Genomic DNA, 72,089 nt, shown 5'->3' on the forward strand with positions numbered 1-72,089 from the left:
GTCAGTGTAAAAGCTCATGGGCATTCAGTCAAAATATGGAAAATGTAATTTCGACCTACATAAATATCAAGTTGGAAATGTCATTATACAGAAATATTGTCAGCAAGAATATCATTGACAAGAATATCCATTTGAAGGTAAGTAATATTGATGTTAAAATATAGAAAGTGGGGGCGTGGCTTGGATGCCGCAGCGAGATGGCAGACGGCGTGTGAGCTCCGGTTGGACGCAGAGCTTCTTTGATCTTTTTTGCCTTAAATAGAGGAGTTTACGGGCGTGGATGGTAGCCCCGTATTCCTGAAACTCAGGTGCGTTCAGCAGCTGTTTTCTTATACCGGCAAATGTAGCGCGAAGCCTGGAGGCTGCGGCGGTGATATCTACCTCACGGAAGAGCGGGCGTCCGCCATTTTAAGATGCGGCGCTCTCGTTACGTTTTCCTCAGTCAACGAATGCCGCCTTCATATAACAGCCTTCATTATCATGCTGCCGTTAGGTTGCTTTCATTGCACTAATATCAAATAACTTTACAATTCATGCCGCTCCTTTTTCTGCTCTTTTTCACTATGAATGGCATGAAGAGGGGATAACAAAAGGAAAATAGAGAAGGCTTTTTTCCAATTTTTATGATTTCTTCATGTAGCTGCATGCTATGGAGGCAGCCTTTGAATAGCAGCCTACTTTTTCCAATTTGCAGCAGGTTTGTGGAACATGCTTGAGGAAGATCTCTTTGCTTTTACTATTATGCGCTGAATGCGTATCTTCCATTTTTTGAATTCTAAAAGGTGCACCCTTCATGTTTTCACATAGTACTTATCGTCATTTTTGTGGTGACGTAATTTCTTCGAACTGAGGTAATATTGGATCTTACTTCTGTTTTCTTCATCAACTACAGTAATATACTACTGTGCTATTCAATCCAAAACTTTTACTCATCTTTGGATAGTCACTCTTTCTACCTTCTTCTCCTTCGATTTCAAGATGGCGAATGACCTTTACACATCTTCTAGATCATCTTCCTCAGGCGCTAAACCAAAGAGACAGAAGAATGACCCACCCTCCCCCATTCATACCTCACAAAATCCTGTTCTGGACTCTATTTTGGAGGAGGTACGTGGTCTTCAGCCCTTTAAGGTTACTACTAACGAAACGTTTAAACAAATTGAAGACCGCTGGATAACCATGGAGGGCAAGGTTATGGAGCTTGACGCAACGTGTTGGGGATCTCCAAGATGTTGCTACTAAAATTCCTTTCTCAGAGCAAGAAATTCATAAACTTAAACTTCATACCGAAGACTTGCAAAACTGCCATCGAAGGAACAATCTTCTCCTTTATGGCCTGCCGGAAAATATTGTGGGTCCAGATATGTTATCCTTTCTGAAAAAGTTCCTGCCGGATCTCTTAGATTTTCAATCTTCATCACCACTTAACGTACAACGGGCGCATCGTCTAGGTCGCCTTCAACCTAACTCTAACAAACCACATGGTATCATCAGGCTTTTCTTAGAATTTACTTAATTTATGCATGTCTTGAAAGCAGTTAAATCCAAACGACGCCTCATATGGTCAAGTCATAATATTTTTATCTCACAAGATGTTTGAAATGCAACAAACGCACGATGTAAGGAATTGTTGGCTCTCCGTCCCCACTTGAACATTCAATATGGTATTCTCCACCCATGTCTCTGCAATATTACTCATGAAGGAAGTTTACGTTCTTTTGATGATCCTGCTAAACTGAAACTGTTTCTCAATAATATCTCTCCTCGTAAAATGGAAAACTAGTGTTTTAATCTTTTCTTAGTTTTACTAGTTAATTGGTTGTTGTTATTCCTATAACTATACCTTTATCCTCTTTCTCTTACTTGTTCTTCCTCTAAACTATTTTTTCTATTTCCTCAATATCTTTTTTCTTCACTCTTTATTTCCTATTATTGTTGCTCATTTTACTTATTCTAAGGCTTTACATTATTTATTTATTCGTACCGCTGTCCTTGCTTGTGTCGTCACCTTGCCCCTTACGTCTTGTCACTTGTTTATCTTCAGATCTGTATTCTTTTCCTTGATCTGCTCACTTTCCTTATTTTACTGTTTTTCTCTCTTTACTCTCTTTCTTTCTTCTCCTATCATCCTATTGTCTTTCTACTTTTTTTCTACGGTGCATTTTCATTATCAACTTTTTGTTTGTATATATGTGTTTTTCATTATATTTTTTCAAGTGCTTATCTTTCTTCAATATATTGCTTGATGCCTGTTTCTATTAGTGTTGCATGCTGTTGTACATTTTGGTTTTTGTATTTATCTAACAAAGTGTTTTGTTTTATTTCCAGTTGTTCGCCTGAAGTGTATCATCTCCATTCATGTTGTACCCTCCCTTCCCTCCATTATGGGGCCGATTCTGATCCGGGTCGGAAGGGCAACGAACGTGATCCGGCCGGAAAAACTACGAGCCGTACGCGTGTTTTCCGGCCGACTCGTACAGCTGTACGAGCGAGCCAGTACGATGCAAGCTACATGAAATTCACCGTCGTTTCCGGGTCCGAACCGCTCCGCACGTCTCAGTCGTAAGCTAACCGCGGCGTGCAATGGATGCGATTCACGACCGAGCCAGTACGATGCACGCGTCGGACTGTAGGGGCCAGCTCGGTCGGAAAACACTCCGGATCCGACTCGGTCGGAGTGCTTTTCGACCCAGATCGGAATCGGCCCCTATGTGTAATGTTGTCACGTGGAATGTTCGTGGTCTTGGAAATCTCGCCAAAAGACAAAAGGTACTCTCTCATTTGTTTAAATTAAATTCTCATGTTTCATTTATTCAAGAAACACATTGTAATGATGTAGAATCACTTAAATTGAAAAGACAATGGCTGGGTCAAGTTGTTTATTCTCCAGCCTCTAATCGGAAAGGTGGTGTAGCTATACTATTTCATAAATCGATCCACATTTTATCTACACAATGTGATAGTGATGGACGCTGGGTAATGGCTAAGGTTGTTATACAAAATAAGGAACTTGTTTTATTGAATATTTACGGCCCCATTAAACCAGAGCCGGACTTTTGGAATAGTATTAAGATCTTACTATCCTCTATTGATGGCCCAAATATTATTGTTGCTGGAGACTTTAATCAATGGTTAGACCCATTTTCGGACAGACAATCCAAATGTAAATTTATTCCTGACAAAACATCATTCAATCTGCCATTGCCTCTTGTTCATTATATGATGCTTGGAAGACCTGTAGCCTTGATATCATGATACCCTTGAGTTTACTTTTCTTTCTAATGTTCACCATACTCGCTCTAGAATTGATTATATTTTGGCTAGTAAACCCTTACTCCCATCTTTTCATTCCTCTGAGATTGGATCTATTTTATTTCTGATCATGCCCCCGTTATTTCTACTATTGATCTTTCTCTGAGTTCACCAAAATTTGGTCTTTGGAAACTCAATATTTTTTGTTGTCAGACACTGCTTTTGTCACTGAAGCTACTACCTTCATTAACGATATTTTTTACTATTAACAACCCTTTAGACACCACCATTACTAATAACTGGGATGCCTTTAAGGCTTCTTTCTGTGCTTTTGCTATTGCATACTCAGCAAAAAAAGAAGAAAACAGCTAAAGCCAAGTATGCAACTTTATTACAACAACTGAAACGATTGGAACATAACTATTTTACTTCTAAATCCTCCTCTGTTCTTCATGAATTGATTAAGGCCAAATCTGCTCTTAACACGCTTGCCACAATTGATGCATGCAATGTTCTTCTTAAAATTAAGTCTAAATGTCACGGGGGTCAAAATAAAGTTGGCAAAATGCTGGCCAACTATTTAAAAATTAAATCTGAACGTAGAAATATAGGTCCTATTTTAAATGATTTTACTAATAATTTGGTGTCCTCTGATGTAGATATTGCAACTGCATTCCATGATTATTATCAATCATTATATTCTGATGATACGAATCCCTCTGCTCAAAATTTATACACCTTTTTTCGGGCCTACTTACTCCACCTTTGCTTCTTGATAAATTTGAATTACTAGAAGCAGAGGTTACTCTTAAGGAGATAATGGAAGCCATTAAATCCTTAAAAAAATCAAATGCACCAGGTCCCGATGGTCTTTCTGTTGAATTTGTTTTCCACTTTTTCCTCTATTTTTGCTCCCAAACTTCTAGCAATTTTTAACTCATTCATTAGTGACTCCAAAGCATCTGGCTCTTTTATGGAGGCTTTAATTGTCCTTATTCCCGAACCCGATAAGGATCATTCCCTTTGTAAATATTATCGCCCCATTTCATTAATCAATTATGACTGCAAGATATTTTCTAAAATCTTCGCCACTCGCCTTGAGAGTATTATCCCTCTATTGGTTAAGACAGATCAAACTGGTTTTGTTAAGGGCAGATTGGCTTTGGACAATGCTCGCATGTTTGCTAATGTTATCTCCTTCAGGAGAAAGTACAAATCCCCACTTGCAGCATTGTCCTTAGATGCCGAAAAGGCTTTTGATTGCATAAACTGGCAATTCATGTTCACTAAACTGAAAAGATTTGGTTTTGGTCCAAATTTTATTTCTTATGTTAAATTGTTATATTATTTTCCTCGTGCCAATATTTTTGTTAATAACCATTTTTCTAAATCTTTTCCATTACGTAGGGGCACACGCCAAGGCTGTCCCCTTTCGCCCTTGTTATTTGTTTTATGTCTTGAACCTTTCCTTGAACGTGTTCGAATTAATTCATGTATTTCTGGCTTTTCACATCATTCTGTAGAAACCAAATTGTCAGCACATGCTGATGATATTCTGGTATATATGTCTGATCCTAATACCTCCCTCCCTCCCTTTTTGGATGAAGTTCGGTTATATTCTAGTATCTCTGGATATAAGTTTAACTTTTCTAAGACTGAAGTCTTACCCTTGAACTCTCTTTGCTATCAATATATGTTTAATAATACTAATTTTACCCGGTGTCCCACAAAAATTAAATATCTTGGTATTTGGTTTTCCTCTACCTTATCTACTACCAATAGTTATTCGTTCAATGTCCTAATTACCAATATACAATCACTACTTCTTTCTTTGTCTCCCCTTCTTTTGTCATGGTGGGGTAGACTTGATACTATTAAAATGATGATTGTACCCCATGTCCTTTATACATTATCCATGTTACCTTTCCGGATTCCTGCCTCGTATTGTTCACAGATTAATTCTATTTGTACAAAGATTTTATGGAATAACAAACACCCCCACATTGCTCTTATGAAACTTAAGCGTCCCAAAACAGAAGGAGGTGTACGTTTTCCTGATTTTAAATCTTATCATTCTGAATTTTTAATTCGTCAATTTTTTGCTTTAATTTATGATTTTGCTGGTATTCCTAACCCTCGTTGGATTGTTTTTGAACGTTCCCTATTAAAAGATTTTTCTTTCCGAGATATAATTTATATGTCTAACTGCACATTCATATCAGATAATCCTATTTTAAAACAATCCCGACAATTATTATATAATATTTTTTCCGACGGTCTAGATTCATATGAATGTTTTTTGTCTTCTACTATTTGGTATAACAAATTTATCAAATATAAACGTAAATCATTTTATTACAATCATTGGAAAGAGATGGGAATTATTTTTACTCATCAACTAATCCAACATAATTCTGTCATTCCCTTCCATGAGTAACAATCACAATATAGTTTACCTGACTCATTCTTTAATGAGTATCTTTTAATATCAACAGCTTTGCAGTCTTATTTATCTTCCAATAATTTCCCTTTAACTTCTTCCTTACTCACTGCACCCTCACCGTTATAGAGTGTTACTCAGGAGCATAGGCCGAAGGCTGCCCATATTTATAAGATCTTGTTATCCCCTGTTCTTGAACGTCCTAAATCCCATGTCAAATTACTCTGGGAAGCAGATTTATCTTTATTAGGGGTGAGTGGAATTTGCGTAGTTGCGCTATGCAAAGCTCCGCGAAACGGTAAAAAATATCCGCGAACACGCAGAAATTCCACGAACACGCAGAAGTGCTTGTTCGCGATCGCTGTTTGCGTGTTCGGGGGGAAATATCTTGCGAATCCGCATTTTGAGAACGCTAACATGTAAAAAAATCCACGAAGCTGCGGAAAGCAGAATTTTGGGCATTTTCGCGTTCTCTGCGGAACGCAAAATTACCCAAATTCCGCAAGCCGAACGGAATTTACTGCCCAGGCCTAATCTTTGTCACTCCCTTTCTCTGCTAGGATAAATATGGCTCAAGTTATTTAAAACTTCTAATGCCGCACGTATTACTCAATCCCTTTACTTTATTTATAGTAGAGCTGTTATTATCCCTGTTTATATCTCCAAGTTTTCCCCTACTTCCTCAACCCAATGTTGGTCTTGTTCTGAATCAACTGGGACTTAAGTTCATCAAATTTATGAATGTTCGAATATATTAAAGTTTTGGCAATCTATTTGGTCTAAATGTATGAGAATATTTCAATGTAATATTCCGTTAACTATACAAAATGTGTTTCTAGGTTCCTCCTCACCTGATTTTGATGTTCCTAATCATATTACTTTGTTGTTCGATTTATTTATTGCTATAGCACTTAAAGTGATTTTGTCCTGTTGGAAAGATAACTCTAAATTATCATTATTAACTTGGTGGAACTATATTTATGACGAACACAGAATTGCTACTGTTTCTTCTCGCTCTCTTTCTCCGAAAATTAAATCTGACCTACTTTGGCTACCTTTTACCTCTTATCTTTCTTCACATTCACCTGCATCTTAATCTCTTACTTTCTCCTAATTTCTAACTCCCTTTATTTCCTCTTTTCTTTCTCCTCCTTTCTTTTCTTTTTCTCCTCTTTATCTCTTTCTTTCCTCTTCTTTTCTTCTATCCTTTTTTCTTTCTGTTCATCTCTTTTTATCTTTTCATCTATTGAATTATTTACTCATTTTTTATCTTTTTCTCTACTGAATTACTTACTCATATTTTCTCTTTATATTAATTATTATATTTTGTTCATAATGTGTTCATTGGATTACTATATGTTCTCTTTTTCTGAAAACTTTATAAAAATATATTTTTTTTTAAATATAGAAAGTTTTAATATAATTTACAAAAAAAATCTATTATATTAATATCGATGTTAAAGATACAGTTGTTAATAATATCAAGTTGTAAACATTTTTATGTATTTTATATTATATTTTAATTGTATATGTTATAAATTGTTTGTATATATCTAATGAATTTAATATAGTTTGTAAATGTTTAGCAGTTTTTAAATCTAATGCAATTTAATATTTCTTTGTCATTTTTAGTACCTCAGTGGGTTGTTGCGTTTAGAGGGGTACAGGGTGGGAGTATATTAATTATAAGTATTAGGTACTCATTTTTAATCAATATTAATGATTTAATTGATGATTATTTGTGTTAATTTTATAATTAATTGTTTTTAATTTAAGTTTTAGGTGCAGGTTGTGGGTTTTGTAGGGGTCTTGGGTGAGGAGTAAATTATTAAATTATTAATTAATAATTATGTATTAATATAATTAATGATTTAATTGATAATTAATTATGTAAATTGATTAATAGTTTTATTTTTATTTTGAGTAGTTTGTTGTTTTTGTATGGTTTTTGTATGGGTAAATGCTATGCAGGAAATTAATCATATATTTAATTAATGTTACTTAAAAATACTTATTTAATTGACAGTTAATTATGTAAACTGTCAAATTAAGATATTGGTTTGTGTTATATATTAGGTGCGAGTTGTTCTATTTACAGGAATGAAGAGTACGAAGTTAATTAAATATAATTATTTGTTATTAATTAATTGTTATTAATTGTTTAATTAATACTTTAGCATTTAAATTATTCCCGTTCAACAAATACATTTTCCAAGAGATATTTGGAAAATGGAGGCAAGTAAGGGGAGGGAAGGGGTATGTTACCGTCTCTTTTCGCAGCCAGGATTACCATGGTTTATAAAAGAACAGTGACAACCATGTGCATTTATACGAACATTTTAAATGAAGGATATTGTTTCACAACTTACCAGGATGCTGTATTCGAACATTTAATTCACTGCAGGATACAATGGTATTTTACCGAGATCTGAAGTACTGAAATGTGGCAATTTTAATGCATTCTGGTGGATGTATTTCACAGTAGAACGATTGAGTAATTCAAACCTGTATTTAAAGGTGGGTCCTTCCAACAAGTTGACCACCGTCACCTGTGATCAAAGTTCGTACTGGATCGGAAATGCGTCAGGGTTTCATAAGGACTATTGCACATTGCACTTTGCATATTAAAGCACTGGAACCGCATAGTTGGCCTCAACGCACATTTTGTCCGCTGAATGTATATATATATATATATATATCCCAAATTGAAAAAGCAATCCCAGTGCGCTCTCAGGAGACAAGGCCACAGACACGAAATGCAAAGGAGGGTTGTTTAATCCACAACGCGTTTCAGCTCGGAAGCCTTGATCACGTGGAAGAATGTGTACAGCAGGGTAACTGATAAAGTTGTCATTCATGAACATGGACATAGGACTGAAGGTACAGCCCAAAGACACATTGGAGGACTGTGGCAGACATGTTGGAATGTGCAACAGAGAATAATCAGTTTCTGGGTATGCATTCACAGTTCTCATGTAATAAATAAACAATGTAAATTAAATGTTGATACATGAATGAATCATATTGAATCACATACGCTACAAGGAAATGAAGATTGCAGGAAAAAGTGCCTAGAATCGAACGGGTTGTAGCGTTGATGTAAGTGAATGCATAGTGCATGTGAACTAAAAACGGTGCTAGTGCCTGACATTAGCTCATCAAAGGACAAATGAATAAATGACCCAACTGGGTTCGGTGTGGAGAAAACAAGTAAAAATGTAAACCCAAGTGGGTTCGCTGTGGCGCAATGCAACAACGTATATGTCAGGCAGATATATGTTTATTTATTACATGAGAACTGTGAATGCATACCCAGAAACTGATTATTCTCTGTTGCACATTCCAACATGTCTGCCACAGTCCTCCAATGTGTCTTTGGGCTGTACCTTCAGTCCTATGTCCATGTTCATGAATGACAACTTTATCAGTTACCCTGTTGTACACATTCTTCCACGTGATCAAGGCTTCCGAGCTGAAACGCGTTGTGGATTAAACAACCCTCCTTTGCATTTCGTGTCTGTGGCTTTGTCTCCTGAGAGCGCACTGGGATTGCTTTTTCAATTTGGGACTTTAATTACCGGCACGCTCCGCCGGAGTGTGCGCCACCTCCCCTTTGGGTCGATACAGTCGGAAGGAGCAATTTTGTGTTTATTTTATATATATATATATATATATATATATATATATATATATATATATATATATATATATATATATATATATATACATATATATACATACATATATAATATATTATCTACTGGCGGTCGCCAGTAGATAGTTATAGTTAGCACCGTGTTTCCATAGGAAATCTCAAAATTCTATTTTGAATAACTTTGGCGCCGGTTGACAAATCCTCACGAAATTTTCAAAACTAATGGGGCGCTCCGTTCAGCTCCTACCCTGAAAGTCTCGGGGTGATTCGTCAAGCGGGGGCCGAGAAAAAAGGGGGGTCCCAAAACGCGTTTTCCCCATGCATTTTTCCATAGGACCTTTAGACACAGCTACAGCCCGAACGGCTGAACAGAATTACTTGAAATTTGGCAGAGAGGTAGCCATAAGGTCAAGGAAGTGCCTTTTGCAGGTCTGGTGTAAATCTGTTCAGTATTTCCTGAGAAAATAGCATTTAAATGCATATCAATATCTATACGCGCGCAGGGTGCGCGCACCGTGCGCGCACCGTGCGAGCACCCTAACGTGCGCGATCGTAATTCTGATTGGTGGTTACATGTTAGTCAACGTTCGAATCGGTTGAAATCAGGAAGTGTCGGCCGCCATTTTGTTTGTTTTCAGTGCGAGAGTGAACAAGGAAGGTGGCGAACGTGAAAAGGGGGCAGGGTAGAGAGTTCCTGACCCCCTAGCCTTTGTCAGGGGGTCCCTGAAGGACCCCGAAGGCAGAACATTATTAATATTTTTTTTTCTAAATCGTGGGGGTGCGCGCATGGTGAAAACCCCCCCCAAAAAAATATATATATTTTTTTTTCTTTAAATCGCAGGGGTGCGCGCACCGTGCGCGCACGGTGAAAAAAATAATTTTTTTGCTCCTTATGATGGTGGAATACTGCTTGACGAACAATATTTTTTTGTTCAATGGCGTCCTTTTTAGACAGGTGAACGGGACGGCGATGGGATCGTGCTTTGTTCCCAGCTTCGCCAATCTTTTCATGGGAAGCTGGGAGGAGAACATACGTTCCCATCCGTCCCTACAACAGGACTGGAAGCTGGTGTCGATGTGGCTTCGCTACATCGACGACCTGTTCATTGTATGGAAGGGTTCTGCAGAAGAGGCACAAGAGTTTATCAACAAACTCAACAACAACAATTTTAATATCATCCTCAGTGGGACCATTAGTAAAACACAGGTGGAATATTTGGATGTCAAACTGGAAATCATGGACAACCGAGTACATACTTCCCTGTACCGCAAAAACACAGCAGGCAACAGTGTCCTGCACGCCCTCAGCAGCCACCCGGAGACTCTCAAGTGGAGTATTCCATTTGGGGAGCTGCTGAGGGCCAGGAGGAACTGCAACACTGAAGAGGCATACAAGCTCGAGAGCAACAACATTGTATCTAGGTTCAGTGAAAGAGGGTACCCCAATTGGGTACTAAAGAAGGCACTGGCCCGAGCCTCAGGAATAGAAAGGGCCCAGACTATCTCTGACACATATTCTGCAGCCAACACAGAGGAGGGAACCACGAGAGTGATCATGACATTTGGGTCAGACTCTAAGACCATCAAAAGAACCATTACGAAAAATTGGGGCATCCTCAGGAATGATTCTGTGATTGGAGGCAGTATACCAGACAGACCAAGCATAACATACCGCAGAAACAAGAATATCAGGGACCTGCTCGTCCACAGCGATGTCACCATATACCCACCCACAAACATACAAGGCCTTGAGGGGTTTTATCCTTGTGGTCACTGCAGGGCTTGCAACAACAGTGTATCACAAAAAAAAGTATCGTACAATGGGATTAATAAGAACATCACCCAGTTTTTGACATGCAGTTCCGTGTATGTCATATATGCCATAGAATGCACTTGCAAACTGTGGTATATTGGCAGCACTACCTGCATGGCCAAAAAACGTATACTGGAGCACTGCAGGGCCATTACCAATTTCGATCAGAAATATCCCGTGGCACGTCATTTCAGGGAGAGACACTTTTCGAATACCAAAGAACTACGCTTTATCCTCCTAGAACAGGTAGAAAAAAAACCCAGGGGAGGAAATAGAGTTCTCAAATTGAGACAACGAGAATCAAAACTTATAATTGATTTTCAGACCAAGACCCCGGGTGGGTTAAATCAGGAGGAAGAATTGTCCGTACATCTTAAGGAATGAACTGTATACTATAACGCATGATGGTTCTTGTGCTCTTCTTCTTCTTTTTGTATTTTATACATGTAAATATCCTCTTAATTCATGACTGAATAGTTATTGTGTTCGTAATTTGTATGTAATAATCATACACTGTTGTTGTTTCTATAGACACAACTCTAATTGGGGGTTTTATGTTTTAATTACAGGAAGTGAGGACGGGGCCCAGACATTTGAGGTCTACCTACATGGTCCATATAAATCTCCTCCCCTTCACTCCCTTTCCTCTTCCTTGTACACATTTTTGTGATATTATTGCACCTTCGTTTCATTTTTATTTTCACTTTTTATATTCTCATTATTTTTCTCACGAGCACGACACACTGTTTACAATCTAGACCGCATACAACATGACACACATTAAGTTCTGGTAATGACTTGCGGGTCCTTGGTCAGCCACACAAGCAGATTAACTGCATATTTAAGGCACTTGCCAACAGGGCTTTGTGATCTGCTGGTTGGACATCATTCAAATTGGTTGGTACAATACTGATACATGACACTTGTCGCCAGTAAACAGGTTGTTCCTATGCCTTTTCTCTTAGACTGAGATATTACACGATATTCACGTGTGCACCGGCATGCATGATTTTTATATTATGTTGATATTCATTGCAATAATTGTACAAATATCCTTTGAGGGAACGCGTTAGATCTGTGGTATTATCCAGTTGATATGCGCGGCGCGCTGTCATTTATTTAATGTACACGGGACTACTGACGACAACAGGATAAAACTTTATTGAGAGGTGGCAGTGAACAATGCCTTCATTAACAGACCTTACCATCAGTGCTGTTCAGTCCCACGTTGCTGTTTATTATTCAATAACATTGCATGACACGCTTATATAATTTTCTGTTAGAGTGTCTTGTCATTTTGATTTTATAAGGAAATTATGTAATACACTATGTATCCAACAGCAATCTTGATTCTCATTACGAACTCGTGAGTGGTATGATTTTACTTACGATGTCCTCTTTTTATGTTCATTGATGTGTGTCGATATATACGCTGTCAGTTTCAGTGATGTCACTTACACGTGATCAAGCCAGATGGTGAAACGCGTTGTGTTAAATAAACAGCAGTTTTCCTGAAACCATTTCTGGTTCTTTTGATTCCTGAGAGCGTACCCATTGGAACAGGTATAATTACAATATTGAAACGGCCGGTTTTTCTCCGCCGGCACGTACACCACTCTCCCAGGGTCCACTCGAGTCCGGAAGATATGATATATATATATATATATATATATAGTGTTTTTGACAACAATATTGGTGATATTGATATTTTTTTCAATATTTTTGTCATTTACATTATAAGCATAGGAAATCGGTTTTTTTAGCAGTCGGTATTTTTGTCTCAATATTTTTGTAGGACCATATTAGTGGTGTCGATAATATGTCGCTGAGCCAGCTCACGTTTATGGGTATATATTGCCATACCAGTGCACAGACAGTGCATGTGTTATAACAGTTTTATTTTAATGTGCTTAAGGGCTTGGAGGAGCAGGGCATCCCAAACCATTTAGCACTTTGGTAGCTATTTTCAGCTATTTTCAGTGGGAGTGTCTCATTAGGCACTGCTGTGATTTTGTTAAGAAGCCCATCAAAGACCTGGGATTGCAGAACCCAGAACATGATGTCCAGCATTCCGTCCATCAATTGTATCTTTTGCATGTATCGCCCTAAGTGGGAAGGGTATGCCCAGACGTGGGTCCCGTGCTCACTACACCACTGGATTCAAGCTAGCCTGGCTGATGAAGGGTGATGCCCTGAAACCAGTCCCAGGATGCTTGTTTCTGGTCCAGGTAGGACCTGGCTTGGCATTTCGGGCTGGATTGTTCCCACAAGGAACAGGGTGAAGACTGATTTGCATATGGCTGAGTCCGAACTGGGGTGGTGTGGTGAGCAAAAGAATTGATGGATTAAACCTAGATCCCTGTGACTGGGGGTGAATGTTTGCATTGTCCAGCATTACGTTCATCAATTGTTTCTTTTGCATATGTCGCCCTACGTGGGAAGGGTATGCCCAGACATGGGTCCCGTGCTCATTACACCACTGGATTCAAACTAGCCTGGCTGATGAAGGGTGATGCCCTAAAACCATTCCCAGGATGCTTGTTTCCAGTCCAGGGAGGACAAAGCTTGGTAGTTCGGGCTGGACTGTTACCACAAGTAACAAGGTCATGACTGATTTGCATATGGCTGGGTCCAAACAGGGGTAGTGTGGTGAGCAAAAGAATGATGGATTACACCCAGATACTTGTGACTGGGGATAAATGTTTGCATTGCCCAGCATTCCGTCCATCAATTGTTTCTTTTGCATATTGACTTTATCAGTAGGCATGTGATCATGAGCACCGGAAGTACTGCTTTACGTGGCTGTAAAAAGGTCACTTGGACCAATGTATCCATTGCCCAGGAAGAGGACTTCCTTGTTGCAAACCCCCTTCGCTATGTGCTATCACTGTAACAGCAAAATATACAGCAACACCGAGGCAGTCCAATATTTTATGTTAGTTTCTGTGTTTTTTACCATCCTCTGCATTGGACTTGAAGTTCTGCATAGCTGCAAACATTTCCATAGCTTTCATTTGTTGGGGCTTTTCATGACTATTGGGCCCCACTCTAAGACCCCCAAAGCCATAAGAAACTGCACACCGTGTAGGAAAGTAGGATCTGCTTCTTATGGTTACCCCCACTTTTTGCTTGATGGTGCACTCTTTTGACAAGTCTGATTGGGATCTTGTTGATCAGGACCCCAGTCTATCTGCTTTCTCCCTTAAATTGTTATGCATGTACTTTGGTAGACTCCAGATTGGATACTGGGATACCCTTATAAGTCCCTATTATATGGTACCCATGTACCCAGGGCATAGGTACTCCAGAGGCCTTCCATGGGATGAAGCATGTATTATGCCACCCACGAGAGGCCATGCAAAATGGAACTACAGTTCTCCTACTGAAACCTGTGTAAGCTAATCCTTGCACCACTTATTTTAGATATAGGCTCACTATATCTATAAGTACACTGAAAATGTATGTCATCCCTATAGCAGGCCTTAACAATCCTGAAGGCAGGGTGCTGGATTTTACATGAGAGGGTGCCCCTGCATGAGCAGAGCCCCTCTGCAGCCTTCGGAGGCCATTCTCCCGAGTTGTCTGTGATTCAGCCAGACCTATAGGTAGAGGTGCATTATAACCTTGCGGTAAATGCTATCTTGAAAACGGCTGCATAGAAACATGTCATGTTTGGTATCAAACACCTTGGAATCATACCTCCACACTGGCAACCTGTGTGGGAGGTATGATTCCACCCTTCTGAAGCGAGCTTTGTAGGGTCACTGGTATATCCGGTGCCAGCCTTCTCGACCCGGTCAGCACAAAATGGATGCTGCCGACCAGAGACACATTTCAGCCCTCCTGCTTCTGAGCCAAGCTCGAGCAAATGAAGGCAGCACAATAGGCATCCTGTCACAGGGAGGTGTGACCACCTCCCTGACAGGATTTAATGTATTGAGACTGGGTTGGGTGCACTCTGAGAGTGCCTGAAAGTCTGCAACTGGGGCACATTTGGTGTCCATGTGGATAGTCCCGCTCAAACTAGTTTAAGGAGCCATTGGCTCCTGCTCTAGCGCAAAACTGGACAAAGGACATGGGTGTAACCACCCCTCTGTCCTGACCCTCCCCTGGGAGGGTTCCCCAAATTTGTCCAACCCTCTCCTGTGGGTACAAAAGGGCTTTCCTGGCTCTAGCTCTTTAGATTTTATGTGGACAAGATTCTACAAGAAGAAACCACTGACCTTTGACCGTCTAGACACTCTGGACTTCTCTGGACTTCGACTGGGCCCGACTTCATCTCCCTCTCCGTCCAAAGCTTTGTCTGACCCTTGCTCCATACAGGATCCGTGCAGGACCTGTGGTGCACTAAGGACAACAGAAGAATCTCCCTTGGGGTGAAGGAGTCAATCCCCTGCATTCACAGGCACCTCAACGCAACTGACTGGTCTGCTGTTCCCGAGCTCCTGTGGACTCTAAAGACTCCAGCAACACAGGAGGTGGGGTTTGAAGGTCCCTGCAGTTGATCAACCCCCTCTGCAAGTTTGAGGCCCCCGTGGGGACTGCATAACCCGAACCCCTGTGCACTGTGTTTATTTGCAAATGCATATGCTTGTTGTTGATTCCCAAGCTTGTGAATTGGACTCCGTCTAGTCCTGACCCCAAGCAGTATTTCCACCTAAGAACACTGAGTGCACCGTAGGCTGGTATTTTGTGATCATGCTCGAGGTCCCCTTGCCACTCCTGGTCATTAGGACCATGTGGCCCTCTGAAGGGTTATCTGGATTTATGTTGGGCTTTCCCGGTTGCTCCAGACGTGCCCTGACTCCCCATTGCTTGGTGAGTCTGCGTGGGTTGCTTTTGCCAAGGCTTGTTGGTGCTGCAACCGGACATCGACCCCTCATCACTCGACATCCTTCATGGGACAGTTTGCATCTGGCTCCTGGTCATCGTTGACGTCTCCTGGTCCTCGTTGCTGCAGAGTCAAGCATCCCTTCTTGCACCTGAAGCACCCAAAATCGGTGGGCATTTGTCTACTGAGCCCCTGTGGAAATTTAGCTTGTAACTGAACATTATCTGCACCATCTTGCCTCTCCCCAGTGCCACGCACAGCTAACGCACGGCCGCCATTTTAGGCACCCCACTCTCTCCCCGCTCATTCTCGATCGCCAGTGCGTTCCCCTGGCGCTGCGAGCATCCCCCGCGCGCTGGCCACCCCCGCTCTCTCATACACGGGCCATAAACCCCCTCATTCTGCGTGACCCTGCCATGGAACCACATCCCACGCCTGACCGACATCCCATACATGGTCATGCCTCTCTTTAATAACCCCCTTCCTCTGCGCCCCCTTGTCCGAACCGATCCCAGGCCATCACCTAGCCCTGCGGATGCAGTTTATTGCCCCTACTGTAAGGGAAACACCCCGCATCAAAGGGATTACAGTGGATCAAAGCCCCTACCCCCTGAGACCCGGCCGGTTGCACACACCCCCGGGAATTGGCAGAATGTCCAGCTGCGTGATAGCCATCTCCTACTGTAGATGGGGTGGGGACTTCCACTGTAGATATGTGTGGGAACGAGTTCGAAGTGGGGATTCCGAAGACGTTCTTTTATACATCAAAGTAAACTCAAGAATGTGCCATGTACAATAAACCTGCAATAAAGTCATAAACCTGTGTATAAGAGGCCAGGCCTCAGAGATGCAGTTAGAGCACCTCGTGACGATACCTTGCTGTCTGATCTGATGTGTTCTGCTCCGACGGAATAAAACTTTGTTTCCTGCCTTCCAGTCTCCGGCGCCTGCCTCTTTCATTGGTAAATTATCGAATTGTATGAGAGGCGATTACCGCCGGGCAATACTTGAAGGGTTATCAACTGAAACTGCCGCTACCATTTAACAATTGGCGTCCCAAGCGTGGGGCCCATCAGAGACACGTGGATCCAGTGGGAGAGGTCCTGACGACAGAGTGAACGACTGCAACGATCGGGAGAGCTCCTGCCCAATAGACCCTCGTCTGGCAGCCGATCATCCGAACTTCACTGGTTCCGAGCAGACCTCTCTCGAGTGATCTACGGTCCTGACTGGGAACCATCAGGAGTGCCGCGGCAAATACAGAGAGTAGAGGACGATCGGGCGCTGGAGGCGGAAGACGAGAAACTGTCCACGCGGTCCGGGTAAGGTCGTGATACACGACAAATTGCGAAATAATTGATTGATTGTTTGAAGTTTTGAAATACTAGTATTGCTCATTGATTGTTCTCTTTGAGATATTCGCTGTCTACAAACGGGGAGGAGTAGAAATACTCTCTCTCTCTCTCCCTTTGCAGATAGTGAAGGGTAGGTAACGCAGACTTTTGTCCCCGTTGAAACCCGTCGTGCCTATCTTTATCTCCCCACTGATTGATTGTCCGAACATTGATTGTTTTGAAGAATAGTGCTCTTTGAGATATTCTCTGTTTGCAAATAACGTAGAATAGAAATATTCTGTCTAGTCTTTGCAAATAGTGAAGGGTAGGTAACGCAGACTTTTGTCCCCGTTGTAACCCGTCGTGCCTATCTTTATCTCCCCATTGATTGATTGATTGATTGTCCGAACACTAGTTGTTCGATATTGGTTCTTTGGAGGTATTCTCTGCTTACAAATAACGAGGAATAGAGATATTCTGTCTAGTCTTTGCAAGCAGTGAAAAGATAGGTAGTGCTGACTTTTGTCCCCATTGAAACCCGTCATGCCTATCTTCTCCCCACTGATTGGTAGTTGGTTCTGCCCGGACCGCTTATTAGAGGTGGACCATCCGGCTCCTCTGGAAGGCACCCCTAATAAGGACATGTTCACTAAAATACAAACTAATCGCCGTAGTTTATAGCAAGCTATGGCATAAAATATACAAAGGGGGACCCCGAGAGTCAGTGGCCACTGGCAGAATCCTTTTTGACCCTACAAAACTAAAGTAATGCTAGGAAATAGCCCTTTGTGGGATATATGGAACTAAGGGAAGGAGCCAAGCTCACGGTCGAGACGGCCACGAGGTAGCCCGACTCCATCGCTCTCGCTACCTAAACATGTCTGCCCTACTACCCACCCCGCCCAATAAGCATGACCAAATCCTGCACAAACGGAAGCCTGCTGATACCCACCATCGACGTCACCGAACTAGGGCTAGATCGCGCACAATTGGGCTATGTTATTTCTCCTAATTACGCAGTAGCATCCTTGTGCTCGTCGCCAGATTGCAAATATGTACGAACACTCCAACGAAGTGGTATAGTTATAACATTTTAATAACTTATAGGTATAACAAACACACCAACAGGATAAACAGGTTAAAACACGTTTTAAACAACTATTTACATGACGGTCTGCTGCAACCTGCATCCCAAAGCATCCACGTCCACGTGACACCGTCCTCGCCTCTCCTTCCTCGAAGTTGCAACATTGGCCTGTTTTGGGCGGTCCTTTTAGTCGGTTTTGTGCTACAAAAGCCATGCAAAAATCCATTGACATCAGTGGCGGCCGACTGTGCGAATAGGCCGGAGGCTGCACGAAGCGCCGAAGCTCTGGCAGCGCCAAGGCGGAGCCTGCCACGCCATGCGGATCTTCCCATTTTCTTCTTCTTCCTTCAATAACGAAGGGTGCCCTGGCGGGGGGAAGCGACGCGGACGGGCTTCCCCCACCTCCCCAGGTGGAGGCTCACCAGCAGATGAGGGCACCCCAACCATCTCTTTTCACCGGCCAGCCAAGTTGGCGCCCCCTGCGCTCGACCGCCGGACGGCCACCCAAGCACGGGTTCACCAGGATCGCCACTAGCGCCCGACGCGAGGAGTGGGCCCCCGCAGCCAAGTAATCGGGGACCCACCCCGGTGGCGATACCATCCAAACTGCTGTTGTTGCTGCTACTGGAATCACCCCGGTGGCGATACCATCCGAACTGCTGTCGTTGCTGCTGCTGGCCCCTCTCCGGTGGCTGTACCGAAGAGCTGCTATTGCTGCTGCCTTTGGACTCCGGCGGTCGGTTCTTCGGATCCAGACCTAGCCCTCCGTGAGGCGATTCTGGACTCGAAAGCTTGTCTGTTTGGGCGTGGGCCCCACCCTTGACAAAACGCTCCCCTCAGCTTTGCAGAATCTGCTGGAGTCATTGGCACTCGACTCCCGCGGACTTCCGGTAAGGACAAACCGCCGCCATTGTTCTTTGCCCCGGGCGGCAGCCACCTTGCCTCCGCTTGGTGCAGTGAGAAAGACTGATTCAAGACGTCGGCGGAAGAACCCGCCTGCTGCCCCGCCCCAAGAACGGACCATGGCATTGCTAAAAGATCGCGGTGACGCCATGCTGACGCAAGCTGACGCTAACGAAAGTTCTCGAACTACCGAAAGGAATTCTGGTCCAACAGCTAATTCATGGAAAGACTTAGACTGTACACTGGCCCGACCTCGCCCCAAAATGGCGCCGATGTAGGAGAGGCCTACAACTCCTTGTGGCGTTCCAGTCACGTGGCATTTGTGTTAAAAGGATATGAATGTGATGTTCCCACACATGATGAGCAGAGGGACGGGAAGGGTACTGACCGAGCATACGTACAACCTTACTGATTGCTGACCTACCCATTTTTATTTTTAGCTAAGATAGTATTGCTCATGATATTCGACGCCTCTCACGCCGTGGCCGGCCTGAACGGTTGTAGGCCCGTATTTGTATACTGACATTGTTTTAAATAAAGGGCTTCTTGAAAGGATTACTGAATCAGTGTCATGACAAATCATATAGGTTGATAAAGATTTTTCTTTTGAATAAATGATTGTTACTCCCAAGCAAAAGAATACAGATAATGCAGACCCCATTTGCCTGAATCTTTTTGATTAACGGAATTTGTACCCATCACACCTGTCCTTTTCCAAGAGTTGTCAAATCGATGGTCAGCTGTAGCTTAAGGTGTAGGCCGAACGCAAGGTATGATATCTTACACCATAATACACGACCGATTGAGAAAGGCATGCGCGACCAGGGAACCCGAATTTAGGAGATGAATGAAATAGAGCATCTTTGCCTCGGACAAAAAAGAATAATAGGTCTGTGGTATTACCCACTCCTGCGGCCAGCCTGGTACGTGGTAAGTAGAACTTTTTCGTGTCTACGCGCGCTAAGGTACTTTGAATACTGCACATCCCCTCCCCTCTTTTCTCCCCTCTATAGGTCACGACGAAGTTCCGACTAAAGAATGGAGTGGACATGGACCGCACCGCGTTCGATATCAGGAAAAACATAGACAAACGTTGTGGGGTAGTGCGTAAAGTGCAGACCACCATTGGGAACATGAAAAATTGTATGATATGACTGTGCGTGTGTGCTACGATTATACGGTATGACTGTGTATGCATTTCATGCTTGGGTCACTTGAAGAGAGCGTCACCATATGATTGAAGTGCTCGTCCATCGATCAAAAGGGAGGAGAGTAAAAGGTCCAACACCCCCCCAAGATAAACTACAAAAATACTGAAAATACGCAGCATGCTTAGGAAAGAGGACAGGAAAGGAGAGGTCCCCATACTCAGCGTAGCCCTGAGTCTCCGTCTTAAGTTTCTGCGCTTGATGCATGTACTGTCACACCCTATCCGGTATTTGTGTGTACGTGATCACCGAATTTATGTCTTTTTCCCGCTGGTGTTTTCTTACATAGAACCGACCCATGCCACTCCATGTTGTGTGTGCACCAAGTGGCCTATTATCATACCCATGTCTCTCTCTCTCTCTCGTTTTGTGTCGTACATATGCCAAATAGCCTACTTGATGCACACGTCTCTCTCTCTCTCTCTCTCTCTCTCTCTCTCTCTCTCTCTCTCACTCTCTCTCTCTCTCTCTCTCTCTCTCTCTCTCTCTCTCTCTCTCTCTCTCTCTCCCCCTCCTTCACTAAAGGCTTTCTTGCACTCTTTTCTTTTTGAATAAATTAACGACACATACCTCTCCGGTAAGTGTATAATTGGCCTGAAACACGGTGGTGTTCGAACAAATTGACAGAAACAAAACGACCATACTTTACCACGTTACCACCTCTCCTTTCTGCAAATGTTGAGCTTAATTAGCTGAGAAAGAAGGGACAGGTAAGACGACTGATGTCTCCCAATCTGGCCCTCATCACGGGGACTATATGTCAGTGGCTTTTGTTTTTAGAAGACACCATCTCCACCGCCCAGAATTACCCCCGCCCAATTACCCCGAAATAGAATGTCTAAAGCACCCCGTTCTCCCAAAATAACCCCAGCCCTATACTAGCCGCCTCAGAGTATTTCGAACGAAACAGCTGATGACCTTATTCTCTAATAATACATCGCCTAAACTGATAAAGGGTTACCTATTGTCGCCAGCAAAAATAATGCTTAGCTTATGTTCCTCCCCGAAATGGATACTCGTGAACCCGTGACAGTAGCACCTCACACTTTCTTTTCTTAAACTTAGCAGTCCTCGGAGGAAAATGTGTATTAACAAAACTTGTGTTGAAATGAACGAGCATCCACCGGAGAAGCCGGTTCGAATTTTTTTAATAGACCAGAAGGTTGACAGATGTCAGGCTTCCTGCGACGATTCTAGGGCGCAGGAATCGACACCTAGAAGGCCAGACGATGGACAGGGACACCCACAGAAGCCTGCACCACAGCAATGATTAATAGATTAGTAACACGCACACTAACATCAGAGTTAATAGACATCGATCATACAGCAACCGATAAAAGCATTTCCGCAACTACTCGGTGGTTGGGAGAGAGGATGAAGTATGTAAATGTCTTCCCTGTCAACTCTCTAAGATTTTTGTTTCTTGTACCCATTCAAAGATAACCTGCGGCCATCGGAAGAGAGGGGTTGGACGTGACGCACAGCCTGGCTGCAGACCATGGAACATCTATGGCATCGACCAAGGGGGAAGCAACGAAGCAAAAAGGGCGTGAGACGAGGCACCATTATCAGGATGATAAGCGATAGAACGAAGGGCTACATCGAGGCCCCCTACTCACTGACCAGTGTGCCTGAAGTCCCAACCCGTCGGGCCCGATTGATGGGCCCAGTGCTGGAAGATTCTGCTCCCCTTGGTCCGCATTTTTGATCCGATCCCACTCCACCCCCTCTTCCCTCGGCATCCCGAAGCACGTCACACCCTTCTCTCTCTCTCCCTCTTTTATACGGATTATGAATTTGACCTAACTACAGAAGAACAAAAAGCGGGTACCCTGTCTCAAAGTACCAATGATGAACTGTGTTAAGGAACAGGACTGTGATCGGAGAACAGCGAATGGTCACACCCTGCCACGTGAGAAATTGGATTTGAGCTGGACCTTAGCTCCACCGCCGGTGCTCAACAGTGCCAACGAAAGAAGAACAACAATAAGAGCTTACCAGTGATGACTCTTTATAAAAGGACACTGGAAAGAAGAACCCATGTTAAGTCGAAAATCCTCTCCCAACCACCTTTTTATATTAACTATCTTCCTATCGAGTTTTCATGATGTTGCATCAGTCACTTCCGACTGCACACTGAGAAGTTTAGAAAATCTAACTTTGTATAATGACATTCATACAACACGAGCCATGCACACGACTATACTGACTATCTCTTTGATCCACACGAAGTCTGGGCCTTATATAATGTACGGAATATCCCTTGCTTTGCCAGAAACATTTTTTTTGCTTTACAGTATCCTATTTGTGCTCAAACAAGCTCACCTCTTCCTACCCCTGGGCCTGACATGCGGCGCAGCTGATGTAACTTTGTATGTACTACCTCCTCGCCTACTTTACCACCTGTATGTAACTATGTACAAATGTGTAAGATTACTCCTGCCTGCCCTAAAAACTCTGTATCTTTAAGGAATATAAGAAAAACATTAGCGATATTATAGCTGAAGGTTAACGAAGGTAAACGTCGACCAGGCAAGCTGGCGAGATATGTTAAAAGGGAGGACTGTGGAAATTTAGCTTGTAACTGAACATTATCTGCGCCATCTTGCCTCTCCCCAGCGCCACGCACAGCGAACGCACGGCCGCCATTTTAGGCACCCCACTCTCTCCCCGCTCATTCTCGATCGCCAGTGCGTTCCCCTGGCGCTGCGAGCATCCCCCGCGCGCTGGCCACCCCCGCTCTCTCATACACGGGCCATAAACCCCCTCATTCTGCGCGACCCTGCCATGGAACCACATCCCACGCCTGACCGACATCCCATACATGGTCATGCCTCTCTTTAATAACCCCCTTCCTCTGCGCCCCCTTGTCCGAACCGATCCCAGGCCATCACCTAGCCCTGCGGATGCAGTTTATTGCCCCTACTGTAAGGGAAACACCCCGCATCAAAGGGATTACAGTGGATCAAAGCCCCTACCCCCTGAGACCCGGACGGTTGCACACACCCCTGGGAATTGGCGGAATGTCCAGCTGCGTGATAGCCATCTCCTACTGTAGATGGGGTAGGGACTTCCACTGTAGATATGTGTGGGAACGAGTTCGAAGTGGGGATTCCGAAGACGTTCTTTTATACATCAAAGTAAACTCAAGAATGTGCCATGTACAATAAACCTGCAATAAAGTCATAAACCTGTGTACAAGAGGCCAGGCCTCAGAGATGCAGTTAGAGCACCTCGTGACGATACCTTGCTGTCTGATCTGATGTGTTCTGCTCCGACGGAATAAAACTTTGTTTCCTGCCTTCCAGTCTCCGGCGCCTGCCTCTTTCATTGGTAAATTATCGAATGGTATGAGAGGCGATTACCACCGGGCAATACTTGAAGGGTTATCAACTGAAACTGCCGCTACCATTTAACACCCCTGGTCACTCTGAAGTGACTCAGACTCTGTCCCCTCTGCTTTCAGATTCCTTTCTGCAAGAATCCAGCCTTGGATTCCCCTGGACCCTTTTTACCTTCACGGCAGCAGCTCTTATTCACAGCCCTCCATTGAGAACGACGGCGGTTACCGACACCTCTCCACGCCTATGCACCCAGCTCCTCTGGATAGGTAACTCGGGTACTAAGGTATCCACGGGTGGGTTGGCTCTCCAGCCTCCTAAGTTCCAAAGGGTTTCCTCGAAGTCCTCCTAGAAGGGTCCTTAGACTGTAAAATTGCAACAGCAACTTCCCCATAGAATTGTACGGAGCCCGCAGTCGTGTTAGCACACTGCACCTGTTCTCCGTGGGGTCCCTATCTAATCACCTTGTGAGGTTCCTTGGGGTCCCAACGATTCTACGTGCTCCAGACCTTGTCTTGACCACTATTTTAGTATATGGTTTGGTCTCCCCATGGAGCCCACTGTGTATTGTGCTATTTACAACTGTTCTATTGATCTCGTAGTGTGTGCTTTGTGTTCTATCCTCGGGTAGAGGATACTAGAGAGAGTTATATGAATAAATACATATTTAAATATAACTACTGTGTGGTTCTCCTTTCATTAAATTGATGCAGGAGGTGATATTCTGGTAACACAAGCTGCTTTATATTCCTTCAAGAGTAAGCCTGGAGGCTGCTCTCCACAGCTACCACTAGGATAGCTTTTTAAAGGTTATATACATCAGAAGGATCACTTAGACTGGTGCAAGGTGCCCACTTTAGTTAGTGGATAGCATATACCAGGCCTACTTCTCATACGCAACTGTTTTTGTCTCTATGAAAAAGGCATCGCTATGGGAGCGTCAAAGGCAGTTCCTGTAGGGCTTGGCCTGTCACGTCCATGCCCTGCAGGAACTGATGGTGCAGGCATACAGGGTGCACATCAGGTACCCTCCTGCATGCATCCCCTGGCACAGAGGCAACAGGGGGTCCTGTATGGCCCCCTTTGTTCCCTCACCCCCACTATTTTCATGGCGGGCTCACCGCCATGAAAACTGTGGCAGTGATGAAACTTCTAATATGCTTGGCTGTCAGGCCACTGCAAGACTTCCAGCGATTGGGGATCACTGGCGGCAGTAGGGGTCCCCTGGCAGTCCAACCACCCTAGTTGCAATGGGGCGTTTGTCGCAGCACCACCACCGTAGGTTTGGCGGTCCATCCAACTCATAATAAGGCCTTTAATCTTTTCATATAGGCATCTGCTTTGATTCACGTTTTTATAGCTTCATTTCCACACCAACTTTAACACATTTGATGCAATTTACTGGTAGATAGTCTGAAAGCATTTGCGTTTGGTGCAGTTGTGAAAATGTATGGCTTGTTTATGTGTTTCAGTTAATCAGTTTCACGTTAATCCTGCGCGTGGAAGCAGGTGTACCGGCAGCTGTAGATTCTGCACACTTGCAGCATGCTGACCGATGCTACCTGCGCTAATTAGTCAGACCCAACAGCTGTTTGCTCATCGTTTCATTCCAATCGTTTCCATTCAAATCATCAGTAGGATTGCTAATTATCTGCATTCGACCTGCGTATGTATTTTCCATTTTAGTCCCTCGGAACAATGCAGAAACGGATTTTGATTCCCAATAGTGCTGACAGCACGCCAAAGAAACTCCACGCGCTTTCCCGGGTTTACATATCACCTGCATTTCATCTCAATCTGTGTACTGCATTCTAAACAGGGTGCATTCTAAACAGGATGCATTTAAAAGAGTAGCAAGCTTTTAGCCATTGTGGTAGCAACAGCAAGATTGGATTGTGACGAATGAGCATTATTTATTTATTACGATATTTTCTTTTTTAGCTTTATTAAGCGTAATTCCACACCTTCTGGACCATCTAGGGCACTGGATTCTTTAGTATAGTTTACATAAGAACACAACCTGGTGTGACATGGCAGGCTCATTCAAGGGCCTGCCTGAACAGCTGAATTTTCATTTAAGGGGCCATGTTGTATAGAGGAAAATGCGGTTCTTGTCTTGCCTAACAATCACTTACAACAGCTGTTCTAGAATGTTGCTTAGCATGATGACGTCTGCTTGGGTTTTGAAATGTATTATGAAATCATTCATCCAACGGTTACTTTAAGCAATGTATTCCAGAGCCATCATTCACTCATAATGTCATTCATTGTGGACGTTACATGAAAGATTTTTCACTAATATGGAATTTTGTTCAGTTTCCTTGTACTGCAGTGGGGCTGCTCTCTGGGTATGAAATGTGTGGAATGATTGGGCTGTCGGTAGTGTGCTGTGTTTCTGCAGAGTCAGTTGGAGTATCTCGTTTGAGGAGCTCAGAGCACCCGGAGATTATGTAGCGTGTTTTCAAAAATATGCCCGTACTTGTAAATCAAAAATAAAATACATTTGTACCTCAACAAGTGAAGTTTATGTATTATATGGGAATGGATCGTGTGATGTACTCAGGCACATAAAAGGCATAACTCCTTGTTAGACCTATCAGTCTTTGGGTGGCCTACCCCAAACATTTTTGCATTACCATCAAGTTTTTGCTGAAATTCCTTTTGTTGGTCTTAGGACTCTGCACCTTACCACAGCTAACCAGGGCTGAAGTGTGTGTGCTTACTCACTAAAACATGGTGAAATCGGCTACCGCCTGATTGACATATTTAATTTACTTATATGTCCGTTGTAGAGTAGCCACCATTTAATCAGGACCTGTAAATTGAATGCTACTAATGGCCCTGCAGCACTTATTGTGCCACGACATGAATGACCCCTTAAAACATGCCCAAGGCTTGGAATTGCAGCCTGAAGGCAATTTAAGTGTCAATTCAACTCTCTTGCCAAAACGTAGCACTCCCTTTAGTTTTATTGCATATAAGTACCCCTAAGGTTGGTCCTAGGTAGCCCATAGGACAGGGTGCTTTGCAATGAAAAAGTTGGACATATACTGTTAAGTTTTAGATGTCTTCAATTAATCAATCAATCAATCAATCAACAAGGATCTGTACAGCACGACTAAACACCTGTAAGGGTATCCAGGCACTGAGAGAGAAGCTGCTAGGGTGGACTCAGTTGAATAGCCAGGTCTTGAGTCCCCTTCTGAATTCCCGAAGAGAGGGTGAGGTCCGGAGATAAAAGAGCAGGGGGGGGGGGGGTTGTTCCAGGACTTCGCAGCAAGGTAGGAGAAGGAGCGTCCTCCACTGTTGCTTCGATGGATGCAGGGGGTGTGAGAGAGGGAGGCAGAGCGCATGGGGTCTGGATGGTTGATGGAAGCTCAGGCCGTGGTTGATGTTGTAAGGACCGGCAAACGTTGCACCTGCCTGGCCTACAACTCCCAGAATGCCCAGGGAGTGAAGGCGGAGCCCCCTATAAGGGGAAGTAATGCGCACGTTGGGTCGTGCGTAATTCCGGATTCGATCCTGACTATTCCTTCGTTGCTGGTCCCTCACTCTGATGCCCTGGGTGTATGGAGACATCCTGTGCTGTGGATACCTGTTTGTGTTCTTGGATTCCCTCGGAACAGTATCCTGCACCTCTCAGCCTTTTTTCTAGCACCGCGGCAGAGAAGCGAGGTGGAAATTCCATTCCAGTGTACCCCCCTTCTGCCATTGCCTTCTGGATCTCATTGGGCGCTCCGGGTCACGGAATCCCTCGTACCAGTGAGGAGTTCGTCTTTCGTTCTGCCGAGGAGTCCTAAGGTAGGAGCCGCTCTGATTGTTCCATTGACTCTAGGTTAACGTGCTCGGACCATGAGCCGTTAACTCTCCTCCGTATTTAATATCCTTTCCCTGTTGCATGGAAGCGTGACCAATCGGAATTGGTGTTGCTAGTGAACTCGTTGGGACCCGATTCGGGGTGGTTGCTCTTGTTTGTTTTCGTGACTTTTTGAACCACTTTCACTTTCCAGGGCGAACTTCCTAATTTTCTTTTCGTATATCCTTTGAACCCACAGGACCGTGGGTGTGCAACGAAGAAGGTTTTCTTTTGCCAATTAACTTCCATAGGGTCACACACGGACCCAATATTGTTTACCGGAGTATTCCAGCAGTGACCTAAGAACCCTCTATGAGGAGCCATCTAGGCAGGGCTGAGAATTTATGGGACCCTTTGGTTATTTAAAGGAAGGAGTGCTGTGTCTTCCAAGCGTGTCTCGTTTATGGACTTCTATTCAGACCTATAATTGCTCAGTGCAGGTGTGTAGGGATTTCATGGGAGGTGGTTTGGTTGTGTTACATGGTACATCTGGTGGTCTAATGGTGGCATGCGTATTTCGTCTTTGCTAGCTTCGGTATGAGGAAATACCGTTTTGGCTGAAGGAAGAAAGAGTCTGCTTGTGTGAATTCACCCAAGGTAATTGGTCATACTAGTGAGACATTATGAGAGTAGTGTTGCATGCTCTTGTGTAATTCATATTGTGTTGTTTGTAGTTCAGATTCTACTCCCTGCTGTCCCCTCCCTTTCCTTCCCTCACTTGATCGTTCCAATACTCCGTGCAATTGTTGTAGGAGTTTGGGGTGGTCAAGGGGTGGACCCCTTAGTGCATCACGCGAATCCTGAGGAGTACCCGTCTTCGGGTAGTATTGTCACAGATGTGTGCTTGTCCTTGGTTATGCAGGGTTGTGTATGTGTGGGTCAGATTCTTGAAATGGCATCTTTTGTGGACAAATAGCCAGTGGAGTGTCTTCAGGTGTGGGTGAAGTGGGTCGGTCTGTGGCGATCGAGGATGCATCTGACCGCTGAGTTCTGAATTGTCTGTAGTGTCTTCAGGAGGGGAGTGGTGATTCCTGCGTGGAGTGTATTGCCGTGGTCCAAGCGGCTCGTGACAAGGGCTTGAGGGATGGTATGTCTGGTGGAGACTTGGAACCAATTGAAGATGTTTTCGAGCATGTACAAAGTAAGGAAACAGACAGAGGAGATTGTGTTGATCTGGTTCTTCATGTTGAGTTTGCTGTCCAAGATGATGCCGAGGTTCTGGGCATGGTCAGTGGGGGTGAGAGAGGGTCCCAATTTAGCAGGCCACCAATATCCGTTCCACGGGGAGGTGTTGTTCCTAAAGATCAGTATTTCTGTCTTGTCTGTTTTGAGCGTAAGGCAGTTGTTCTGCATCCAGTTGGCAATGCTGGTTCTGCACTGGTGGAAGTTGTCCCTCGTGGTGATTGGGTCTTCGATTAGAGAGAGGATAAGCTGGGTGTCGTCTGCATAGGAGATGATATTCAGTCCGTGGTTTCTGATGATGCTGGCTGAGGATGAAGGGGTCATGTAGGTGTTGTAAAGGGTATGGCTGAAGGACGAACCTTTAGGAACACTGCAGATTATATTTTTGGGCTCGAGGTGAACAGTGGAAGGTGGATTCCCTGTATTCTTCTGGTGAGGAGGGATGCAATCCGTTTGACAGTGTCCTTTTGGATTCCAATCTGATGAAGTTTCTTGATCAGGGTGTGGTGGGGCAAAGTGTTGAAAGTCACTGAGAGGTCGAGGAGTATCAGGCACATGCTTCTTCCCGGCCTAAGGGGGTTCTGATGTCATCAGTGGCTGAGATCAGGGTAGTTTCAGTGCTGTGGTTTGCGCAGAATCCAGATTGGGATGTGTTCAGGAGATCATTGTTCTCAAGGTATTCTGTGAGTTGGTGGTTGATGGCCTTTTGAGTAGGCCTGGGCGGTGAAATCTGCTCCGTATGCAGAGTTTTTTGCACTTAGAGCTCTGTGGAGCTTGCAGAGTTCTGAAAAACTCCGCTCTGCTTCCTCGCTCACCAATGGTAAGTTGGCAAGCACGAGCGAGGTAAATCCAAAGCTAGACCACCTCCTAGTGAGATTTCTCAATGCGGGCAGTCGCGCATGGTCACTACCGCTCGCGTAGAGAAACCTTCCGTTCGCATTGAGGAAGCTGCTGCTCGAGTAGAGCTTCTACTCGAGTGGTAGAAAGAAGCAGCAACCTCTTGCGCTGTGCAAGATGCCATTTGCGCAGGACAAACACCTGGTGCTAAAAATTAGTGCGAATGGCGCAAGATAACCCACTCTGCCGTTGACGGAGCTCTGCGTAGCTTGGTGGAGGTTTTTTGTCACTTTGTGGAGTTCCACATAGTGAGACAGTGTCACTGGACGTTGTAATCAGCTCCTTCTTGTATCTGACTCAACGTCCATCATGGTTGACCACATTTTTCAACTTAGACCCTGTTTTGCATGACGAGATGTCCCCAGTTATGGCTTTGATCTGCAGTTCTCCTTGACGATGGAGAAGCATTGGGTTTCACCCCACACAATGAGAAATGATATCCACAATTCACAGAAGCTGTACTCTACCAAAGACATTACCTCCTTCTGCTCCTATCTTAGCTCTAGCAGGAGCTCGAGGCCTCTACCTAACCACCACTCTCGGCCCCACAGACCCCCACCTCAGTTATCTGATGAATACATTCTCACCCTGCTTGGGTACTAAAGACCCCTACCGCAGTTATCTGATGAAGACATTCTCGCCCTGCTTGGGTCCTACACTGACTCTAAAACAGTCTCCCAACCCAACTCTCAACATCCCCTCAATCATTGCAGACTCTGACAGGGAACCGAGCCTTAATCTCAGAAAGTTGAACATAGAGAACCTACGTCATATTAACACCTCGACTCAAGAAGTGGTCACTTCCAACCTGCACATCAATGCAATGCTTCTCAATTGTAGATCAGCTGTGAAACATGCAGCTGATATTTCTGATCTCATAATTGCACATAACTTGGACCTTCTGATCATCACTGAAACCTGGCTCAATGATACTTCCTCCCCAATTCTTGACATCTTAATCCCTCTCGACATATTCTATACTCAGAAGTGATCGACTGGATAAAACAGGAGGGGGCATTGCCTGCATTCATCGCTGCAACGTCACAGTAAAACAATCCTCTTGTACTGTCTTATCCTCCTGTAAACAGCTAGTCTCTGAAATCTGGATCAAAGGCTAGAAGACTTGTGTGCTGCACTAAATCTATCACCCTCCTGGTGACAATATAGTCTTCACAGAGCAACTCATGGAGGTCATTAGCTTGAGCTCGGTCAGCCCTGCCACATATTCCTCGGAGACTTCAACCTTCATTGGAATGACACAAATGATCCAATTGTCTATTCCTTTAAGACTTTCCTCTCTGACCTCAATTTCTCACAGCTCTGTAAAGGCCCTACTCAAAATAAAGGTGCCAGTCTAGACCTCATCATTGCCAAAGACAACTTCATACAAATAGGAGAAATCCTACCCTGTGACTGGTCTGATCATTTTCAAATTTCCTTCCTCATCTTAGACAAGGGACTGGGTCGACAGGGTCAACCCCTTTAAAGCGAAACAAATGACTCGCAATATGAGAGACCTCGACATTTGTATGATAACCTCAATCTCCAAAAATATACTACAGCCCAACCCTAATTTGACCAACCTTGACGATCTTTCTGAGCATTACATTAACACTTTTCCTAACATTTGCAACTCGGTTGCTCCAAAACAGCTCAAAAGGATCCCAGTCAAACTTTCGAAACCATGGTTTAATGTTGCCCTAAATGATGAACAGCGCAATCTAAGACTCTCTGAGAGACTCTGGAGAAACTCGCTTTCCACCACAAATCTCTTGCAACTGAGGAAAATGAGAAGCGTTTACAACAAACACATACGCTTGGCGAAAAGCGAACACTTCAGACTTCAACTGGATGGATCCAAAAATAGACCTAAAAAACTCTTTGAAATCATTAAGGAACAATCTAACCAATCTTCTATCCAGAGCCCGACTCTGTTATCCCTGCTCCCTAGTGGTGATGAATTTACAGCGCTCTTTGCTGAAAAAACAATGAAAATAGAGCTGGAGCTATTACCAACCACCCCAACTTTGCTTCCCAAGATACCACCCACAATATCAGGGGAGGCGGCAGAATCCACAGCAATACACTCGCCTTTGGTCCTCAAAAACATTGCCTCTTGGAGCAGTTTTCTCCTACCAGACTGCACTGAGATACTTCGCAACATGACATCCATCAAACCCTCCAACCACTTTGGTGATCCTCTACCTGCCAAGAACAATAAAGAGTTAATCTCAGCCGTTCTCCCTCTTTGGTCCAGGATCATTCATGAATCCCTTTTACAGGGAATGATTCCTGACTGCCTAAAAGTTGGGCAAGTTACTCCTATTCCTAAGAAGCTCAATGCGGAGCTATCAGATCCAAACAACTTCCAACCTCTCTCCAGCAGCATGACTCTAGCAAAATTGCTTGAAAAATGTGTTTATTCGCAGCTTTGCAAACATATTGAGAAATATCAACTCCTGGATCCTCATCAGTCAGGATTCAGAGCAGGGCACGGCAATGAAACGGCACTAACTCACATTGTTGATGACGCCGTGAGAGCCCTTGACCAAAATGTCCCTCCTCTCCTGATCCTTCTAGACCTATCCTCAGCCTTCGATAGCATCAAACACGAAAACCTGATTGATCTCCTACAATTGGTTTGCCTCCTTCCTTCACAACCGCATGCAAAGGATCAAAGTTAATCATGCCCTCGCTTCCAGTACCCCTGTCCAGATTGGAGTCCCCCAAGGTTCTACACTCTCGCTCACTCTCTTCAACCTCTTTATGGAGCCTCTTGTGGGCATTCTGAACAGAGCCAACATCCAATACCACATGTATGCGGATGACAAGCAATTGTACCTGAAGATTTCCTCACAAGAGGACATAAAAACGTTAAATGCTGCACTTGCCCAAACTCAACAATGGATAGTTCATAACCATATCCTACTAAATACTCTAAAAACTGAATTTCTTTTGATCACCCCACCTAATCACCCAGCTCCTACCCTTGACTTGATTAAACACCCAACTGCTCTGAACTGCACTCCTCATGTTGTAGACTCTGCAAAATCTTTAGGTATCACCTTGGATAAACAACTAAACATGCAAGCACACATCAGTGCTACTACTAGTGGAGCCAATTTCCAACTCAACACATTCCTCCCCCCGAAGATCTCAGGCTGGCGGTTCAATCCCTGACTATCCCTAGATTGGAATATGGGCTGGTGACCCTCACAGGACTTCCCAAAGCTAGCCTGGCCCCACTCAGACCTACCTTGAATGTATCAGCCAGGCTTTTAACGGGTTCTAGGAAATATGATCACATTTCACCTGACCTTTTACAGCTAAACTGGTTATCTATTGAAGGTAGAATCCGACTCAAGATAGCTTGTCTGACTCATAAAGCCATACACCACAATACCCCATACTATCTAGCAAATAAACTTGAGCTATCGGGCTCCAGCCGGAACCTCAGAAGTACGTCCACCCTTCTCTTGAAACCTCCAAGATTCAAAAAGAAAAGATTGTACAACCATGCGTTCTCCGGTCTTGCTCCACAAATCTGGAACTCCTTGCCATTAGAGATCAGATCAAATCCTTCCACTACTTCCTTTAAAAAACTGGTCAAAAGACTGCTAATAAACGAACGTTAACACGCTGATCATGCACTTGTGTTTTGTTAATAACCAAAATCTTGATATATTTTCACTTATGTTCTATGGTAAATTTTTACCTTCTTTTTATTCTAGTCCTCGATAGCTCCTTTAACTGCATCAACTGTTTATTTTTACTCGCTCCCTTTTTGTTAATATTCCTTGATGCACATCGCATATCTTGGTTCTTTCTATTTGTATGATGTTTTACTCGGAGCGCTCTGTGGCACCACTGATACATCCTACTCTTCCTTGGAGGGGTGATAGTTCGAGAGATCGAGCCAAGAAATACGCGAGATACTTTTGGCCCTTCACCCCACCAAACACCTGCCTCATAAAAAAAACATGCTCAGGCTAATGCTGATGACTCGGGTGTTTTGAAACCCGTTACCAGGTGACCGCGTGAAGGGAGTGGATATCGTGTGACACAAAGTGCCACCATGTAAGTTGGCAGTTCTGGCAAGGAGAGTCAGGTTCTTGACCATAACATCTTTTGCAGTGGACCCCCATTTGTTAGATTGGTATGACTGGCATTAAGACTCTGCACTATAACACTGTCATTCAGTGTTACAGCACATATTCTTTCCCCCTAATAGCAGAGGGGCTTATTCACAAATTGCATTTTGTAGTAGGTTTAGTAGTACTACAATAGTACTACTCACATATTTCAAGATGCTGTTCACTAACGTATTGTGGAGGTTTCTTGCTCTGACTCTCCTACAATTTCAATGCAGAGATCTCACCCTGACTGCGGAGATTTCAGGTACATGTATGCCTACATTCTAGTAGTAAATGTTAGATGGATAGAGGTGAGTGGCTGGAAAGTGGCAAATATTTACTATTAAATGAGAGGGGTTCAGGGAGGAGTATGGAGTAGTTAAGGGAAAGACAGGTACCCACCCTCTGATGAGTAAGCCCATTCATAGACACAAAATAAACTACTAAAATTAATACAGACTAAACAGACCTAAAGCAGTAGGAAACATATTCCTGCTCTGACCTGAAGTGAGTCCAGCACCATATACGGACAAACACTGGTACTGTAGCAACATCCCCTATAAAATAATGGAGGCCAGGACTTAAAATAACACCTTAAAGGAAATACTTTTAAAATAATTTATTTTGAATTTCTTAAAACTATACATAAATATCATTAAATTATACACAAAAATCATTCAATATTTAACATTTTGAAATTAAAAAATTATTGTAACCTAATTTCTGTAACTTTATTTTTTAAGTAATTAATTTAATTTAAATTAATTCTATATAGATCTTTTAATTGTTTTAAAGCACAATAAACAAATCTAAATATTTTACTTTAGGTGGGATATTGTAAAAGTAATTTTATTGAATTTAATTTATTTACATTTTTTAAATATTTAATTCAAAATTACCTTAATAGTGCTGTAGATTGTTTATGTGTTCTACATATAAAAATATATAAAAGTATTTAAATAATTATTTATCACAACATATTTTAACATTTTTTAATGTATAAATTGACAATTTCCCGGCAGTTTACCAAAGAAGATCTTCACCAATTTGTGAAATGTTACTAGTAGTAACATTGCACTCACAAATTAGGCCCTACCCACTGAATTCAGGTGGTTGAGACATTTACTGTTAAATTTACACTTTTAAATGGTGAATAGCCAAACATAGTACATTTACTACAAAGGGTAAGAGTAAGTTTGCAAATGTAGATTTACTCATGTGTAAGTTTACCTTTGTGAACATGCCCTTTAAAGTACAATTACAACTAATGGCTTCATTTGACTTTCCAGTAAGGCCATGATAAGTTGGTACAGGAAGTAATTGTAACACATAGGGTTAAGTGTTTATTTATACCACCACATGCATGATTAAAATCTGTGGCTCATGAGAATACCATTGTGTCCTCATTGGGTGCAGTTTTAAAACAGTTGCAGTAAAAGTTAATGATTATGCAGTACACCTACTTTTATATATTTAATAATTCACCTCTCAGTGTGCCCTATCCATCCACAGTGCAGAGGGCCTGATATATAAACGTGGGACATCCTAAATATGAAAGAAAAGTATGTCCACTCACAAAAAAGAAAACAACTGTGGGCATAATAAAAACTGTTCATGTGGGAAAACATATTTGTGACCAAGAGCTTATTTTCTTAATTCAGTTTGGGTAATTCTTAAACTTGCTTAAAAGTTAATTTTCATTAAAAATAAATAATTTTATTACGAAAGTAGATTTTATTTCTACCTCTGGTAAAATGACATCTAAAAAGTATACTTTGTATTGCTTCAAAACCAAAAGAGCATTAAACAAGTTATGCTTGGTGTTCTCCCTAGAGTAGTTGTTATTAATAAACAAATAGGAAATGAAGTGTGGGTCTGCTAGAAGATAAACAGCTTTTCCTGCAAACAGGAGAGTGTAGTAGAAACAATGACCACTTACCTGGAATGGTTCATCTGGAAGGAAAAGGAAGAGATTGTATCACAAAGGAATTTAGGAAGAGCCTTCTTTTTAACATTAAGATCCCAAAATGGGGACACAAGTGATAACAACTTTTCATCCAGATAGATCATTCAGACCTTCGTCTCTGTCACAGCAGAAGGGAAAGATGTTTCCAGTTTAGGAAGATGGGTTGGTTCATTATTTCTTAGAATTGGGTCTAGGTGGGAACTAAAAGCTCCTGAAAGGGGAGCCTGGTGGACCATTTTCAATAAAAATGCTTCGGAGATGTCTGGGAGAGGCAGTAAGGAGTAAGGGGAACTGCTTAAAAAAGAGGGTTGATGTTTGGGGAAATTCAGTCAGGATTGGAACTTGAAAAGTCTCTGATCACTGGCTGTTGAATGACAAACTTAACACTAACTTCTGTACCTGACTGTGCTGTAAATAGAAACCTAAAAGGCTCCTGGATTCCATTTGCACCCAGACACTGAAACAGCTATTCAAATGTGAGGTGTCTGATGTCCTGTTCTCCATCACTAGGGCAGGAGAAGGGCTCTATGGTGTGAGGAAGAACTATTTCTATTTGTCCAATTGTGAATGAACTGCTGTGGATAGTGTAGAAGCCCGGGCTGGAGAGAGACCTTATGCCTTGAGGCCTGCCCTGATGACCTGGAGGCTCTAGATGAGACCTGGTGTGAAGTTCCCAGCATCAAGATATATTTGGACTTAGTAACTTTTCTGACTTCTTGAGGGCCAAACCTCCCAGGAATGGTGCAACCTAGCTGGGTACATGTTGCTGGTTTGTTATACTCAGAGTTTTTTCTAAGCAGGGCAGAATTGCAGCAAGGCAGCAGTCCAACAGGGCAGTGATCCAGCAGAGGGGCAGTTTTTTAGCAGCACAGCAGTCCTTCCTGGAAGAGTATCCACAGATCTAAATGTTTAATGAAAAGTCAGTATCTGAGGTCCAATATTCATACCAGGCACCTCCTTTGAAGTCTGAAAACCTTCTGAGGGTGTCCCTATAAGTAGATAGGTTTCCTTCCTTCTCTGTCCTGGCTCCAGACTAACTACAGGTGCTATGCAGCCCTTTGTGTGGAGGCAGGAAACAGACTTGTCAAGTATAGGTAGGACTGTGCCCAGCAACCCCTCTCTTCCTGTTAGTGATGGCCCATCCAGGCACACCCAAGTCTTCTATTGTGTGAGGTTGTCCAGAATACACAAAGTCCAACTGCACCCAATCATGTGACCCAGAGGCAGACTGCAAGCACTAAATGGCTGAAGAAGGAAAAGAACAGCTTTCTAAAAGTGGCATTTTCAAAATTGTAATTTAAACTCTGACTTTACCGTAAGAGAGGATTTCTATTACAATTACAAAGACAGCAAACATGATTGGGTCATGTGTTCCCATTTGGAAGTTACAGCTTATTACATTTAATAAGGTAACTCCACTGTCATCCGAAGAAAGAGGTAGGCCTTGCAGTAGTGAAAAACATATTTAATAGTTTTTCACTACTAACACATGTAAAACTTAAAAGCACATGTCCAACTTTTTAAAAAACTGTGCACCATCCCCTCTGGGCTGTCCAGGGCCTACCCTAGAGGTGACTTATGTGTATTAAAAAGGAAGATTTGGGCCTAGCAAAATCTTTATTTGCCATAAGGAAATGTTAGTTTAAAATTGCAAGCCTGAGACAGGTTTAAAGGACTTCTCAGGAGGGCGGCACATGCAGTGCTGCAAGCCAACTAGTAGCATTTTCTTTACAGGCCCTGGGCACAGATAGGACTAACTCACTAGGGACATACAAGTATACTAAATATGCCAAATCGACATAAATCAATTATAAATCAATTCCACCATGGTTTAAGGAGAGCGATGAAGCAATTTAGCACTGCTAGCGATGGTAAACTGTGCAGAATCCTAAGGAAAGCACAGGAGAGGAAAAGGCAACACACTTGGGGATGACCCTGAAGAAAGGGCCAAGTCCAACAATTGCCCTACTAGACATCTCTGCCTCCAAATCTAGAGCTGTCTTCAAACCCCACGAACATCTCTTAACATTGGCAGGAGCTGCTTCCCTGCAAATCCTGTGAATGTTGTAAAAGTTTGACCGGCCCCTCTTTAAAACAAGATAGCCATTTTTCAAAGTTTTTCATAGTTTTAGGTCTTTCAAAAACAAACTCCCAAAGCAGGAGTTTGTTTATAAAAAAAAAGTAAAACTATTGACCCGACCCAATGGGAGATTTCTCTGATTTTATCTGGTGGTGATGGCAAGCAAATAAAAGCCATCTGACCACCCACTCTAAATTAGGCGCTAGGTCAGATGTCTAACCTCCAATTGCCTGTACTGCGTTGGGCAGTCAGAGGAGTATTTCAACAACAGAACAGGAGCAGTGGACCGTTGATTTGGTGGAGAGGGTACTCTGTCACCGTTGAGACAGCGTGAGAGGGACTCCATGTAGATGATTATGATGGATGGAGGCATAATTACAAGAAATTGCAAAGCAAATTTATACGGGCTTTAGACAAAAAAGTGATGGAACAATGGTAGAATTTTGGAATCAGAACTTAATTTGTTAAAAAAAACATAAGTTCAGAGCCCCAAAGATTTTCCTGGAAGCCCATCACTAGTGCTGCCAAATGCTTGGGTTGTGAAATACCATGGCTTTCTTGCCTTAATTCAACCTTACACCTCCTTCTTCCACTTCCCAACACTGTCAGTCTCTATTTTTCACTTTTCATCTATTCCTCCTCCCTTTGTCACTGTTTTCATGTTAAGTTATGTTAAGTGAAATTTGTTGAGCGCACTGACACCAAATTGTTCTGGGACACAGTCTGATGATGAAAAACAAAGTCCTGCTCCCTAAAAATGAATGCCAATGCTCACCTCCTGCAATCACCAGCACAAATTAAGCGCTAGTTCCATCTTAGTTATTTTGAAGCCAAAGACACAGTCTGATGATGAAAAACGAAGTCCTGTTCCCTAAAAATGAATGCCGATGCTCACCTCTTGCAATCACCAGCACAAATTAAGGGCTAGTTCCATTTTGGTAATTTTGAAGCCAGAGATTCTTGTAAATTTCCTAGATACAATTGTCATGGTCATAACTTGACAACTCTAATTACTCAATACCTTTGAATCTTGTGGTATCCCCTATATGGTCTTTCTTATATTTACAGTTTATGCATAATCCAGTCATATTTTGTTTACTGGGATTGAATTGAATTTGCCATTGTCCTTGATCAACCGAAAAATAAAATGCGTCTTACTAATGACGATGAAGCCAGCGTCATAATTGCCTCACCTATGTACATACCTTTCACAGGAAACATTTCAGCAGGTGAAGGTATAATATACACCTTCTGCATTTACACTTCTGGTTCAGCAAAGTCCACTCCTTTGGCATCTTGCATTGAAAAACAGATTTTTATTGTTACCCAGCGCAGGGCGACATATTTATCAACCTGAGAAGGAAGAAGTGTGCAGGTAACCCTCCAAGATTTGAATCTGCTACAATAAGGTCAAACACAGTAGTGGATGCATTTGTCAACTGAGTCCCCAGACCCAGCATGGACAGTGTGGGGGGGGAGAGGAATGGGGGAGAGGGGGCTAGCTGGTAACAGGCAAAGCAGATGAGAATTCAGTGTTAGGGCCAATTTTACCAAATGGCCTCACAAGAGCTACAGCAGGAAACTTAGAGCATGTAAAAATAATGTGCCAAGATTCGTTGAGAGTTTAAAAAGCCAAGAGAAGAAAGCAATTAGTCTTTAGAAATTAAGAATGTATCTCAGGACACCATTAGACAAGGCTTTAATGTAAGTAATAATACATAATAAAGAATCCAAGTGCTACTGGTGTTATAATGACTCTAATGTAAAAATTTACTGACCCTTTTGGTTCCTTGTTTTTTTCAAATAAAAAGAATAAAAAAAAAAAAAAAGAATCCAAGTGAATTCTAAAATTTCCATATTCTGTCACTTGCATTCTCTACACTGCATCACAATATTTCCTAATAATCAAGTTTGGAGTAAATTGTTATATATTTTATAAAAATCCTAACTTGAGCGATTCCATTTCATATAAATCTATGATCAGCGAATTACATTCGTTATATTTACTGTGCAAACCAAAGATGAAAAAACATATGAAAAGGCGCTCAAATTGTACTTGCATGTGTAGCATATTTTAAAATATTCTTAGCCAAGATAGGATAGCAAATGGAGGGCCACATGTACATAGCTTTCATGAGTTGCAATCGGCCTTATCGGCAGAATTGGGCTGTTTACGACTGTAAAAAAGCCTTTTTCTATTTTCAAACCCTATTTTCTGATTCAGTAACAGTTTGTGATTAAGTAATAGGAAGATGCGTATTTAGGGCTTCCCTTCCTAATAGCGACCTGCAGTGGTATGTAATAAATGCGGTCGCAAAACATTTGCTTTTTACCATCAAATACAAATTGGTGGACCCATTCTAAATGGAAAGGGGTCCCACAGGGTCCCAAGGGACCCATTTCCCTTTCTGAATGTGTGCGAAAAAGTTGTTTTAAGAGCAGACATTGGTCCAAAGGACCACTGCCTGCTCTTAAAAAAGGAAACTGAAATGTTTCATTTTTGTTTTTGAAGCGCATCCCTTTTTCCGTTAAGGAAAACAGACTGCATTTAATTTTTTTTTCCTTTATTTAAAAGTAAACATAGACATGGTGGTCTGCTGTCTCGAGGAGGCCACGATCCCTATGTTGTTAGCAATTTTCAATGAGTCGCAAATTGTGACCTACCGCATGAATATTTTTTAGGTAGGTCAATTGCGACCCCACTGGGAATCGCTAACAGTGTGAAACACCCTGTTGTACATAGCAGTTTGTGATTTCCTAATAGCAAATTGCAAAAATTAGCTATTGGGAATTCGCAAACGGAAATCTATATACATGTGTCTAGGAGTCTTTTGTTTTAGATTTAAAGGGGAATTAAAAAATAGAATTCCTACTTCACCACCAAATATATAACATTGTTGAACTGGCTTTACAATTCATGAATGTGTCTTGGCTGGAAATACTGCTAGAAATGCACAATGTGCGTACGAAAGGTATCAGGATGGGGCAGCTATTGATGTGAGACTCAATACCTCAGCGGACTCAATAAACCCTCCTTGGCTAGGTCAAAACACATTTGAAAATCTCAGCTCAGCTCCTGGTATCTATGGCACAAACAGCAATCACGCCCCAAAGAAGCGTTTGTTAGGTTCAAGCAGAACCAATATTTTTAAAGGAAAGAGTCCAACACAGTGAAACTTGTAAACCAATTTAGAAAATAGAGAAAAAATCACTTGGTAAAAAGAGATGAAGATCATTAAAATATGTTAACGTGAACCAGCGATAGTAATTTGTAAGGTTATACAACAAACAGCACCAGGAAAAATAAAGTGTCAATCAAAAGTTTCTGACTGCGACTAAGCGTAATTTCAGGCCGACCTCAATGGAGCGGATGGCGGATACACAAGCAGGCTTGTTCCGGTTAAAATCTTTACTTTTGGCATCATTAGGATGGCGGGCAGACATCCTTTCGTAGAATGGGACTGCCCGCCATAGGTGCCCGGGTCCCGTGGGTGACATTAGGATGCGCCCGCCAGACTGGCGGGCACATCCTGCATTCTTGACATTGCGGCGGACGGTGCTCCCAGCACCACCCGCCGCAATGCCAAAAAGGCATGTTGTGCAGTTCCATGCACAACGTGAAAGGCACCGCGCTGTGGTACCCCCCATGTGCACCCCCCAGAATTCCTGGGGGCCCGCTACGGGCCCCCAATGGCGAAAACCGCCTGCCTTTCCATGGGGGCATTGCCGCCACAGAAAGGCAACACCCCGCATGCATCATAATATGGATGGCGGTGTCTACCGACACCGCCACCATATTAACTGCTTTTCTGCACGGTAGGCAATCGGGCGGATTGCCTACCGGCGGAAAACCGGCAGATGGTCTTCCCATCCGCCGGCATCCCCCCAGCCATAGTAATATGGCAAGGGGGAATTGGCATGCGGGCGGGCACACATATCAGGCGGATCGCCACCGCCATGCGGGCGGTGGCGAGCCACCCGACATGCTAATGGGCCCCTAAGTCTCTGAAATGGAAGTAAAAATCTGTCAGTGGGAAAAGGTCCAAGGGTGTGCCTGGCAAGGGGTCCTCCAAGTTGGATCTGTTGTTGTTTAGCTCCCGTAGAAGCCATCGATTTTGGCGCTAAAAGCTCTGAGTGGGACAACCTGGATTTTATGGCCATCAAGATTGCTTTGAGTATCAGATAGATATGCCACCTCGCTCTGGTCCAAGTTTTTAACTTCAAGCTAAGTTACTTTAACGGAAGTCAAATTCCTTCAGCAGAGAAAGGCTGAAAGCCATACCCAGGAATGGCTCCTCAAGGGTGGATACAAGGCCTAGGTGAAATATGCATTACACAGGCATTATTTGCATAATTTCAGGAATTTTGTGTTATGCTTGTTATGCAAAATTCCCCCAAAATATGCCACTATGCTACTTTGCATAATTAAGTGCCATTCATTGTAACAATTAACCACAAATATGCTTTTCACTGTAAACATGTACAGTGAATGCATGGGAACTGTTATACACAGTCCCTTTGTGTAAATGCATCCCTGTGCCAAAAATGTACATGAGGATGCATTTTGCACTGAAATATGGTGCCAAATGATGGCTTTGCATTTTGCCTATTTGCACATAATTTTTACTGGATACCTTAGCCGGACAGTTCAGTTGACCCTCATTTCAGTGTGGCAACACTCTCAGCATGACAAACATGTATTTTTTGCCTGCCTTTGGTGCAACCTTCCTGGCAAGCCCCAGCACCTTGTCCAGTTTCAGTTCTGGGAAAAGTCCTCCTGGTCAGACCGGCAGCCACAAGCAATTGATGGTAGGCTTCTGAGCACTAGCAGAAGGGTTTCCTGCAGGGTCCAATCCTCTGTGGACAGCTTGGTCTTTTTGGAGTCAGGAGTCCTTCAGTTTTTTTGTATTGATGAAGCAGGCAAATAGGAGTAAAACTACCTGCCTCTTGGACAGTAGTTCCAGTCCCTGGTTCAAGAAGGATTCAGGAGTCCCTTAATCTTTTGACATGTTCTATACTTCTAGGACAGGTCAGAAGCATGTCTCGTCCGGACATATGATTACATCACCGTCATCCTGATGAAACTCCACTGTCTGTGCTTGCCTGCCCACACCATCTTCATAACCTCCTGCATCATTTACAAAGCTATCAAAACCAGCACCCCCGCATATCTTGAAGACAAATTCACCATATCTAGTGGATCTCAGCACACCAGGAGACAGGATATAATTAGTCTGTTGAGTAGGAAGTATAAAAAAGAAAAACCAAGACTGCAGGCTTTTTCCATCTATGCACCCATAATCTGGAATAACGTCCTTGTATCCATAAGGGCCTCCTTATTTAGGAAAGTGCTCAAGACTCACCTGCTTAAAGAACACCTCATCACAATGCATTAACCATCCTCATCCCAGCTTCCTCTCCTCTTACTCATTGACTTAATATTTGTCTTAGACTAGGTACAGCACTTCTTGCCACGAGTGATGAAGGGTCTTGAGGGGTGTATTCCACAGCCAGGGAAACTACCCTGCATTCTCCCAGCCCTGGTAAAAACTCTATCTTGGAATACTTTTTAAATTTCTTTCTGGGATTTTTGGATAGAGCTAAAGGCGCTAACGTATTTAGCCATTTCCTTGATGAAATCCTCCCCAAAAAGAAGGCCTTGTGAGTCAGCACCTCCATCTTTTTGGCTAATTCGATTAGCTTAGGATCGATTTTTAGTAGTACCCATTTTCTTCTCTCCGTGGAAATGGCAGTATTGGCGTTGCCAACAAGGCATATAGCCCTCTGTACCCATTCTCTGAGCTCTTTCGGGTCAATTTGATTATTTCCCAGGTAGGCTGATTCGGCCATCTCAAAAAAATTTGTGACTGGTCTTATGATGTTGAGAAGGCGATCTTGACAGGATTTTAATCCTTTGTCCAAGCCTTTCCTGGGGTCCTTGTTGTTCTTAGCTATGAACGCTACGACCTTGGGGTCTAATTCTGGAGTCATAGCTATTTTATTGGGTAGGGAGGGCCGCGGACATTCTGACCTAAGTCTAGATCTCACTTCCTGGGGTATCTCCTTTCTTAGCCAGAAGGAGAGGTAGTCCGCAATATGTTGAGATGGGGTCCACTCCGGAGATAAGGGGTGTTTAATTAGTAGACGGTCGAACATTTCATCCCCAAATGGGTTCATGAGTACTGTGTTGGACCCTGAGGCCTTAGATACCTCTTCGGAGCTTCCAGTTCCCCTCAATTGGTCATCTTCCACATCGGTATTGAAACCAGAAGAGCAGGACAACTCAATTTCCTGCTCATAGCTCTCATCGCTATCTATGTGGATAGGAAGCTCTGGGCCTTTATCTTGCCCATCTGGGGTGCCCGAGGCACCATTCTTGTCACCGCCTTGAAAGCGTGTAGAAATGGAGGTTTTGGGTTTCTTTGCGCCCTTCTTGGTTTGTTTCCCTCCAATAGCCCTCTTTTTGATAGCCTTGCTTGCTCCATTGTGTTTACTTGTGGAGGGGTTAGATGATAAGTGAGATATGGACTCTAATCTTTTACTTATTGTGTCATCAATAGAGCCCAAAGCCTTCTCAAGAGCCTTATTGACAAGCACCTCTAATTTCTGCTCAATATTTAATTGAGATGGGGGTGTAGACATTTTAATTTAGTATACAGGATTAAGGCTAAGTTCCTTTCTCTTTCCCCTTTTTTGTTTTTTTTTTAGTTGTAAAGCATTACTTCTGTAAGTGTGGGTAAAGGGTTAACAGAAGGATCCTACCGAGTAAAAACGTTGTTCCGAATGAAAAGAGGCTAAATTGGGTAAATGCGTCGATATGGGGCTTGCAGAGTAAACTCTATCGAGTGAACAGCTGATTTGTGAGGAAGATCGTTAATGTGATTACCGGCGTCTTGAATTTGACTGTTGTGTTTATCCCAATCTGTCAAAATGTCCTCCTTATGTATAATTATAGTGTGAACCCGAGTAGTTAAAATGGCCGTCACGCACGTAGTCAAGCGTGCGTGACTGGCCGCTAATGTACATTCCTCTAATTCAGTGTGACTCCCTTAGCGCGTATTAGCCCGTCGGAAGCAGGAGCCGGAGTATAAGGAAGATCGGGGGCCCCAGGGGATCCGTTGAAGGACCGGAGGTTGACCGGCAGAGAAGCAAAGGGGAGCGCTCGTGCGTGCACGTGTAAAAGTCGGTATGATTTTCTTTGAAAGACGGAAGAGATTTTTGTAAAACCTAATCCGGTTCGAAATAAAACCGGACAGAGGGGGAAAAGGTGGATATGGAAGGGGTACTAAGACCCACAGTAAAGAGTTTAGGTATACAAAAACGTTAAGTTAAAAAGGCACAAAAGTATTATTACGAGCTGTAGAGATAACTATCAAGCATACAAGGTCAGGATAAATCATTCTTTGGCAACAAGTGCTTAAAACACACTAGTCATACAAAAAACAGAATATTAAGTAATCAAATAATGTAAAAAAGTGCTAAGCTTGTAAAGGTAGTACGTATCTTTCTGAGCAGCAGCAACAAAGAAGGAAGATGGCTGGTCATAGGGGGACTTTATATCTCATTGGAATGTTCATTGAAGTTCTATGTTCTTCAATTGTTGCTGCTGAGCTGTGGCAATAAAGGAGATTTGCATGATCTGGCCTCCGTGTCGTGCCATAAAATTAAATAAATATTACATTTTTCCCTCTGCATCTTAACGTGGCTTAACGCTGCCTTGTAAATAAGGCATCCTTAGCGTGAAAGGAGCAGGCAATGGGTGTTGTGGTCGTCGTTCCACCTCAACACCCATTGATTTTGACGTTGGACCATATTTACAAGGGTCGTGTAAATATAGGGCAGCGCCAAAATTAAGACCAGGGAACACCATGTCTTACCCTGGCTAGACGAGGAGAAATGTTTCATTTCTCCTTGTTTTTGCTGTTTCCATGTGTGCATCAATGGCGTTTTGCTATTTCTATGTGTGCTGCACAACGCAGCACACATAGAAACAGCAAAACACCATTGATTGTTTATGTGCAGGAAGGTGACCCTTCCTGCACATAAACAAACATTTGAAAAAAAAAAGACATTTTGCAACTTCTATGTGTGCTGCATTAATCAGAACACATAGCAGTTTTAAAACACCATTTCAGATTGTTTATGTGCAGGAAGGGACAACTTTGTGCACATAAACAATCATTCCCCTCAACGCAGGCACTCTTGCACTATGGTGCTCCGCAGCTAAATTAGAGTCAGTGCTGAGGTAAACGCAAGTCTGCACCGCATTCTTGTGAATATGGGGCAGCCCTGTGTTTCAGAAGTGGTGGAGTGCGGCATTAAGCCAAGGAGGCTAACTCCGCCCTCCGCCACTTCCTTGTAAATATGCCCCTGTGTTTTCTGAATTGCAGAAATGAGCAACCTATCAGCTCTCACGAATTGAAGAAGGAAAGACATTGGAAACCTACCTGATGTCAAACCCAGATTTGACTTTTTTTGAGCATTTGATAATGTCTTATCCAGAGACCAACTGCATTTCAGTGCTTTGAAAGCAATAATATTTGAGAATAATTCACAGTATTTTTCAACATTTGCCTGAATGGCTTAATGCTGCATCTAAGATCTATGCAAAATCATATAAAAGTTACGAAAATGGCTTAATAGATAATTGAGAGCACTATCAGGAATCATTTTACACTAAGTGACCTGAAGGAGCAACAGGCAGTTGGACTCAATTTTGCCACCGCGGGGCACTTTGGTATTGTTGATAGGGCTGAAGATACTTGTCTGGCCATTTCTACACTAAGGATCTCACCAGTGCACATTTAGCATTGGCACCATTGTGAGGGTGCTTTCCCACATTTGAATAAGGCATGACACCTGTCCTATATCACAGACATGGCACAGAGGCAAAGATGCTGTTAGAATGTTCATTCACTGTGCAACTCATTGAGGTCACACCTAGGAAGAGGAGCATGGTACTCAGCCATTCTCCCCTCTTCAAACAGAAGCTGATCTACCTACAGCGAAACAATGAAGCATGATTTCAAACTGCAGCTCTATCTTTCACTAATGTGATCTCCTAAGAGCAGGCCCTACTGTCAGAGCTTGTATCTGCTCTGAGGACACAGAATTTCTGTTAGATAATCAGGTGCACCTAGTTAAGGAAAGCCAAGACAGTGCACCCCGTATGTAAATTGAGCATATAGATGCTAACCTGGTAGCATGCAGATTTTGTGAACTGAGGGAAATTCTTGATTATGTGTTCTCATCACATAAGGCTGCTATGACTCAATAAAGGTGCATGCGATACACAGTTTAGCGCAGGAACAAAATGCAGACTTCTCTCCAAATAACACATCACCATTAAGCCATCACAGCACAGTACCGGCTCTCACTTCTGAAATAGTCAAAACTCTTCATACAACAAATTAATTTCTTCTACTGTCTGGATGATAGCAGTGCTCTGAAATATGGCACCTTCCCAATACAACTTTGGCACTCCTGTAAGGTATCCAACATCCTGCAGGTTGTCGCATCAAGGGTTTACAGAAGTGCTAACACATTGCCCCATCAGTGAAGGAACTACATTGGCTACCCTCCAGGACTGCATTATTTTCAAGATCAATTGCATCACCTACAAGTGCATCAAATGTGATACCATAACATATCTGGCCATTAAATGAACAGCTGGAGAGTACCAAATCAAAAGCCTGGACATTGCTAGTATGGAGACGAATATGTGTAAAAAAGAAAACACGATTATTCATCTATCAATCAATCAATCAAGATTTATAAAGCATGGCTAATCACCCAATAGGGTATCCAATCGCTTGCAGGTTCGGCAGTTTATTCGAATAGCCAGGTCTTAAGGGCGGAAATCTAGAAGCGCAGTGATGGTCCGGAGTTGCGTGTGCAGACTGTTCCAGATCTTTGCTGTGATGTGGGAGTAAAAGCATCCTCCACTTCTGCTTCGGTAGATGCGGGGAGTATATAGGCAAATGAGATGGAGGTAGAGCACAGTCTCCTCAACATAGTCTGATCTACCGGCTAACCGTATCTTTAACGAACCCTAATGTCCCCTAAGCTCGTCGTTTTTACACACTGTCAATATGTATCTATATTGATTCCTAATTGCGTCTCTTGTAATGGCTGCTATTCCAATTCTGTAAAGCGTTCTGATACCTTCGGGTCAGGTTCACGCTATATAAACTTGATAAAGAAATAAACAGTTAGTGGAAGTTCAGTCAGTGATTAATGCAGGTGTATACTTTTCTGTGCAGAGCCTAGTGTGCATGGGTCAGCAGCTTGAATTAACATCTCTTCTGTACAGGAAGCCAGTCGAGTTGCCTTAGGTGTGGTGTGATGTGGGTCATTGGGGAAGACAAAAGATGAGTCTGGTTCAGCATTTTGTATGGTCTGAAGTCTATGTAGGAGGAGTGTGGCAATTCTAACTAATTGGGCATTGGCGTAATCCCGGCTGGTGATGAAGACCTGTGCCACAGTGAGTCTCAAATGTAGGGGAAGCCACTTGAAGATCTTACATAGCATGCACAGAGTGAGGAAGCAGGAGAAGGAGACGGTGTTGATCTGTGATTTCATGGTGATCTTGTTGTGAGTCATGATCTGAGGTTTGTGGCGTGGTCGGAGGGAGTGGGTGCACATCCTAGGTCTGATGGTCACCCGCAGCAGTTCCATGTGTTGCTGCTGTTGTCAAAGATCAATACTTCTGTCTTCTCTGTGTTTAGCTGCAGGCAGTTGCACTTGTCATGCATCTGTGGAGGTTGCTTCTGGTGGCGGTGGGGTTGATTGGTAAGTGAGAGGATGAGTTGGGTGTCGTTTGCGAAGGAAAGTATGTTGAGACCGCGGAATCTGATGATGTTGGCCAGCAGGGTCATATATGCGTTAACGAGCATGGGGTTGAGGGATGGGGCCTGCGGGACACCACAGGTGATCTCCTTGGGTTCAGAAGTGAAAGGTGGGAGCTGGTTCCTCTGGGTGCTTCTGTGAGGACAGAGGTGATCTATGTGAGCGCGTCCCCTTGGATGCTGATGTGGTGGGTCTTTCAATCAGCATGTGGTAGGATACGGTGTTTGAAGGCTGCCAAGAGGTCGAGTAGGATCATAGTTGCTGTTTTTCCTCGGTTGAGAAGAGTTTGGATGTTGTCGGTGGCTGCAATCAGGGTAGTTTCAGTGCTCTGATTGCTGTGGAAGCCTGATTGGGATGCGTTGAGTAGCTTGTTCTGTTCTAGGTGTGTCATGAGTTGCTTCTTGATGATCTTTTCCAGTACTTTCACTGGGAATGGGGAACAGGGAGATTGGCTTTAGTTTTTGAGAATCTCACTGGGGTCGGTGAAGGGTGTTTTGAGTAGTAGTCTGACTTTGGCATGTTTTCAGGTATTGGGAAAGTTGTGGTGGTGATAGAGGTGTTAAGCAGAGTAATGAGTTCCTAGCTGATCCTTTGGTTTCCGAGGTTGAAAATTTAGTGTGGGAAGGGTCTGTGTGAGCTCCTAAGTGGATGGATTTCATGATGGAGGTGGTGTACTGAGTGGAGAGAATGCTCCAGGTGGTCATTCTGTATTCCGTGTCGGTTTCAGTGGTGGCGTATCTGTTGAGGAAGTTTGGAGGTGTGGGTCATGGTTCAAAGTTTCTGTATATGGTTGCGATCTTGTCATGGAAGAACTCGGCGAGTTTGTTGCACAGCTACTGTGAGGGTGTGATGTTGTTTTCGTTGGCAGCCATTTTGGAGAATCCCTTAAAGATGTTGAAAAGTTCCTTGGTGTTGTTGGTGCTGGTTTTCTTGCATGCGGCTAGGGCTGTCTTCTTTGTTGCCCTCAGAAGGCTCTGGTAGATGATTCACGGTCTTGAAGGCTACCCTGTTGGAGGTGTCCTTGCAGGTGCGCCATCTCCTCTCCAGCTGTTTGTGTTCTTGTTTTTTTGTTCTGATTTCTTGGGTGTACCAGCTGGTCTTTTTGGAGGTTTTTCTCTGGCTGTTGCTCTTGATGGGGATGATACTGCTGTCAGCGCAGTTGGTGATCCAGGCATTGAAGTTCTACACTTCCTGTTTGAGGCTGGTGGTGGTGGGGGTGTCCATCCAGCTGGTCTCTGGGATTTTGTTCGTCCGGTGGGGGGTGCAGACTGTCTCTACGGGGTGGCGGTGTGGGGGCTAGAGATGCTGAAGTGGACGATGGAGTGATCAGTCCATGTGAGTTCCTTTGATGTGGCTGTATTTGACACAGTTGCAAGGAGGTGAAAATGGGGTCCAGTGTGTGTCCTGTGGTGTGTGTGGGGTTGAGGCTGCTCATACTGTTGAGGAGGTGTGTCGTGTTGTTTTCGTTGGGGTCATCAATGTGGAAATTTACGTAGCCGAGAAAGATATAGTCCTTGGAATCTAAGCCTGGGGGCGGTATGAGTGGATTCTTCTGATTGTTTTCTTGTCATTCGTGTGGAGCTTGATGTTGAGATGTTCCATAGGAGGCAGGGGGTTGTCGCTGGTGGTTGTGCACTCTATTATCTCTTTGTGGATGATGGCTGACTGAGGATGTGGAATAACCTGCTGAGTGACTTCAGAACTGGTCTTACCATCTTGAAATCAAAAAGAAAATGAAGACTCGTCCCTTCTAGAACAATTGATACGCAACTAACAAAGCCTCAGACCTTGACTGTGGAACATGCTTGATCCTTATTAATGGTGCCGTAGGAAATTGCATGCAACCATGCACCATGCCTACCAGTTGGATCAACTAAACATGGCATCACGATATGGTTGCAAGCCATAGATAATATCGATATGTAGTGCCCTGAGTGTAGCACTCAGCTACATTAAAAATGAGAGTCTGTATCCTACAGCTTTTCAGTGTGTATTTAGCTTATATACAGCAGTTAGGTTGTATAGCCATTGTCTCTGGACTGTGTTTAATGTGATCCTTCTGATGTGGATTATGTTTTGTGCATGTTACACACAATAGGTAGTCTTGCACTGTGAGCAGACCTCAGATGCACCAGACACAGCATGCATTCTTTAGCTAAGGATCATGTTCAGCTCATTGTCTATTAAACACAGTATACCAGTCTGTAAGACTGAATATGGGCTGCTGCTTTCTTATTCAAACTGGATTAATGCATGTGTGTGGCGCACATGGTGTACTACTCAGGTACAACTTGTGTCGGGATTTTGGTATGTTAGCTGCTTTTGCAGCATGCGCCATTCATTCAGATGGACTCATTCCAAGCATTTTTTTCTCTCTCCTCATTCGCCTCCAACCCCAGACAACTAGTAGGTTAGGAAGTCGCCACTGTTACTCAATTATTGAGACGTAGGCACTCTAGGGATATACCCGGATCTGTTGCCCGCCTACCAGTAGCTGACAAACCCCCTTCATGTTGCTGACCTCTCGTTGTCATGGAGAGGGTGGTCGCACTCTCTGCTGATTGACTGTTGCTTAAAGACGAGGCCTAGCACAGTCTGAGAGCTTCCCATGAGGCTTAATCATAGGATCGAAGAGGATTTAACTGAACTTATTAAAGCGAGATAACTAACTAATGCTTAACCAGGAGACCAATTAATCAAACAATCCCATATGGCTTTCTTTCTACTGCTTTTTAGTCTGGCTAAGTCTGTCCGGGAGGTTTTATACAAGGAGGACAGCCAATCTGAGTATGTAGGGGGTGTGACCTCAACCCATCTCTTACATATTTCTCGTCTAGCCAACAGCATAGAGTAAAATAGGAAGCTCCTACTTAAGCCTGTGATTTCACTTCATATACCAAAAATGACGAGACCAAGAGAAACGTGTACTGGGAGGCCCAAAATATCTGTTAAGGTGTTCCCTACTCTCCCAAAATTCTTGGATGGCTGGACAGTCCTGGAACATGTGTATATCAGAGGCGTTCACCATACCACATTTTTTGCAACAGGCAGGGGAACCCTTAGTGATATTTGAGAGTCTGGCAGGGGAAAAGTAAGCCCTGTGTATAGAAAAATAGTGGTTTCTCCTAAACCAGGCTGGCTTTAGAACTGTAAATAAGGTGTTAAAAGAAATTTGCAACAGATCTACCCAATCTATGTCTGGTATAGACAATCCCCACAGTTCTTCGGCTAGCCTAAAACCCCATCAATAGCCTCCTCGATAGACCAGTAAAAGAAAGATACTTCTCTCTTTTCTGACGGTCTCTGTACCAGTTGTTCTTCTAGCGCATTCCCTATACCTAATTGTTTTTTCAGACTCTGGGACCAACTCTTTAATTGTAAATATTTGAACCTGGACATACCCTCCTCCAATTTGTCGTTTAGTAGTGCCCAAGGTAAAAGTGAACCCTCAACAGTCAAATCTCCCCACACCAGGGACCCAGCTGTTTTTTAGAGGGGCTGCCAATTTATCCTTCAAACAGCCCGGGGCTCCCGGAGAATCCCACAGTGGAGCCAGGCTTGAAAAGTAGCCTAAACCTGTGCATTGTTTGATTCTTGCCCATGTGTGAGCCGTACTCATTAAGACCTTTAGCCTTATCTTCTTAAAAAATTTCTGGTCTCCATATTTGAAAAGAAAGCCCTCCCTATGTAACCCCACTTGATCTAACATTGCCAAAAACATTACACCCCTCTCCGAGGAATCTGGAGATTTCAGCAACATTCTGGAATGTGTCAGCTGGAATGCCTAGGCGTAGTACTGCAAGTCTGGTAATGCCCGGCCCCCCTTTTCTCTTCTACGCCTTACATTTTTCCAAGATATCCTTGTAGCTTTATATGCCCACACAAATGAATTAATAGATTGCTGAAGTTTAGCAATTGCGAGTGTCTCAAAAAATAAAGGAATGGTGTTGAAAAGTTAAGTAATTTTTGGGAGGATTACCATTTTAATTAAATTGATTCTCCAAAAATAGTCAAAGGAAGATGGGCCCAAGATTTCAAAAGTTTCTGGCATTCTTTTGACACATTCGCCAGATTGGTCCCAGGGATCTTGTCTATATTCTGGACAATCTTTACTCCCAGATATCTCATCTCATTCTTAATTTGGTGTCGACACCCCAGCAGGTTCCATACCATTATCTCGTTTTTTCCTGTATTAACCTCGTATCCTGAGACTAAACCAAAATCCTGTGCTAAGCGTATAACATGGGGATAAGACACCTCCAAATCTGATGAAAGAATTAGTACATCGTCAGCATGCAGGGCTACCTTCCTCTCCCATGCTCCACATTTGAATGGTGTAATACTCGTCTCCTCCCTGAGGCTCTATGTACATATTAAATAGGAGGGGGAGAGGGGGAGAGGGGGCAGCCCTGTCTGGTTCCTCTTTTAATCTTAAAGGGTTTGGTCAAATTTCCGTTGACCAAAAGCCTCGCTGAAGGATCACTATATGTAAGATTGATGACTTGTCTAAAGTTTGGCCCGAAGTTGAACTTCTCCAACACCGCAGCTAAATAGTTCCAATTGACCCTATCAAATGCCTTGGTGGCGTCTAGTGTTATTGCTGCCAGAGGGAGTGAAAAGGTTGGAGGCGAAATCAATGGCACCTATAAAATCATGGGTAAGATCAAAAAGATTCCTACCTCTCAAAAAACCCTTTTCATCTGCATGCAGCATAATACCCGCCACCACTCCCAATCTGTCATCCAAAATTCTAGTAAAAACCTTATAATCAGTGAAATAGGACTATATAACCCACAATTAACTGGAGGCTTCCCAGGTTTTCAAATCAGTGTTATGGTGGCTTCTCCCCAGGAGGTAGGGGGCCTCATTCCTTCGAGCAATATTTTATTAAAAAGGGTTGTCATTATAGGAATTATCCCTTATCCCAAGAATCTATATAGTTCTACAGGAAGGCCATCTAGCCCCGCGGCCTTACCCGCCTTACAGGCAGAAATGGTCTTCCTGACCTCCTGTTGAGATATTTCTAAATCTGGGTTTCCTCGTTGGGAGGCACTCAAAGTAGTTAGGTTGACCTGATTCAGCTATTCCTGTGCACAGTTGCTATCTACCTCATTTCCTTCATTGTACAAATCTTTAAAAAAAGGTAAAAAAAGGCTTCTTCAACCTCTTCATCACTAACTGCCAGTAAATTAGTATATTCATTATCGACTTGTTTTATTAAATTTCGTACCCTGCCCATTTTGGCCTTCCATGCCAGGAGTTTTCTAGCCCCCTCACCGTATTCAAAATGGGCAAGCTTACTAGCTTTATATCGTTTCGAGATCCTGGTCTGGATAATATCTTCTAAGTGATCTTTCAAAGTTTTCAATTTCATAGCATGTGCCTGGCATGTTACTTGGTCAACCTCACTATTGATCAACCTTTCAACCCCCTTCATTTCACATTCAACGTGTGCAATTCTCTCCCTGTATTGCCTGTTCTTGTGAGAGATCCTACTTGTTACTAGCCCTCTCAATTAAGACTTCAAGGTATCCCACACCACCAGAATCTCTGCCGAACCTGTTTGTATTTAGGAAAAACTCAGTCTCCTGAGCAAAATAACAAGCTTCTGATTCCTCTAGAAGAAGTGTACAATCGAATGTCCACAATCTCGGTTGTTCTTTTTCTACCAAATTTAGATCCACTCACACCGCCGCATGGTCTGATAGGTGTGGCGTTAGATAACCTATGTCTTCAACTTTATCCCTCAAATCATTACTGATCACAATGTAGTCAATCCTGGATTTGTGTCCGTATTTCCGATTATAAAATGAGACACCTAATTTAGTGCCTGATCTTTCCCTCCAAATATCAGATAAGTAATTTTGCCTTATCATCAACTGGAGGTATGGCCTTGATTTGGATAAAATGTTTGCCCTACTGCTTGGGGATTTATCCAATTGAGGATTCAGGACTATATTAAAATATCCGGCTAAGATGGTTGAGTCTGGAAATCCTAGCAAGTACCCACAAATTGTTTTCAAAGTGATGGGGTCCTCCTGGTTGGGGCCATAATAGCCGCCTACTGTTAAGTAAGAACCCTTAACAAATAGCTTTACAATCACCCATCTGCCACTTGAGTCTGTCATAGTATCTAAAAGATGAGCTTTTGCTTGTTTTTTAAGTAGGAAAACGACACCCCTAATGTTAGCACTTTGACAGGAACTACCACAGTGCTCCACCCATCTAAGCTTTCCGCAGATCTCACTTATTTTTTCTCTCAGGAGATGTGTTTCCTGTAAAATAATTATCTGTGCGGGGTAATCTTTGAGATATTGGAGAATTTTTTCCCTCCTGCTTTGAACCGGAGACCATTAACGTTCCAGGATAAAAACTGTAGTGGTTAAATGGTGGTTTGTGGGGAGGAATCCTAAAAATGCCCGATTTCTTCAAGTGTCGCCACCAAACCAAGAACGATAACCAGTGGAAAACAATCTGGCCAATAGGCGAATGAGGATTTTTTAATTTATTTTTTAGCCACATGCTCCCCCACCCGAGCTTCCCCTCCCCCACCCCTGGAACCCTCTCCTGAGAACCCTTTCCCCCATTTACCTGGACTATAAGTCCAGATTCTGCCTGCTGGGGCATTCTGTCCCTAACTATTAGAGCTTTATATATTGAGCAAAACAGCTAAGAACTCTCGCCTTTACTACCCCCATTACTGGTGATGTTTTCTGGTCTTGGGCTAGCCTCGAGCTAGTATAGTATTCTATGGAATTATATTATGCTGTATTGTATTGTGTTCATTTGTGACCTCCGTGACCCCTATAGCCCACATGACCCCGTGTATACTAATTTAAACCTAGTTTTTAACCCTAATAATCTCATGCATATCTTTACGCCGAGTTGAGTTTCTAACAAAGACTTCCTCTGATAGATCTCACGTTGTGTCTTTCCGAATTTAAGGATTTGTTAGGGATTTTTGCTAAAATTTCCCAGAAGCTCCTCCGCCTCCTGCACTCTCCTCAAATTATACATTTTATTATTATGCATCATTTTTAGGCGTGCCGGGAATTTTAATTAGGCAACAACCCCCAGTTTCCTGAAGTCATCCATTTTCCTTCCTAGCTCCCATTGTCGATCTAATGTGACTCGAGCTAGATCCGAACTGATTTCAAAAGTGAAGTCTCTAGGTTTCAATGCTTTTTGCTTTAGGGCTACGTTGAATATCTTCTCCTTCAGGGCAAAGGTCACAAAGTTTATTAAAATCTTTCTTGGCTTTGTTCAATTGGGGCGCCTCCTTAAGGGGTCCCTGTGGATCCTTTGTATGTCCCTCATCAGGTTCTCCTCACACTCCTCAATTTGAACTTCTTCTTTGATGAGGGTCACAATGAAACCTTCTCGATCCTCTCCCGATTTCCCTTCAGGGATATTTTCAAAAGACGTCGATTATTTCGCTGGGAGTTTTTCCAGCGATTCTAGTCTATTTCGGAGCAGAGCTTCTTCTTTCTTGAGCGTTGCAATGTCAGCTTTTGCTGCCCCCACATCATCTTTAAGTTCCTCAACTGAATTTTCTAGCACCACAGTTCTGGTATTTAAAAGGTCAAATTTCCTCTCAAGTGATTCACAGAAAAGCCTGATGTCTCCCTGATCCGACTCTGAGACCCTTTCTGATGTCTGAAGATAGGGTAGAAAAAAGAACCTCCAAAGATGCCTCCGAGGGACTCTCTCTCTCTCTGAACCCTCCCCCCTTCTCTACTACTACTACCAGCTCCACAACTACTCTCAATACCATTGCCCTTATCGTTGTCATTGTCACTAACCTCTGCATTCTCTGTGAAAAGAGTTACACCTCTGGTATGCTCACTACTTCCGGTATGAGCGCTGGGATGCCTACGGGTAGCCATGCGCTATATAAGTGATTTTACAATTACAATTACAATTACAATTATGCCCACTACCTTCAGCTGAGGACATGATTATGCCTATCTCTGGAGGTTCAGAAATGTTTACTGAGTCAAGTTGGTTCAGCAGGTGTATGGCAGATGTAAGGAGTGTAGCCGGTATTAATACAGGGGTAGGGGTAGGGTAGGAGGTAATTCCTGAGGTATTTTCTGAGTCGAGCTCTTCTATATAACCTGTAGTGGTCTGTCTTATAGACCCAAAATCTTTCCTAAGAGTCTCTCTCTGCTTAGCTACATCCAGTACCTGTGGGAGAATTTTAAAATAGGACTGAAGTGTCCTGCATAATGAACTTGGCAATCAGGTAAATGGTATTAAGATATTTATTCCATCAGAGAAGATCCCATCCATTAGCCAGCAGTCAATCCTGTAACTGAAGATTTCTAGAACATTTCTATGTACAACAATCCATGACATCAGCAGGGTTCTAACATGAGATGGTCTATGCACATAACACCCAGCAGTGCCACTTTATGTGGAATACCACACATCTCCCTTCCCTAAAAGAAAACATGTTTATAAGCAACAAAAAAAATAAATATTAAATAAAATCGGCAAGATAACTAGGTCTCATACACACCCTGGAAGATTTCCTAGGACAATTCAAATCCTTTCTCTCTTCAACTCCAGTATGATATGAGGTGGAATTACCCTTAGCTGAATCCATCTTTTCGCCATGTTTCAGCACACCACTACACACAACTACCCTATTTAAGTTCCAAATACGATGGTCCTGTGTTTGAATCGCATTATTGAATGTTTTGATTACTCTAATGGGTTTCATGAATTTAGACAAAGAGCTTCCCAACAAACCAGGACGTTTAATCCTGACCCAAACACCTACACTCACCTCAGTTTTCTTTGCAGCATGTTTCTTATCAAAATATGCTTTCCTTAGTTTCCCCTTTTCTTCTTCCACTCTTAGCATCCTTTCTCCATCACACGCCTTCTCCTTTCCTTTTAATAGTTCATATTTATTAACCCAGTATGGTTCAACATCAAGAAAGGGGTCTTCCCAGTTGTTGCATGTGGAGTTAATCTGTACTCTTCGATTTTAAAAATAACTTCCTTTTTCCAATCCATTCCCAAACTTTTTGCTAATGCAATGGTCTCCTTAATAACTTTATTAAATCTTTCCACCATTCCATTGGCCTCTGGATGATAAAGAGCAGAAGTCTTGTGGACAATCCCTCTAGAAGATAAAAATTGCTCCATTTCCCTCGAAACAAGTTGAACACCATTATCAGATAAAATTGAAATTGGTAAGCCTTCCCTTGCAAATAAACTCTTCAAACACTCAATCACATTACAGGTATTGATAGTAGATAAGAAGAACACCTCAGGCCACCTTGAGTACATGTCTATGACCACCAATAGGTATATTTGTGCTTCTTTCCCTTGTATAGGACCAACAATGTCCAAGGCAATCTCTTGCCACGGTCCATTTGGGCGTTTTCTCAAAACCATAGGTTGTTCATGAGTACAATTAGATTTGTCACTGATTGCACAAGAAACACAATCTCTAATAACACGCTCAACCATTCTGTCCATTCCAAGCCACCAATATGACATGCAAAGTCTTTCTTTACACTTAGATAACCCTGAGTGAGCCACATGCACTAAGTCAATTAATTCTTTCCTGAGACTAGTGGGTGGAATTAATCTTGTCCCACGAAACAACAAGCTATTATCCACCGACAATTCGTTTCGTACACCCCAAAAACATCTTGTACCTTCCGACCCATCTTTATTCGAGCTCCACCCCTTTTTTAACAAGGATATCACCTCACACAGTGTCGCATCATTTTCTAATTCCTCCAACCATCTTACTTCTGAAATGATGTCATGATCCACTACACAGACTATTTCGTCATCCTCGTCATCATCTGGGCTGTCCTCTTGCATGCTGCTACTTGGAACTAAGCGTGAAAGAACATCGGCAACCCCATTTTCAATCCCGGGAATATACTTAATCCTAAAATTATACTCTTGTAAACCAATTACCCACTTGGTTATTCTTCCAGAAACAAGATCTAATCCTTTCTTGCTAAATATCTCAATCAGTGGTTTATGATCTGTATGTACCTCAAAATCCAAACCCCACAAGAACTTCTTAAGTTTCTTTACTGCCCAAAACACTGCTAAAGCTTCTCTTTCTACGACTGAATATCGTGTTTCAGGGTCTCTGAGACTTCTCGACAAAAACATGATGGTTTGCATACCGTTTGCTCCACAATGCTTCAAAACAGCTCCAAGCCCTTTCTCACTCGCATCAGTCACTAACATGGATTTACTGGCAGGGTTAAAACTCTTTAACGAAGGGGCTTGACCAAGCTTTTCCTTTATAGCCACAAATTCCTCTTCACACGGTCTGACCACACGAATTCTTCACCTTTACGCAATAATTTCCTCATGTTCACAGTTGCTACTGCGAAACCCTTTACAAACTTAGCATAATATTCAATAATTCCTAAGAATTTCATTAAGTCAGTCTTATTAGTAGGAGAACACATTTTTGTAATGGTTTCAATCAAATCAGTTTTAGGTTTCACACCTTCCCAAGAAATACTATGTCCTAGGTAATTGATGGTGTTAGATCCAAATTTGCACTTCTCAACCTTAATTCTGAGGTTATGCTTACACAAATTCTTTAGAACGGATCTTAATCTAGAGTCATGCTCCATGTCATTTTTTGCAAAGACAAAAATGTCGTCCTGGTAGACACATACTCCAGGAAGATCTTTTAATATTCTTTCCATCACACGTTGGAATACTGAGGAAGCAGATACTAAACCAAAAGGCATTCTCCTAAACCTAAAGGTGCCAAAGGGCGTGATAAAGCAAGTATAATCTCGGGACGACTCTTCTAGCTCAATTTGATGATACGCCGAAGTAAGATCTATTGTGCTGAAAACTTTTGCCCATCAAGTAGAGTCAACAGTTCAGTAATGTTCGGCAATGGGTACCTATCCACTACAACACACTTATTAAGTTGTCTTAAGTCGATGCACAGACGCAGTTTCCCATTAGGTTTGCGTGCTGCAACGACCGGAGCCAACCATTTGGATCCCTCAACTTCCTCAATAATCCCACAACTGCTTAATTTTTGTATTTCGTTTTTCATGTCTTCCCTAACAGATTGTGGGACATTTCTCACTTTGCAATGCATGGGAACTGCATTAGCTTTTAATTGAATCCTGTGTTGATACCCCTTCAAACAGCCTAATGTTTCTCTAAACACATTTGGAAACTCAGTCTTCAGATTGTGCACATACATGTCATCTGCATTTCTATCTACAGATTGAATTTTGTCCCTCAACTGTATGGGAGGATTAGCATTAGGATCAAGAAATACCCCCAGATCCCCTTGATGTAACCAACTAATGATGCTGTCTCCACGCTTTGAAACATAAATCTTTCCAGCAATCAACTGATTTTTGTATTCTATTAACCCAGAAAAATACCCATGTATCTTTATGGGTTCCCCTCCATATGCTAAAGGAATGATGTCTGGTTTCATTAATGTAATCTTTCCCTTAAGCTTGGAGTTATAGAACTCATTCGAGATGATGGTAATCTTCGCACCAGAATCAAACAGTACTCTATTTTGTTCTCCTTCTACCACAATTTCATCATAAGGATAGGATTTCTTGCTAGTTTTGCTCTTAACCTGTACCACAATCTGCCCACAAACTAGAACTTCAGAATTGGGTTCTCCCCAATCCCTTTGGTATATTTCTATTTCTTTGACCTTTGGTTTGGGTTTTGTTTTACATAAGGCCGTGAAATGTCCCTTTATCTTGCATTTGGAACATGTTTGACTGAGAGCTGGACACCTTTTGTCGTTAGCAAGATGTCCAGCTTTACCACATCTGTAACATTTTCTTTCTGGCCACGTTTTATCAGCATTATTTCTATCAGTTATGTTACGTCTTTCTGATTAAACCTTAACTATCTCAACATCAGCCCCTTTTTCTGAATCCTTCTTTATGACAGTAACACATTTTAAAGAGTGTTCAATATGTTTGGCAACAGTTAACACCTCTTCAAGGGTTGGTTTGTCTCTTAGCCATAATTGTTCCCTAATTTTTTCTATACTACAGCCAAACATGAACTGATCCCTGATGCGTTCATCAGTTAAGTTCTCAAATTTACACGCAGAAGCAAGCTTTCTTAATTGAGTTATATAATCCTCAATTGTCTCATCAGCAGATTGCATCCTCTTAGCAAACTGGTATCTTTCAAGAATAGTGCTGACTTTAGGGAGATAATGCCTGTCAAGTTTCTTAATACAAATCTCATAGTCGTTCAAACCGCTAGCTTCTGAAGCGGAAAGCTCTGGTAAGTGATAAAAAACATCTTGACCTTCAGAACCCAAACAATGGAGTAACAAGGATGACCTCCTTTCAGCACTTAAGGAGGGACCGCAGACCCTGGCATACCTCTCAAAAACAACCTTCCATTTTTTCCATTTAATGGGAGGAGAACCAGGACACGATAAAAAAAATGGTGCCGCTGCAACGTTTTGCATGTTTACAAGTAAATATGAAGCAACACTTTACCATGAACCAGTTAATTACTCAAGAGTGGAGATTATTTACGTAGCCATTTATCTAACATGAGTGGCCGTTGTTTTAAAATTGTACGTGTTAAGAGTTTTAACATAAATACTGGTTTCAAAGCAAATTTAACTGTACACTTGCCAAAACAATATTGCAATAATTTTTTGTTATCTCCGGTGTCACCCCAACTATGTGGAAGAAAACAATGTTTACTGTTGTATCATCACATTTGTTATCTCTGATAATACCCCAACTGTATGTAAGAGAAGACAATGTTTACGGTAGATTCATCATATCTCCCTTGTAATACGAGCGTTAATTTGTCTTTGGGTCTCTATCTTCTTGTAATTCCGATGCGTTCTGTTTCCGTGTTGACGCTTGAGGAGTACAGCTGGTCCAAGCAACAGTACGCAAAGTGGTCACTACGCACGCTTGAAGCGGCGAGATGCAAAATGACGCGATCCAGTGAAACGCTGCTGGTTGTCAAGCAAGACGCGATCCAATGAGACGCTGCTGGTTGTCAAGCAAGACGCGATCCAGTGAGGCGCTGTTGGTTGTCAAGCAAGACGCGATCCAATGAGACGCTGCTGGATGCCAAGCAACCGTACTCAAAATGGCCACCACGCACGCCTGAATTAGCGTGATGCGTGGTGACGCGATACGATGAGGAGAGAGCCGACAACAATGCGGAACAAAGCTGAGAGTCGATCGTGGAAAACAGTTCCAGAAGGACGAAGGGATTCCAGGTATGATGACGCTCTTTAATTCATAGGCTCCTCTCACCGTGGTTTTCAAAGATAGCGGACTAAAGCAAATGTCCAACGCAGAGTTAAAACTTGGTGCCTTCTCAAATCAATGCAAAAAACTTATGTTGAGATCTTCTCTTATTGATTCCTGTGCCGACTACGCCAGTGAAGTGTCCTGCATAATGAATGAACTTGGCAATCAGGTAAATGGTATTAAGATATTTATTCCATCAGAGAAGATCCCATCCATTAGCCAGCAGTCAATCCTGTAACTGAAGATTTCTAGAACATTTCTATGTACAACAATCCATGACATCAGCAGGGTTCTAACATGAGATGGTCTATGAACATAACACCCAGCAATGCCACTTTATGTGGAATACCACAAGGACCTTAGTGAAGGAGTGATTTTTATTTTGAGAGTATAGGGAGCGACCCTTCTTTTTATTGATTTTTGAGCCACTGCCCTTAATCTCACAGGGCTGAGAGGGCGAGCTATCAGAGCTATCTATAGGCTCTGTTTCTTCACTGGTACCACCCTTCTTATATGTATGTGTGGCGAGTTTGCCCACTAAGGGTAGCTTAGTCTTGTTCTCAGCAATTTTTCCTTTTATGGGCCTTCGAGCTACACCTCGTTTCCTGCCCCTCTTTGTAGCGTGTGTTGTCGGGACCTTTCCTATCACAGGTGTGGTACTGTCTTAGTCTCCACTGGGTTGTATTACATTGATCTCAGATGAACCCCCCTCCTGGCCCTCCACTATCTGTCCAAGACTCTCGTGGTGGAGAGGTAGTAAAGACTCACCATCCTCAGTCGCTTTACTTATACCCCCTCCTCCCGGCCTCCCAATGACACAGGGCTCAAAATCATCGGAACCAACCTACAGCTTTCCACTGGCAGCCCCCGGCCTCCTTTCTCTGCTTTCTCTGTATCGGCAGTCTTCTCCAGTGCAACATCCACAGCGCTACGACTTGTGCTGCTTCTGCCAGACTCCAGTCGAAACAGACCACAAGCCGCCACCCTCCGGCCTCTTCTCAGCTGCAGGGCCGCTGCAAACCAACGCTGAAATCTACAAGTGCTCCTTCGCACATCCCTCAGGTACGCCAATCTGCAACGGTCGGCGTTTGAATTACGCGAACCGTGCAGTACTTTTAGCTAAAGGATCATGTTCAGCTCATTGTATATTAAACACAGTGGGCCCGATTCACAGAACTAACTTAAGACAAAATCCTAAACTTACTACTTTTGGTATTCACAGAAGTTAGGATTTTGTCTTAAGTTTGTCTTAAGACAAACTTAAGACAAACTTAAGACAAACTTAAGACAGACTTAAGACAGACTTAAGACAGACTTAAGACAGACTTAAGACAAACTTAAGACAGACTTAAGACAGACTGAAGTTAGGATTTTGTCTTAAGTTTGTCTTAAGTTTGTCTTAAGTTTGTCTTAAGTCTGTCTTAAGTCTGTCTTAAGTTTGTCTTAAGTTTGTCTTAAGTTTGTCTTAAGTCTGTCTTAAGTTTGTCTTAAGTCAAACTTAGGACAAAATCCTAACTTCTGTGAATACCAAAAGTAGTAAGTTTAGGATTTTGTCTTAAGTTAGTTCTGTGAATCGGGCCCATAATACCAATCTGTAAGACTGAACATGGGCTGCTGCTTTCTTATTTAAACTGGATTAATGCATGTGTGTGGCGCACAGGGTGTGCTACTCAGGCACAACTTGTGTCGGGATTTTGCTATGTTAGCCGCTTTTGCAGCATGCGCCATTCATTCAGATGGACTCATTCCCAGCATGTCATAAACTATATTCTGGGTGAGTGCTGTCAGCATAGACGAACATCACTAGATGCCTTAAGCTCTGGCTTGTGAGTACTAGAGAGATTCCCCAAACAATGCGTACAGCCTTAGACTGAAAACTGTGTGCAGTGAATGCAGAATCTATATATAAGATTCAGGCTGTATCAACAGAATTAAAAGAGGTTTGTGGTACACATATCGGACTCAAGGTGATATCGGTGATGAGGCCCAAGAAGGCAAAAGTGCCTGGAGTTGCTCGTGTTTCGGGTCAGGTGAGCGTGAATTGGGATTTTGAGCTAGACTATTGAAACAGGGCCCAGGATGATTTACATATGGTTGGCCCTGTACATAGTGAAACATAAAGCAAGAAAATGCTACTTCTAAATGGAGACAAAATTCATTACCAGTGGCTGAGATTAATTCAAGAATTCTACCCATCACTTTTTTGTTTTTCACTATGCTTAATACATTGACAGTGTCAGATATACAAAAAGTCCTAGCCTTCAGAGTCTTGCAACATATTCCTGATTGGTTACTTGTTTTGGTAATAAGACAATGGTCTTCCTGAATAGGCACCCTCAGACTTCTGCTTTGGCATTTAACTTCCCTATTTTGATTGATCCGCCTCTAAACAAGTGGCATACGTTTATTCATATAACATGCTAAGGGGACACATTTGCAAATGTCACAGATGCTTGCTAGTACTGCCACTGGTTGTATTCCCATGTTGAATTGTAATGCTACCTCTTAACTCTGATAGAGGATGTCTACTCGCAAACTGAAGATGAGATGACGGTTAGAATATCAGAATTTGATGTAGACATCCTTCCATCTGAACAGAGGATTATGTGATCATTGCCTAGATATTCTCTCTCAGATTTTGTACCACATAAAATCCACCTAATGTTTGGCAAGACCTTGTATTACCTGAAAAACCATTGAGGATGGCTAGGGAAAGCTTTTGCTTCAAGCAAAGCCAAGCCTGTTAGTTGGCTTAAAGAACAAAGAGTGTGCATTTAGAATGGCAATCCAGGCAGATTAAAAAACAAGCATCAATTGAATCCTACAGGCTGTAATACATTTGATTATTATTTGGGGTGGCTGACTGCCCTCTATAAGAAATAACCACAACTCTTGACAGAGTAACTCCTCAAAGTTACTAAATTAACCTGAATTCAACACCCTTGTAGCTATGACACAGAACTGACATGCTTAATTTAGGGTAATATGTAAAGTATTTATGCAGTCCCAAAACAAGAATAAAGTCAAAACACTAATCAATAAAAATCCCAAAATCAAATTTGAAAAATGGAGTAAAATTTCACGAAGCAGGAGGAGCTTAGCGCGCATCCAAGATGGTCGCGTGAGCACAGGGCTCCCCGGACCCTCTCCACTCCTCGCAATTTATCCTGATGATATCCTGATTTCTCGGACGGACTCTCGAAGGTGAACCTCGACTGAGTCCATAACTCTTTTCAGAATTTGAATCGGACTTGGGCGACCAGAATTACAGCACTTTGAACTTTTGAGGCCCACCTAGAGGCCATGCCGGGGACTTGGTGACTTGTGGAGCCGGGTCGTAGTTGAACAACAACGGCAGTGGGACCTCATCGGTGGCCGTACCCCCGCTTTCGGTTTCGTTTCCGGATCCTGACATGGTCTGATTAGAGACTGTTTCGCTCGGCCAGGGACCAATCCAGCCTCCATTTAGTGTCATCGCTGCCTCCTCATTATAGCCTCTTGGGTCAAGTCGTGACTTTCTCCGGACCGTACGAGCCAGCTTCTTGGCCTGTTGGTGCCCAACCTGCCGGCGGCCATTTTCACCAGGTCTTGCGGGCCCCTCCGGGGTACATCTTCCAACATGACGGGCAGGGGTGAACCCGAGAAGCGGAAGACCAAGACGTCTCTTCGTGGGGGACCGTTCCAGACAAATTATGGACCGTTACACTCAAGCCAAAGGATCCCCCGAGCTCTCCAGTAGTACCCCGGAGCACACCAGAGACGACCCTTCTGCCCCTGTTGACTTGTCCCTGCAGGACATTATGGGCGCCATCGCCGGCATGAAGGAGACCATCGGCCAGCAGTATGAGGCTCTGGCTCGTAAAATTGACACGGTCACCATTGATGTCACTCTAATCAGGGCCGACCTGTCCAAGACTAACGAGAAGGTGAAGTCATTGAATTTGAAGACTTCCAGCCTCACAGCCGATGTGTCGGAACTTCACACAGACCTTGGCACTCTGAAATCGGCCAACGACCTGATGTCCCATCGGCTGGAGGACTTTGAGAACAGGGCAAGACGCAACAACATTCGCGTCATAGGGGTTCCAGAGAATCCCGAGACTCGTTCGGTTGACCTCCTGGTCGAAGATCTAATCCTCACCCATCTTGCCCCTTCTGGACTGAGCAGGTTTTTCGCTGTGGAGCGTGCACATCGTGTTCCGGGCGGTAAGCTCAAGCCTGGCGCTCCTTCGAGGCCTATCATCGCAAAACATTTTCATTTCAGAGACCGTGATGCGATTTTGCAGGCTTCGAGAGTGCACGGCCCGGTGAAATTTGAAAACTCCTCTGTCAATTTTTTCCCGGACTTCACTCAACTTGTCCAGAGGCAGAGGATGGGCTTTCAGGGGGTTAAGCGACGTCTCCGGGACCTGGGATTGAAGTATGCTATGCTTTTCCCTACCAAGCTTCGAGTGGAATACGAGGAACGGACCTTCTTTTTTGAGCGACCGGACAATGTGAGTGACTGGTTGGACTCCCTGCCTGGTGGGGGCGATCGAATGGGGCACCCTGGCGGTGCAGAGGGTGGTGAGCCTACACAGAAGTGACCTTTTGGTCTCTAACCCTGAGAACCGGACATTGCTCAGTTGGGTTCTACTTCTTTTGTATATTTTGCCTTATAGTAGTTCGAGTCCGGGTGGCGGGTGGAGACTGGCCTCTCTCCTCCTCCGGGGTCTTTTTGTAGAATGGGATTGTTAGGGCGACAGGCACACTGCATTTCGGGGTGGTTTTTTAGTCTGCAGGGGTGCAGGGAGGGGGGAGTTGTAACGGGTTTTGGTTGGGGGGTGGGAGAGGGTGTTTTTGTTCGTGTTTTCTTTTCTCAAGGCGGCATATTGGTTCTTTCTCTGCTTCAGGTGTCCTGCTCTCTGTGGGGGGACTCATGCAACTCTTGTGGGGATGGGGGGTAGTGGGTTGAGGTTGATATCTTGGAACGTCAATGGATTGGGGGATCGTATTAAACGGGGTGTTGTACTGCAATATTTGCGTCGTTTGACCCCTGATGTGGTACTCCTGCAGGAAACGCATTTGGTCGGCAATGTGTGTCATGCTATGAATAGGTGGGGGTACCGATTGGTTGCACACTCCGGGTTCACCACTGGTTCCAGAGGGGTGGGTATTCTGGTCCGGTCTTCCCTCCCACTAGAGATTGATAATGTCATTCTTGACGACAGAGGGCGTTATGCTGCCCTAACCGGTAGGTGGGAGGGTAAGACTCTTTCTTTAGCCACGATATATGTTCCCCCAGGCCTCCAGACCTCCACTTTCTCTGATGTTGGTCGGATGTTGCTGGAACTCCCCGATAGTCTTCTCCTCATGGGTGGGGACTTCAACTCCGTGCTATCCGGCGATCTGGATCGCCACCCCCCCCCCGGGCCCTTCCCGTTTCCCAATCATGGCTTGGTGGGTTTTTGGACACCTTTGGTTTGGTGGATTGCTGGAGGTTAATGCATCCGACACAATGTCAATACACCTTCCACTGCGGGGCTCATGGGAGTCTCTCCAGGTTTGATTACTTCCTCATGCCCGCGGCCCAGTCCCCCCACGTTGGGGAGGTAAGACACTTGGCCCGGGGCATTTCAGATCACTCCCCTGTGTGGCTTCTTTTCGACACGGGGACGCAAGCTGCGGGGCGGATCGCCCCTATTAACCCTTGGCATCTGCGCAACCCCAAGACTCGTAACAGCCTCATTAAGTCGCTCGACCACTACTTCCTGGAGAACGAGGGGTCTGTTTTGTCCTCAGTGTCCTTGTGGGAAGCCTTCAAAACTGTTATTCGTGGACAGGCCCTATCTTTAGTAGTCGAGACCAAGAAAGCTAGGAATGGGGAGGTCGTGAAGCTGGAGGCCGAAATACTGGAGTTGGAGGCTGATCTCGACTTAGGTGTCACCCAGGATAGGCTCCACGCCCTTAGCTTGAAACAGTTTGAATATAAATCCCTTGTTACGGATGCTGCCAAGACAATGTACAGGGAACAGCAAGGTAGACTGTATGATGTCGGGGATAAGGCGGGTAAATTGATTGCATGGCTTGATAAGAAGGAGAGAGTGAACCGTGTGGTCCCTGTGCTTCAGAATTCTGACGGTGTGCATGTGACTGACCCTGGCGAGATTGTGGAGTGTTTTGCTGACTATTTTCGTGTGGTCTACTCCCCGGTGTCCGATAGAGATGAGGATGACTCTCGTTTCTTGTTGAGGGACATTGCGCTGCCCTGCTTGTCTGAAGAGGATCAAGAGCGCATGGAGGCATCGCTGTCGGCTGACGAGATTGCTACCGCGATTCGTTCACTTCGTTCTGGCAAAGCTATGGGCCCCAATGGATTGCCTATTGAATTGTACAAATTGCGCCCGGATAAAGTCGCACCGTTTCTCCGTGATATGTTTCTGGAGTCGCGTGAGCTTGGTTCCCTCCCTTGTGACCAGCGTCTGGCCACTATAGTTGTGATTCCTAAGGAGGGCAAGCCTCGTGATCGTTGTGCCTCATACAGGCCTATTTCCCTATTGAATGCTGAACCGAAGATTCTCGCCAAGGTCCTTGCTAATCGCTTACTCGCTGTCATCTGTGACCTGATTCATCCGGATCAATCTGGTTTCATTCCGCACCGGAACACTGCTCTCAACTTGCGGCGCTTACATGGCGTTCTCGCCAGGGCGGAGTTTCTCCGAGCAGGCCATCTTGGCTTCCTTGGACGCCACGATGGCCTTTGATACGATCGAATGGCCATATCTTTGGGCCACTCTGGGGAAGTTCGGTTTCGGTGCGGGATTTATTAGTTGGGTGAGACTTCTATATACGGATCCGCTAGCTCAAGTTGTTGTCAATGGTAGGGTGTCCCAGCCCTTCGCTCTCGGGAGGGGTACTAGGCAGGGGTGTCCATTGTCCCCCCTGCTCTTTGCTCTTGCTCTCGAACCGCTTGCAGCCTGGCTCCGATGGGAACCATCGATACAGGGCATTCAGTGGGCCCCTGACTTTGAAGACCGGGTTTCGTTGTACGCCGACGATATTCTTTTGTACCTCACCTCCCCGCGTGAATCCCTTAACGTCCTATTTGACGTCCTCACTTCTTTCGGTAAAAACTCCGGTTTGATCATTAATTGGTCTAAATCGTGTGTGTATGTTATCTCCGGTGGCCTTCCCCCCTTACCGAATAGGTTTCCCATTCAAATTTCGCAATCCGGTTTCAAGTACTTGGGGGTCTACGTATCGTTGGACCCGGCAGTCCGCCACGAGTATAATCTCCCTCCCCCTCTCCGGCGATTGAAGTTGGACGTGACTCGGTGACGTAGATTGCCGTTGTCGCCACTCGGTCGAGCGGCACTTTTTAAAATGATGTCCCTGCCCCGATTTCTCTACGCACTCCAGAACTCCTTTGATATTATTCCGGCGGCCTACTTTCGGGAGGTGGAGGGTTTACAGAGGAGACTTGTTTGGGACGGTCGCGCACGCATCTCTCTGGCAAAACTGACTCTCCCCTGATATGACGGGGGCATCGCGCTCCCGGACATCAGGAGGTATTATTGGACCTCCCAGTCGTCCGCCATCAACATGCTACGTATGCACACGGTCCGAATCCGGCTTTTGAGATGGATAAATATCTGTTGCCTGGTGGCAACTTCAACAGAGCGCTCTACTCTCGGACGGCGGGGAGGAACCTAACGGGACCCACTAAGATTGCAGTACGTGTGTGGAAGGATGCCAATGTGGCTGTGGGATGGAATGATCGCCTGACACGAGCGACCCCCTTGTTTGCATCGGACAGATTGGGATGCCTCTGGACAACGAAAGGTTTTGATAACTGGGATATGATTGGCATTAGCAGAGTGGGTGATCTCTGGGTGAAAGGTGCGGTCAAATCCTTTACGGTGCTTCAGAGTGAGTATGAGTTGAGTGAGAGGGAGTTCTTCAGATATGCACTGGTCCGCCATGCTTTGCTGTCGGTCTTCGAGGCCGGTACCACAGTCCCTGCATCTTCACCACTCGAGGACCGTATACTTGATGGTCATCTGCCCGATGGTACGATTTCCTTGATTTATAAGAAATTAATCAACAATCGGGCGGACCTCCTTGTGCGTCTTAGGGAGGCCTGGACCGGAGACGGGTTGGAGTTGGATGACGAAGACTGGCAGTCCGCACTGTCCTCCCCGAAAGAGGTTGCCATTCCTGCCCGTCTCCGTCACGTCCAACTCAAAATTCTTCACCGTGTTTATGTGACGGGTCCTCGTTTGGTTATGATGGGTTTTTCTTCGGATGGGTTGTGTAAGCGCGGCTGTGGAATGACCGCCACCTTCCTCCATATCCTTTGGGAGTGCCGCGAGGTTGCGGCATATTGGCACCGTGTGCATGCTGTAATGGAGTGTGTTACTGGGGTCGCTCTTTTGCCTGAGGCTCGTCGATGTTTGTTGAATGTATGGGAGCCGAATGACTACAATGTCGCCCAGGCCCGGTGGGCGGCACTGGGGAACATGATTGCAAAGAGGGATATTGCGCAGCTTTGGGGTTCCCGACGGCCTCCCACCGTGTCAGTGTGGAAGGAGAACATGGACTGGTGCATGTTCAGAGAGAAGACGGTGTATCTGGTTCGGGGCAAGCCTGGGGCGTGGGGTAGAATTTGGGGTCAGTGGAACACCTACCGAGGTAACATCTGTACGCCCCCTTTTGTAGATACTCCGGACATTTCTCTGTCCCCCTGATCCTGAGGTTCCTGGAATACTGTACCCTTTTGGCTGATTGTTCTGACTTCCCCGCTGCCTCCCCCCCCCATCCCCCCCTGGTCATCTTTATTGTCCTCCTGATTCTCTACCTGGTATGGTGGGATCCCGCCGTCGGAGCTTGACACCGTTTAGACTGTTTCTCGCCTTGAGTTTTGTTTCATTGTTTCTTTGTCTGTTCTTTTCTTTTTAAAATAAAAAATATCTGTATCCTGCCTAGCTTCTGAGTTGCTTAGAATATCTCCTGTAACCCTGCTTAGCCTCTGGGGATCAGTCGCAGCTTCGTGACATCCAGCAATTGATATGCATATACTAGCGGCCGGCCCTGGTGGTTGTAGGCCCATATTTGTAACGATGCTATTTTGCACAATAAAGTTGTTCAAACAAAAAAATTTCACATAGCAAATGCCACCGAACCCACAAAATATGATTTGTTAAAGATTTAAGGGAAAATAGTGCCAAAATGCATGAATGGCCAATGGTAATGAATAGTCACAGTAAACCTGGATCAACACGCAATTTCAGGTCAACTCAAATGGAATGCGGTTCGGATACACCAACCAGGTTCATTCTGGTCATAGATTTTGCCTTCTTACATAGTCTTTAAAGTGCTAATCTAGCCAAGGTCCTCAGAAGAGGCACTTAGAAACTCACAGGGTGTCAGCCAGAGGCCAACAGCAGGGTCCAGTGCAAGTCCAGGTGCCCCTGGTCAGGAGAAAAGACCTCTTGTTTTTTTTTTGTCTCCCCGTAGCCACACAGGAGGTCACCCAATGGGCCCCCAGAGTCCACTTCTGTCTTCTAGCTACAAGAAGGAACAGGTCCAGTCCTTCAGGTCTTCTCTCAGGAAACAGACAGCAGCTTCAACCCTTGATTGATATTCCACTTATCCATAATGTGTTCTGAAGGGGGTGCCTGAGGTTGCACATGTATTCCTGGCATTAGCTAATGGGTGAGGTAAGACCTGGTCCCTCGCTAACCAATGGGGTAACAGTTTCCATAAGTAACCCTACCCACTTTTGCTGCAGCCTCTTTGGCCACTACTGCAAGCAGGCCCAAAATGTCATGTGTCAGAGCATTTTAATGATTGCAAAAGTCATACATCACATTAAACTTGGGTTCTGAGGTCTAAGGGGTGTATGAGGGGTGTTTACTATGGTAATTTTAGAATCCTCCCACATCTAACTCTAAAATCAAGTTTGGAGCAGGCCACACAACAAACCCAGAGGCAAAAGTTTG

This window comes from Triturus cristatus, chromosome 5_1 (genome assembly GCF_964204655.1).
Source record: "Triturus cristatus chromosome 5_1, aTriCri1.1, whole genome shotgun sequence".
Classification (NCBI taxonomy): Eukaryota; Metazoa; Chordata; class Amphibia; order Caudata; family Salamandridae; genus Triturus; species Triturus cristatus.